We start from the raw sequence: 72,089 nt of genomic DNA, 5'->3' as shown, positions 1-72,089 counted from the left end.
CTCTTTCACAAGTAAAAAGTAATTACTTCATTTGCCTAAAAATCTTTAACTAAATATAGATGCCTTGAAAAAAAAAAGTATAGGCTTAAGTTCTTTTAATAACATAACTATTAAAAACATCTAATATCTTCCCTTTTATGTTTCATTGTTAATGCTACTGGTATTGTGAGAGATATTGTTAGTGTTGGCAAAATATGGCCATTAGCCTATTACCCCTGCTAGCTTTCGACAGTGTTGGCTAATGCCCTAACTTTTTGACATTTCGTCAGTGACCTGTGGTGAGTTTGGCCATACTAAGGATTATGAGATTTTTTTTCTTCGGCTTTTTTTCTTTCTGTCTACAAACTAGGTCAGTCTGAAAGTATTTTGATAGATCAATATTTGAAGTTTCAAACCCAAAAAAAAAATGATCTAGAGGCCGGACTTCTGGGAGAGAAAACAAACAAGTGCCCAAGTCCTAAATAGAATGGACACAACGGCTTAGATACTGTGGAATCTGGGGAAGAGGATCAAACAAATTTCAAGAAGAGTTTATAAGTATTAAACTAGGTTAGAAGTAATAGCAGAATAAAACACTAGTTTGATCCATTAATATGGGAAGCTTGATCGAGAGGCTTGAACTTGGCTTGGCTACCTAGAAGGGGGCTCGAGGTTCAAGTGTTTACTGAGCGCCTAAAGGCAGCACGGAAAACCAACTCCTAGATACCCCCTTCCCCCCCCCCCCCACTGGTCCACAAATGAGATTGGACCAAAAGCGCTCTGAGCATGTTATAAGCATGAAAGTAGCGTTATATAAAACGCTATAATAATAATCCTTTGTCTTCAGAAACCAGTAAAATATAGATTATTGTTGAAACCTATAACATTAATTGTAAATTTCATTTGGCAGTCCCAGACAGATTAGATGTGAATACTAGTGTTGCTGTTGATTTGTGTACATATCCAGATCCAGAGGATTCATTTAGTGACGTCTGTGTCCTTGCTGAATAGAACATGCTCTGTAATGAATAAAACAAATAAAATGAACCAGAAGTTGAATTATGTATTTTCAATTATATTAATCCATCAAGAAAAATTAATGTGTTTCAATGTTTGATATTAACCTGTTAATACGTAGTCAAAAACTTGTCTGGACCAGTCGGGAATAGGATGATGGGGAAGGGGAAGAAGGGGGGGGGATCTTTGTGCATGTTACCGTGATCACTTTCTAAATGCAGTACAAAGAAACGTGTTCACTCAGGGCTCAAGCCTTTTCAATGGGAGTAATTCAACCTATACGACTGCATCTGTCAAGTACGATTTCTATCCTTATACGATACCAAACAAAGGAATTTATTAACAATATTTAATTAATTAATTGTTTTTTTTATTTGATTATTTGTTGTTTTTTTTTCAGGTACAAGGGCTCAGTAAACAAAACAATGCATGAGTCAGGTGTTGAACTCGATGCCCTCGATAGGTAGCCAAGTGGTTTAAGCCTCTCAGCCGCACATCCCACTAACAATTAATGAAAAGTCTATTCAATTTAGGTACATTGTAACAAAAGATCTACTCAATTAGGTATTTTGCAATAAAAGATCTACTCAAAGGATACTTCTGAGACGAAAGTAATCCTCCTCTAAGGCACAACCATCTTTCGATGGCACTCTTGTGCTCAACACATGAACGGTAGATTGTTCTCTTACAAACCAGGGACTTTGAACAAAACAATGACAGGTCCAAGCGATTCTTTATTTCTTGTTTTATGACTCTGCACACTTGCGACAGTCCAGTCTCTAAGGTGGCTACATTACACAGTATCTGTGTTCCTGTGTGTAAATGTGTGTGTGTGAGTCTAAGACAGAGACGGAGACAGAGATGAAACATGGGGTAGGGGAGACTATAAGAGATCTGAGCTAGAAGTAAACACTTGGGGGAGACAAATCGCCATCATTGTCCTCAATACATTTATTACAATGGGATTCAATTTCACACTTCGTGTCATGGCTCCTCAAATTGTAATACCTTCGGGGGCCACACGGATAGATTGCAAAATGTAAGCTTGGCTGAGTTATTTCGCTGCTTTTATTGTTATTGATGTGATCGTGGGAGATACACCCCAAATAAAGTTGGCCTTGAGTGCACTCAATTTATTATGGTAGAATGGCTCGTACAGTCAATCTTATTTCAATGTTGCTTGTAAATGATTTCTAAGAATCTATTCATTGTGTCATACACCTAACCTAATACATATTTGCTACAAGCCAATGTTGAGGAAGCCTATGCGACATATATCTTATATCTATATACACTAGATAGCATGTTGTATAACTATAATCAGTTAACAAGAAAAAAACGTATATAAAGGAAAGAACCACACAGTTACTGTCATACTCTCAAAGCTACAATATTTATCTCCTTTTTTATACACAATACAAAATTAATAAATCAATTAATTGGTTTAATTTTTTTTCTTTCGTGTTTGTCATCAACAAGTAATTAGGCAAAATTTCAATTTGATCTGAGAATGAGAAATAGAGGAAATAGCGTGTACAAATTTGTAGCAGACACTCAGACAGACACTCAGACAGACACTCAGACAGACACTCAGACAGACACTCAGACAGACACTCAGACAGACAGATATAAGCTTTGTAAAAATAAAAATTGATCATAAAAGTTATATTGATTGCCACTAAAAGTGGTGCTTGGTAGCCACATGTAGCTTATCATTCGGTTATGTCTATTGGCTACTAAATATAGGCAACTTTGTCCTACATTGCTTAATCATACATATAGGTTTGAGTTAGTGTTACTTTATATCTATAGCTAGAATCTAGTCGCTAGATAGTTTAATTAAAGTATACACAATTAGCTAACGATGCTTAGCAAACTCAGATATTATACATTTCAATGGTAGACTCGCGTTTTAATATTAGACATGGTTAGAGAGCCTTGAATTAGAATCCCAGTTTGATTATGGCCCCTTGCTTGCTGAAAAATAAGTACTTCAATGGAATAATTCAATAGGCTAATCCAGTGATGCCCAACCTAATTCGACCCGCGGGCCATTATAATATCACACACTCGTGTCGCGGGCCACATGAACGAAAAACGAATTGAAATTGACTTAAATTTGAAACTATTTGATTACAAACCCTTGGATCTAGTACTTACATTAATGAATTGGACATTTGAAGCTTATCTTTTTTTTTTTCACGCGACAGAACATTGCTTAATTTCTTTACTTAAAATATGAACAACTTTGTAGTTAGCCTTAGAACGACTCATTTTCTCTTTTTAGTAAACATTCCCATCGATCGTCTAATCTGTAGGCGTAGTTAAACTATCTTTTATTCGCGGCTTAAATCAAGAATGCCTCCATATTTTTTTATAATGCCTTTACATGTTTTTCTTTTTTTAAACAGTCACACTTTCTTTACAAATCAAAAAGTAAAGACCCGTTCACTTTTTCTAGTACATTCTACATTCAGAGTCCCATTTGATAAGCCTACAAATATTAAAGGTCATAGTACCAATAAACTAAAGAAAAATTAAGGGCCCTAACCGTAACGTAGATAAAGATACATTTGTCAACCTTTTTTTTTTTTGGATGGGGGATTTTCTATACTTTGTGCCAACATTTCGGCGGGCCGGATGAAACCATATCGCGGGCCGTATCTGGCCCGCGGGCCGTATTTTGGGCATCACTGGGCTAATCGGATCAAGCATTTCTGATTAGTTTGAAATCAAAGACTATATTTGAGCATTAATCTAATTTTAATGGCGTCATAAGCAATGTTTAAAAGTTTAATTACTAAAGAAAGTGACAGCATTTCCTCTTCTAATTTCAAAAGTCTTCCTAGATCCAACAATCAAAATAAAAGTACAGAGAACTTATGCTGAGGAATTACCAAAGCCAGTGAAATCCTGTGTCAGACTATCTTCTGCTATTCAGAAATGTGTGGAATAGCGATGGGCAGGACATGTGTGCAGAATGAACGACTCCCGCATCCTAAGAGGGTCCTTTACGGTCAGCTAAGGGATGGAAAACGAGCTTAAGGTGGTCAAAGAAAACGCTTGACACCATCAAAGCCTCCCTGAGAACCTTCAACATAGAACCTGCTACCTGGGAGACGAAATCAATTGAGAGAGCATCACGGCGAGGCGCTGTGAAAAATGGCGCAAAAATAATAGAAGTCAAGAAAACAGCCCTGGCTGAAGAAAAGCGCCAGATCAGAAAATTAAGGCAGCTCGCACCAGCTCCAGTGTGCAGCCAAACTTTCCGAGCCTACATGTACCACGCAAGCCACATGAGAGGGCAATGCAATCCAAAGCCTTAACCCCTTGGATGACAAAAGTGACCATCATCGTATTACTTCTTCTTCTTTCTATTTCTCATTTTTATGTTGGAGCGTTCAGATGACTAAACCAATATATGAGATGAACTGTTGGAGCGTTCAGATGACTAGACCAATATATGAGATGAACTGCGCAGTGGTTTCCTAATCAGGGAGTTCTCCATATGGTTTCTTTCTATTGGGGTGTTTTGGAGCCAGTGTCTTGTTCGGGCCTCTTTTTAAAGAAATCGTATTACGATTGATGAACTATGAGACGTTCCATGTTGTGTTTGGGAGAGACGTCTGCAACAAGACGACTCAAAACGTTCATTTGAAAGAGACATTTCAATACGCCTTCAAACACGATTCTAGAATCTGCCGGGTCTTGCTTACGTCAAAAAGATCGACTGTCTACCGAGTGACATACCATCGTTCTGCTGGCGTCTTCTGCCTGCTTGAAAACAAGCCTGCTAAAAGGATGATCTTACGACAACCAAGCCCATTACAAGCGTGCTTGCTCTCATTATCTTATATAATACAGACGTTACTTCAAAAAGAAGATGATTACGTCCTACGCGTCATGTATTTAGTTATGCATATTAACCAATGACTTAAATTCTGCCAAGTCACTGGTTTTCCTGGCTAGCTCATGCTCTAATAGCACTAGGGAAGAATGAGCATTTATACAAATTTGTCCTAGCATATGGAACGTGGAATGTGCCTTTATTTTTGTGTCTCCTGCCTCGAATGCCTCTCAAACTTCAGCAACCGTCCATCCCACGCCTTTATAATTTAATTTTATTTGTACTGCGATCTTGACGTCAGGTGAATGAATGATCCATTCCGTGAAGCTCAGAATGGCGGACTCCGTTCGGAGAGCTTACATCGCTCCCTAATTAACCCCTAACTGGCTAAACGCTAATTAACCCTAACTGGCTAAACCCTAATTAACCCTAACTGGCTAAACCCTAATTAACCCCTAACTGGCTACGCCGGGAAAGAGGCGAACGTAAATAATTATGGTTGGTGATGAAAAAGTAAAAAGTTTGAGAATCACTTCTCAAAACACTTGAGAGCTACTCTCTTTACAAGAAGAACTAGATCTAGATCTTCTACGACATTTTCGCTCAAGGCCACTGCTGCCAACTCTGTCCACTTTAGTTACCGAATTACCAGTAGAGAGACTTCTTGTAATCAAAGTTTCTTTTTTGGTTTTGATCTCCTTTTCAAACGTTTCATTAAGGTTCCAAGTTGGCACATTTTATTACTTCTCATTTTCGATGAAAACTTTCTAGCCATTAACAAAATGGCTTAATGTCCAAACCATAGTCAAAACTTTAAAAAGTGTGGCTAAAAGGTTTCAAACTAAAAGAAAGATTAAAGCAATAAGTGAAATCTGGGTCTGTTTTTGTTTTGTTTGTTGTTTTTTTTCCCATATTCTCAGGTGAGATACTCCAGTGATTCTTGTCCCACTACGCTTCATGACATAAAATAATCAACTGATTGAAGCTTTTATTCCCAGTAGAAAACTGTTACCCGAGTGTGCGTTTTTTATTTTGATTCTTTGATATATAAACTAGACTGTTGGGTAATCTAGGATTGAAATAGTCCATTAAATGATCAAAAATTCGTCCGTTAGTGGAATCATGATTATTACTGTTTAAGGAAGTCCTACTTTCTCACAAGTCTGCTGTATTGGTTCCAATGTAGATTTAGTTTTAGTTTTAACATGAAATCTAAAGACCTTAAAAAAAATGTAGGTATTTGTAATTAGAAAAAAAAAAATCAATCTAAAATATTCTAAGACTGTAAGCTGAGACTTCTTAAAGACATTAGTTTCTTCGGACTATTTTTTTTCTAGAAGCGTCCTCCAGGCTATTTCTTTTTTTATTTTATCTTTACCCTCTCTCCACGCTCTCTCTCTCTATATATATTTCTTTCTATCCTCTCTTCTCTGTCACTCTCTCTATTTCTTTCTATCCTCTCTTCTCTGTCACTCTCTCTATTTCTTTCTATCCTCTCTTCTCTGTCTCTCTCTATTTCTTTCTATCCTCTCTTCTCTGTCTCTCTCTATTTCTTTCTATCCTCTCTTCTCTGTCTCTCTCTATTTCTTTCTATCCTCTCTTCTCTGTCTCTCTCTATTTCTTTCTATCCTCTCTTCTCTGTCTCTCTCTATTTCTTTCTATCCTCTCTTCTCTGTCTCTCTCTATTTCTTTCTATCCTCTCTTCTCTGTCTCTCTCTCTCTCTATTTCCTTCTATCCTCTCTTCTCTCTCTATTTCTTTCTATCCTCTCTTCTCTGTCTCTCTCTCTCTATTTCCTTCTATCCTCTCTTCTCTCTCTATTTCTTTCTATCCTCTCTTCTCTGTCTCTCTCTATTTCTTTCTATCCTCTCTTCTCTGTCTCTCTCTATTTCTTTCTATCCTCTCTTCTCTGTCTCTCTCTCTCTATTTCCTTCTATCCTCTCTTCTCTCTCTATTTCTTTCTATCCTCTCTTCTCTCTCTATTTCTTTCTATCCTCTCTTCTCTCTCTAATTCTTTCTATCCTCTCTTCTCTCTCTCTATTTCTCCCTCGTTTCTCTCTCACGTATACACAGACAATCAGTTGCTTTTGTCCTCATTTTCTCAAGCTTTCGCATTCAATATCACGCCTCCGTCTCTCTTTCTCTCTCTCTCTCTCTCTCTCTCTCTCTCTCTCTCTTTCCATGGAACAGACACAAAATAGAGCAGTGAGATTTATAACAAACGAATATTCACATTTTGACTAGAGTAACACCTTTAGTAAAATCACTAAATTTAGAAAGCCTTCAGGACAGAAGGCTCAAAAGTAAAGTAGCAATTATACACAAAACACTGAACCATAATCTTCAAATACAAAAACAAAAATCTAATAAAATACTCAGAAATACACAAAGATAAAGGCACATTCCTCGTTCCATATGCTAGGACAAATTTGTACAAATACTCCTTCTTCCCTGGTGCTATTAGAGCATGGAATGGGTTGCCTGAGCTAGATAGATAAACCAGTGACTTGTCAGAATGTAGGTCATTGGTTAACATGCATGACTAGATGCATGACGCGTAGGACGTAATCATCTTCTTTTTGAAGTAACGTCTGTATAAGATAAGATAAAAAAATCTCGTTTTCTTTCTTTCCCTCTATCTTTTTCTCTTTATGTCTCTTCATTTGCTTTAGTTTTTTCTCTCTATTTGTTTTTCTTTTTTTTTGTAGCCATCTTTATCTTTATAACTTCCTTTTCTCTCTCTCTTTCTCTCTCTCTTTACCTGTCTCTCTCTCTCTCTCTCTTTGTCTCTCTCTCTCTCTCTCTCTCTCTCTCTCTTTGGACACACAATAGAAAATAGAAAGAACAATTTAATTACCTAGTCACTATGAAATATCAAAAGCGATCCGCGTGGTTTTCAACCTTTGAAGAATTCCCAATGATTTAGATAACATTGAATGTACACAGATCTAAATGAATAGGATAGCCTTGAATAAAGAGAACAAAAGATCTGAATGAATTGAATATAATTGATTATAGACAAGATATAGATCAACATGAATTTGATAGCATTGACTATGTACCGCCTAAATAGATCTGGTCAAACCACTGTTAAGTTTACATGTAGGTCTAATATGTGTACAAAATCACAAATTCTAAATTGTATGAGCTCTCAGTCTCCGGTATGACGAAAGTGGTCACCATGGTAACACGATGGTCTTCATATTGGTCAAACTATATCCTGTAGGGCCTATACAGTGTATAGTTCTCCTTTCAGACCTTGCGTTCTATGAAGCAGACGATGCTAAGGTTATGTTTCTTGGCTCAAATGTTAACGAACAGGCTGCCAAGTGGCAAGCACAACGACCTATATACTATTACCTTTATACTTTTACCTTTTGTTGACTACTAACTCTCTATCGCTTATTAATTAGATTTGCTAGAATTTTACTAGCTGTTTATGTTTGTTAATAAAGAACTTTCAATTTAACTAATGAATCAGCATTGCAAATATTTACAAATAATAATGTTTGAAACATCTCCCACCAAACTATATTAGATTATACAAATAACTTAACTTAAAATAGAGACTTAATTAATCTCTAGCTCCAGTTTCTTTTTGCATTTCGTTAAGTGTAAAAATATTTGTTTGTAAAAGTTTTTACATGATTGGGTTGTTTTTTCAGAGTTTCGGAATGTACTTCAGACTTCAAGATAATTTATTCCCTAGTCCAAACCTCAAGCAGGACCACTGGAGGTGGCACTGGGCAGGGTATGAACCCGAGACGACCGAACGACAGTCCAGCGTGCATACGCAGGACCAGGCAGCTTTCCTATTGAACATGTTATAGTAGTCCTACCATTCACGAGGCTTTCTTCAGAAACAGAAAAAAAAAGCAATAAATCATATTTAAGAGCAGGGCATTTTCATTTAGGAGCAGGAGATTTTCATATTGATCTAATCTCAATAATCTTCTCTTAGATTTACATTTGGATGTTTGTAAAATGTTTTGTTTTACATGTTTCGGATATTCCTTCAGAGTTGAAGATAGTTTACTTCCTAGTCCAAACCTCCCGCAGGACGACGGGAGATGGGAGCGGGCAGGGTTTGAACCCTCGACCGTCGATAAATCCGAACGACAGTCCAGCGCGCAAACCGCACGACCAGGCAGCCATCCAATGATGATGCGGTTTACATATTCCAAGCACGGGAAGAGAGGATAAGAAAAGAAAGGAAAGAATTGTGAGAAATGTAGGGGTGCTGGGATGGTCCCTAAACACAAAGGTAAGAAAAAGGAATTTACAACATAAATAGACAGAATCATAAATGTCAAGGACGCTTTACTGGAAGATCACTGTTGCCATATGAGTGCTAACAACTAGCTGTAGGTCTACTTTGGGCTGCAAGGAGCTAAGGAATTCAAACCTACACTGCTGGATAAAATGTGAACACACACACAAATAGTTGGTTATTTAAGTGCATATCCTGCCAATACTTTCGTGTTTTTTTACACCGGATATTATCAAACAGATTTTTACAAAGCTTATATCAATAACTCTGTCTGTCTTTCTGTCTGGTAAAAAGTTTGTACACGTTATTTCTCCCACAACCATTCTCAGATCAATTTGAAACTTTTAGCAATTGTTTATTGTACCCAACAAAACATGAATCAATAAAAAAATATTTTCAATTAAATAATCTCAATTTTTAATTAATTTGTTTGAGATCGAATAAAGGAAATAAGTTCTACATTATAGAGCTATATATAGTTATAAGTGCGGAGTTTTTCCCATTTGATAAGCTTTGATTTCTAAAAAAGGGAATTTTTTTTTTATGTTTCGCTTGTTAGTGTGGAGTTCTTACCATTAGAGAAGCTTTGTTTTCTAAAAAAAAAAAAAGGATTCTTAATATTTCACTTTTTAGTTAGTTTTAATGGACTGTATTGTTTTAATTTTCAAAAACGAAAAATCGCATATATGTTGCTGTAGAAATGTCAAACCAAACATTTACTTTAATTTTTTTTATATCATAAAAAAAAATTTCGATTTCCCACTCTCGAAAGTTAAAGAAATAAAAGGAATGACGCTGTGGGGCTCGCCCCCGCCCCAGCCTGTCAATGAACGACGTTTCTAGCCTCCCCCCCTCCTTGAATTACTCACCTTCCTCACAACTCCCTCACAAACATTGACACGTGGTACAGTCAGATCATTAATCTTCCTCTCTGTGAACCTTCAAGCCTCCAACCCATCACATCTTAATAGATAAAAGCGTCAAAACGAGATAAACTGCGAATCTTGGAAGTGGGAGCGCCGAGGACTGGTGATGGGTGTGTTAAGGAAGCTGTCAATGACATGGGCTTAAAAGATAGCTCTGTTGATTACTCCATATGCATACGTCATTGTTTACTTTATCCCCCGGATGTAGGCCAATCAATATCCCCTTTGTCAACATTCTCAGAACACCGAAATACTGTTTGGAAACATATTACGTTCTAGAAATATCAAGACAGATTTAGATGTCTTGTATTTATAAAATTGTCTAGCTGTAACTTGCTTGTACTTGCGTATATTGGAGATATTTTCACGATAAATTATAGAATTTCAATGATGCTAAATTGAACTACAAAATTGCCAACTAATAAAAGTTACAAATAGAACAGCTTAAACAAATGTTGATTCTGCACTGGTAAAAGTAGGAATTACCCAATAATCAACTTTAAAAAAAAAAACACATAGCTTATCAGCACGTCCCTTATTTTGTACACAAAATACACCAAAAAGCTTGTAAAATTATAAGGGGGGGGGGTGCCATCAGGGCCGGCCTTATCTTATCTTATATAATACAGACGTTACTTCAAAAAAGAAGATGATTACGTCCTACGCGTCATGCATTTAGTCATGCATATTAACCAATGACTTAAATTCTGCCAAGTCACTGGTTTTCCTGGCTAGCTCAGGCAACCCATTCCATGCTCTATTAGCACTAGGGAAGAAGGAGTGTTTGTACAAATTTGTCCTAGCATATGGGACAAGGAATGTGCCTTTATCTTTGTGTCTTTCAGAGTATTTTATTAAATTTTGTTTTTGTATTTGAAGATTATGGTTCAGTGTTTTATGTATGATTGCTACTTTACTTTTGAGCCTTCTGTCCTGAAGGCTTTCTAAATTTAGTGATTTTACTAAAGGTGTTACTCTAGTCAAATGTGAATATTCGTTTGTTATGAATCTCACTGCTCTATTTTGTGTCTGTTCCAGTTTTTTAATGTTTTCTTGAGTTGAGGGGTCCCAAACGGAGGATGCATATTCTATTATTGGCCTAACCAAGGTTAAATAACATTTTAGTTTTATGTTCTTATTTGATTTATAGAAATTTCTTTTAATAAATCCTAATGCTTTGTTTGATTTTTTTGTAGTTTCATCAATATGTGGATTCCATGACAGTTTTTCATTTATTATAACACCTAGGTATTTTGCGTTTTTAGTCTGTGTTACTGGTTTGCCATGAATAAGATAAGTGGAATTAATTTGTTTTAGTTTTTTTGTTACTCTTAACAACTGACATTTTTCTGGGTGGAAAGACATGCTCCAATTTGATTCCCATTTCTGTAATTCATCTAATTCTCTTTGTAAAATATCTGTGTCTTGTGTTGTTTTTATTGTTCTATATATTATGCAATCGTCTGCAAATAATCTGACTTTTGTTCCTGAAGTAATGCAATTTGGTAAATCATTTATGTAAATTAAAAATAGTAGTGGACCCAAGACTGTTCCTTGAGGTACACCTGAGTTTACTGTTATCGGTGTTGATTTAGAGCCATTTATTATTACAGTTTGTTCTCTCCCTATCAGAAAATCTTTAATCCACTGATGCAGTGGACCATTAATGCCGAAATATTTTAATTTTTTAAGCAAACTATGGTGGTGAACTTTGTCAAAAGCCTTAGAAAAATCTAGTAAGATAGCATCTATTTGTTCACTATTATCTAAACCTTGTGAGAAATCATCAATTAGTTCTTAGATCACTAAAGGCCCTAGACGAAGTAAATTTGGTGGCCCCAAATGAAATAGAAAAAAAAAAACAATAAACAGAGAAAAAAACTGAAATTTCGCAATTTATTAACAACTTAGTGTACACTATTAATATCATTGAAGAAAACTTTCTCTACTTCTTCTCTACAAAAAAATGTCTGTGAGATGCCCCCTCCAATCGGAGGACTAGGCGGCAGCCTAGTTTGCATATGCCATGTCGCCATATATGACAATCTTCAATGACTTAGTTACTTAGCAGTTCGGCTCATTGGGCAGCAAGCTGTCTCCACAAAGATCTGTCGTTGGCAATGTCTGAAGCCTCTTCCCACCTGGTGTCCACTGTTCTGATGTCCTCCATGAAAGTGTGGCGCCAAGTACTACGTGGACGTCCCTGTTGGCGCTGTCCTCCAAATGGCCTCCACGTCATCGCAACTCTTGGTGTGTGTAGTTCATTTTGTCGGAGAACATGTCCCGCAAACCTCGTGCAACGCTCTGTCAGAACCTCACTAAGTGTTCGACTCCCAGTTCGGCATAGGATTTCATTGTTTGAGTCCCGATTTGTATAACTGACTCCCAAAATTCGTCTCAGACATTTTCTGTTGGCTCAACAAAAATGGCTGAAAATCTACACTCAATGTAAATATTTAAATTCGTTTAGAAATGTAATTGTATCAACATTTTTGATTAACATGAACGAATAATAACAAAACTCTAGGTATAAACTATAGACACCAAATCAGCTGTTTAAGCTTACGCCATCTTGGTTGACAACAACAGTTACAAGGGATGTTACTCCCAAACACCGAGTGGTGCAACCTATACAAAACACACATCAACAAACACAAATTAAGTTTTTTAATATAGATCTAGATTTGTTTACTTATATCACTACGCCCGTGTAAGCTTCCGTTAAAAAGTAACCAAACATAAACGTGGGAATTTATTAAGTAGTGGCCTAATTACTTTTACCTATACCAATGAACCAAGGGCTGAGAAAAGATGAGATACCAAGAAAATATATCCCAAACTACGGCCATTTCTAGCTCTTTCCGCATCTTACTGCGGTCCCTGGAAACATCTTCCCACTGAGTTGGAGCCACCAAGACTTGGTTCTATTGTTCTCGGCGTATTAAAAATTTAATGACCCCCTTATCAAAAAAAGGTTGGGAACCACTGGAGTAAGCAGTGGCAGTGTACCCATGACACAAAGGGTATCAATGCACCTGAGCCCATAACCGATAGGAGCTAACACAGTGACGTAGCGCCACTGAAAAAAACAAAACGAATGGAAAATGCAATTACAGGATGACTCTTTTTCTCGTCACATTCAACCTTTGATGTTCTAAGGGCGACCCACTATCATTCTCTTGAACCCAGGAGGCGCTCGCGTACTGTCGTGCACTGTCTTTGAATTCATAACATTGGCGCTAACGTGACGCTAACGTAACAGTAAAACTATAACTGTCCAACAATTGTCATCTGTTTTTATCTACCCTAAGAGTATAAGTTCCATATACTCTCTGTAGGAGGTGCGATGGGTGAGCGGTGCACGCGCTTGGCGTCCGAACCGGGGGTCCCGGGTTCGAATCCTGGTGAAGACTGGGATTTTTTTAATTTTGGGATCTCTGGGAGCCTGAGTTCATCCAGCTGTAATGGGTACCTGACATTAGATAGGGAAAAGTAAAGGCGGTTGGTCGTTGTGCTGGCCACATGACACCCTCGTTAACCGTAGGTCACAGAAACAGATGACCTTTACTTTTTTTATACTCTCTGTTCCTGCTTTATGCTTTTGACCATCTGTAATTATTGTGTAAGTGTCCTATACTTTCTATACAATGTCACTGGCATCTAATTGTCCTATACTTTCTATACACTGTCACTGGCTTCTAAGTGTCCTATACTTTCTATACACTGTCACTGGCATCTAAGTGTCCTATACTTTCTATACACTGTCACTGGCTTCTAAGTGTCCTATACTTTCTATACACTGTCACTGGCTTCTAAGTGTCCTATACTTTCTATACACTGTCACAGGCTTCTAAGTGTCCTATACTTTCTATACACTGTCACAGGCTTCTAAGTGTCCTATACTTTCTATACACTGTCACAGGCTTCTAAGTGTCCTATACTTTCTATACACTGTCACAGGCTTCTAAGTGTCCTATACTTTCTATACACTGTCACAGGCTTCTAAGTGTCCAATACTTTCTATACACTGTCACTGGCTTCTAAGTGTCCTATACTTTCTATACACTGTCACTGGCTTCTAAGTGTCCTATACTTTCTATACACTGTCACTGGCTTCTAAGTGTCCTATACTTTCAATAAACTGTCACTGACTTCTAAGTGTCCTATACTTTCAATAAACTGTCACTGACTTCTAAGTGACCTATACTTTCTATACACTGTCACTGGCTTCTAAGTGTCCTATACTTTCAATAAACTGTCACTGACTTCTAAGTGTCCTATACTTTCAATAAACTGTCACTGGCTTCTAAGTGTCCTATACTTTCTATACACTGTCACTGGCTTCTAAGTTTCCTATACTTTCAATAAACTGTCACTGGCTTCTAAGTGTCCTATACTTTCTATACACTGTCACTGGCTTCTAAGTGTCCTATACTTTCAATAAACTGTCACTGACTTCTAAGTGTCCTATACTTTCAATAAACTGTCACTGACTTCTAAGTGTCCTATACTTTCAATAAACTGTCACTGACTTCTAAGTGACCTATACTTTCTATACACTGTCAAGTGTCCTATACTTTCAATAAACTGTCACTGACTTCTAATTGTCCTATACTTTCAATAAACTGTCACTGGCTTCTAAGTGTCCTATACTTTCTATACACTGTCACTGGCTTCTAAGTGTCCTATACTTTCAATAAACTGTCACTGGCTTCTAAGTGTCCTATACTTTCTATACACTGTCACTGGCTTCTAAGTGTCCTATACTTTCAATAAACTGTCACTGACTTCTAAGTGTCCTATACTTTCAATAAACTGTCACTGACTTCTAAGTGTCCTATACTTTCAATAAACTGTCACTGACTTCTAAGTGTCCTATACTTTCAATAAACTGTCACTGACTTCTAAGTGACCTTTACTATCCATCAACTACCTTTAGCATCCGTGTCCCAATTAGCTTCTAGGAACCTGACACTTTTCATTAACTGTCTTTTAGTAAAAGAAAAAAAAATTACCTAGGTTAAGAGTCGACGTCAGTACACCACACACACACACACACACACACACATTTCGCTCCTGCTAACGAAAAGACCACTTTTCAAAATGACCCAAGTCCGAGAAGCTTTGATAGGGGACAGCGTGCGGGTAAATAGCAGAGTTATCTTCGTCATATAAAAGTCCCTGGGGAGCATGAGCCGTCAACATCCTCCATTCTATAATCTCCCTTTTGATTTCTCTATGTTCGTTTTTTTTTTATAGGTCGTCTTTTTTCTGAATCTTCTGGATTTGATTTCTCTATTTTCTTTGATAGGACCTTCGATTGGTTTATTACTAGGGATAGGATTATTGTTGTTTGGTTTTACTTTGGCTTTTGGTGTTCTTTTTTTTTTTTTACTTCGGAACAATTTAGGCCGCGACGCTCTTATAGATTATAAAAGTGAGAGAGAGAGACAGACAGACTGACTGACTGACTCACAGAAATTGTGTTTTTATAAGCATGTTCAATATTTTGTAATGTTTTGTTTTCAATGTCACTTCCACAATAATTATTAATATTTGATGAAAATAATATTTTTGTTTGTATTTATTATTAATACTCATTAGGTTTTATTTTAATATAATAATACAAAGCTTTTATGAACTAACTCTGTCTGGTAAAAAGTTTTTACATGTTATTTATCTCACACCAATCTCGGATCAACTTGAAATTTCGCACAATTATTTCTTGTACCAGACAAAACAAGAATCATTAAAAAGAATCAACCAATTAGTTAATTAACTACTGTTATTTAATTACTTTGTTTGGCATAGAACAAGGGAAAGAAACTGTACTTGACAGATGTACGTTGAATTCGTACCCTTGAGGAGGCCCTCGAGCTCAAAGTCAAGCCATACAACTTTTTTTAATGCATTTAAAGCGATCATGGTAACATTCACAGAGATACACCCTGATCCCCACCCCTTTTATCCCCCTAACTGGTTCAGGCAAGTGATAGGATCCTAGTGTATTCAGGAAGCTAAAGCATGATATTGCGCTAAACAAAAACAATGGGTAAAAATATTTCTAATTGCACATATTTATTATTGTTAGTCTAGATCTATTACAAATTTAATTACATGACTGATCCAAAATAATTGATACAATTACACTTAATATAAGCTTTGTTTTGTTTTGTTGTTGTTGTTTTAAAGTATTTGTATGTTTTTCTTGTTGTTCTATTACCGTTGTTATTATGTAGGGGAGAGAGCGGGTCTAGTGGCGGATTTAAAACATAAATCCGTTAAGTTAGCAGTTCTGACACTTCTGACAGTGGAGTTCATTGAGACACTTTTGACATCATAAATGACTGGTACTTCTGACACTATAAATGTCGTTTGCTGGCACTTCTGACACCATAAAATGTCACTGGGTTATGTTTTGATGCTGTGATATTATTGTTAGTTTATCTATGTAGGCGTGGTGGAGACATTGGGTTCATATTATAATGCACAGATAACAAAAGAGTTAAGTTGATGACAAAGCAAAGAACAGAGACAAATAAAACGAACCCCTAATGAAATGTCTTGTCTCCTGAAAGGTTACAGGGTGGAGTTTGAGCGACAAAGAATTAGTTGATTCGTTTAGTGGTCAGCAGCGAGCACTGGTCAGAGACTCAAGTTTCTATCGATTTGTTTTCCGGGAACATTCGTCTTAGTAGGAGCTTAGCTTTTTGATTTCTCCACCACTCTACTATTGACCTATGTGGTCGTCGATGGAAAGACAGATAAGATAAAGAAAACAGAGGTCAAGGCTATGATTTACGAGATTTCTAATGGTGGACAGTGCTGCCAGTGCATCATTTAAAAACAAATGTTATTAAAAACAATAAAGCGAATACATAATTTTCTTTCACTGAGGCCTTCTGTTGTAATCTTACAATCCTCGTGGGCAGTCGGAAGTGTTTGAACACCAACGTCTTAACAATAATAATAGATCTCATAATAATGTACCCTGTTGTTATACCAGCCGAGGGGACAGTGATAACGGACCTCGTAGATACACGCATGGCCCTTAGAAGATGTTACATGTCAAAGGGCAGTCGGTCTACTACTACAGACCTGCCACATCATCAGAAAATTCTTCAGCGAATACTATTAATGGGAGTACAATTAATTTTGTTTACCCTTAAAGAAACTTGACCCTGGCAGTGACAAAATGAAAATTAGTTCTTGTCTATAGGCCTAATAAAGTAATAATAATGGTTATTATTAGACAGAGAGGGCCTAAACTATAGCGTCTGTTGCCAATACCTAAGTCCTGCGCTGACATAAAGCAAAAAGTAAAAATGTAAACTGATCGAAAAACGTTTTGAAAAGATTGGTCTATAACTCCTTATGTTCTTGATCTTATATACTCTTCTATTTTAGTTTTAAAGGTCTTCTTGTTCTTAGTCGTATATGTCTTTCATCTTCTTCATCTTATCTTATCTTCTTATCTTATATAATACAGACGTTACTTCAAAAAAGAAGATGATTACGTCCTACGCGTCATGCATTTAGTCATGCATATTAACCAATGACTTAAATTCTGCCAAGTCACTGGTTTTCCTGGCTAGCTCAGGCAACCCATACCATGCTCTAATAGCACTAGGGAAGAAGGAGTATTTGTACAAATTTGTCCTAACGTATAGGACGAAGAATGTGCCTTTATCTTTGTGTCTTTCAGAGTATTTTATTAAATTTTGTTTTTGTATTTGAAGATTATGGTTCATTGTTTTATGTATAATTGATACTTTACTTTTGAACCTTCTATCCTGAAGGCTTTCTAAATTTAGTGACTTTACTAAAGGTGTTACTCTAGTTAAGTGTGAATATGTTTGTTATGAATCTCACTGCTCTATTTTGTGTCTGTTCCAGTTTCTTAATGTTATCTGAGTTGAGGGGTCCCGAACGGAGGACCGGAGGATGCATATTCTATTATTGGCCTAACCAAGGTTAAATAACATTTTAATTTTATGTTCTTATTTGATTTATAGAAATTTCTTTTAATAAATCCTAATGCTTTGTTTGATTTTTTTATAGTTTCATCAATATGTGGATTCCATGACAGTTTTTCATTTATTATAACACCTAGGTATTTTGCGTTTTTAGTCTGTGTTACTGGTTTGCCATGAATAAGATAAGTGGAATTTATTAGTATTATGTGTTTTGTTTTTGTTTTTTTTTTTGTTACTCTTAACAACTGACATTTTTCTGGGTCTTCTTATTGGTCTTCAAGTTTATATATTTTTTTTTATGTCTCTATGTTCTTGGTCTGAATAATGAAGAATGGAATTAGCAAGAGTGTATAAAAAAAATAACATTGTGGGCTTTATAACATAGTCACATACAGTGTATTCCTATTAGAGCGTTCATACCAATGATACCATAATGAGTATGACGTAACCAAAGCACAGTGTCAAGTGTCAATATTCGCAGGGCTATGATGTAAGGGGAAATACCAGTAATTTACAAAGGTAAAGCTGGTTGTCTCCCGTATCTTTTGATTCAGTTTGAGCATGGTTTGAGTGATATAAATCTAGATCTAGATCTAATTTCTTTCATTACATCTTTTAATTTTCAACAATAGACCTAAACATTTCTAAGGATTAAATCAATTTTAATTAGATTTAGACCTTTTTTTAAATACTTTCACAAGATTTTAAAGTCTAAAAAAAATGTAATCCATTTCGACCGTATTTTTGTGCTCGTGCTTTTTTTCCTCAACTTTTTAAGAATTCTGCCAATTACACTTCCGGGAATAACAAAGTGCGATCATGTGAAAACAAAACAGTAGTAGAGATTCAAGTTAGGCTGTAGATCTAGATTTAATTCATCTAGACTGTAGGCATATCAAGACATTTATTTTTTTAAAAATGCTTTTATAGCTTGTAAGAAATTAGGGATCTGAAAAATAACTATGCAACCTAGATCTAATAGGTATTATTTATTTCATTTCCACAACAATGGGTAATTGCTTTCGTAGATGTTTTGGAATAGTAGACAAGAGGTATGTAATTCAAGTAATTGTAATTGCTATATAGACATTAGGCCTATATAGATCTAGATTCTAGTATTATATACTATATTAATTAAATGTACACTATCAGTGTATAACTGTATACCATTGTGTATCACATTACTATGTAGATTCGTGCGAAGGTGTTTACTTAGACTTTAGACCAGTGTTTCTCAAACTTTTTTGTCTGGCGGCACAGTAAAAAAAACTACAAAAGTTTCGCGGCACACCACGAAGAGCAACAGTTGTTTTATAATAAAAAGAAAAAAAATATTAGGCCCTACCTGTTTTTAAGTAATATATTTAATGTTAAGGGTGTGCCTGTTTTTTTTTAGAGCAAATGTGATCTAATCGAGGCTCCAGAGTCGACAAACAAACTCACATTTCATCGTCTATTGAAGAAGTCTCTCTCTTTTCTTAGACTTGATTTCAGTCAGTGCTCAAAATCCAAACTCACAAAACCATGAAGATGCAAATGGAAGAATTATTTTGATTGCTTTTAAACTGATTGCAGGATATAACTTGTTGATTGAAATCTAAAACACATCCAGGCTTTTCTCGGCAAAACTTGACTTAAGAACGGCATCGTTTCTTTAAATCAATTAGCTTCTCTGCTTCTTCAGTTGTCAAATTTGTAGCTTCATTGTTTCCAAATGGATAACTGACCCATCCATATTCATTACTTCCAACTGTTGAAAATTAATGCCACAATGCTGACTGCAAGTGTGTCAAAGTGTCCAGAATTTCGGGGGTGATTTCTTTAGTTGAAGCACATTCATTGTAAGTAGGAAAGCAGTCGAAGACTCCTTTCGAGATCTTACTTTGTCACAAAGACAATTTTTCACCAAATGATTCAGTTTGAGGATGCAGTGATGATGGTTTCCGATGGTCCTTGAATTTAATTTGTCAAATAAATCAGAGAGAAACGTCACATTAACCACCAGATCTCGTCATGAATAGAAAATCCAACTTGAAATCAATCCCTTTTCTGGCAGCTTTAGGTAGTTCGTAAGTGTCTTAGCTTGTTTATTTTGTTGAGCCCTGATGTTTTCAAAAGTATTTCTTCGGTTGCGCTTTTACAGCTGGATATTTAGTTTCCAAGTGTCTCTTCAATTTGCTTGAAACAAGCGTCTCATTCGACAGAGTTGCATTGCAGATCAGACAGAATGGCAATGGTTCAGAAGATATGAAACCATATCTGGTGTAATCTTCTTTGTACCTTCGTTTGGTTCCTTGCTTTTCATTTAACGCTTTCGCAGTTTCATTCTTGCTAACATATTTCTCCATCGATAACAATGAATAAGGCTTATTATTAATTTGTTATTATTAGCATCAGTGATGGGAATTTTCCGACAATTGTCGGAATTCCGATAATTTCTTCTGGTCCGATTTTCTAGCAAAAAAATCCGAAGTTTTCCAGACATTTTTTTTTTTTAAATCCGATTTTTTTTTTTTTCAATTTTTTTTTATGAAAAAAAAAAATCCGATTTTATTATTTTTCCATTTTCGGAAGAATGCGAAATAAGATTTTTGATTTGTTTTGAACTCCGCACATCCGGTCTTTTGACACAGTTAAAGTTCTATTTTTTTTTTAAATCTTGTGTTACCGTATTGTCTTATAAGTCTAGATCTCGGTCCAGATTAGAGTGGTTTGAATCAGTCTAGATAGATATCTAGATTCTTTAATTTGAATACTTTTGATCTAGATCTAGACTTCAATGGCTGCTTGCCAGCTTTTGAAAAGTATTCGACTTAAACTTAACTTAGACTTAAGAGTATCAATCATGAATGATGCCCGGTCGCTATGTTACTACGTATGTAGCGCTAATCGCCGCTATTACTACAATTCAAGATCTATTATTTTTTCACTGTTGTTACGATGACCCCTAGATTTTTCTAATTTGAACCCTGCCTGCCGACTTCCTTGAGTTCAAATGGGATTAGATTTAGACATCTAGATCTATTATAATAATAATAAGATCTAGATCTACTCATCTAATAGAGTGATACTGTGATAGACCTACCGTGTACCGACCATCTGGATTTATATATAGAATATACTTTTTTTATATAGTAGTAAGTAGGCCTTCTTAAACTTCTTAACATGACTATAGTGAGTTACTGAGTATAAGCCTGACAGAATGTAGATATCTAATAATAATATATTGGATCTAGAATCTAGAAAAGTTATTAGATATAAGTAGTAGTAGCTATAGATTATAGATCTATCTATAGTGAGGGATATGTATATATTTTAATATAAAACTTATCATTACTAATTTTAAAAGCATGTTTTTCAAACACATTAAATCCTTATAGTTGTTTGAGAAAGAAGTTGTTACAATATCTGTATAAAGCAGTTATCTATTATAGAATGCTCAGACTGCAAAAAGCTTTCTCCTCCCATCAATATATATACAAACAATAGTGCCATGAATGCATTTTGAGTGCAGTAATGCTAAATGAAGTGCAGTTTGTGTGCAGTAATGCACAATGCAGTGTAAATGTTATGTAATACAACATTAATTAAAGAAAATATTAAATTAAATGATTCTACGTAGTTTAAAAAAATTCAGCAACATCTTTTTTTAAGTCGTCGCCACGACAGGCCAGTTCAAAAACGGGGGGGGGGGGGGGGGGGGGGGCTTACAAAATTTCCTAAAATTTTTGCAAAGTCAGTTCCCATCACTGTAGCATACACCTAACCAATTTACTTGAAACACATCGCTTATTATTATCGTTACCAATTCGAGAACTGCTGTGCGTCTGCTAAGGCGGCCAACATTTTATTCATTATAATAATATATGTGTAGTGGACCATTCCATAGCCTGAATAGCTAACACCCCTTTCCGTCATAATGGAAAGATCCACTACTACTACTGGTCATTGCAAGTGGAGATGTCATCGCAACGTAAAATCAAAATTTAATATTAGGCAGACCTGTGTAACGCTGCACGTGTGGCGTTCTAAAAACTCCTGCGGCACACCTGCAAATCTTCGGCGGCACACTAATGTGTCGCGGCACACAGTTTGAGAAACATTGCTTTAGACACTTTAGTACACAGAAACTGTTTGAATATATATATTATATTATATATGCAGAATATAATTATACTTATAGGCCTTCACAAAGCCTGACACTGACATGTTTAAAAATTGTTTTTATTTTTGTTCACAAAAGTTTTTGATATACTATCATATAGATAGTGATATAGATTCTCTACTAATCATATGGTCATGGTGATATACAAGACTAACCAAAACTGTCTATGTCCATGCTGGCCATTATTTTCTTTGTTAAATGGCATTTTCCACTTTGTAAGCGCCACATATCATAAGTCTTATAGCGATAAAATTTGGTAGAATTATGGCCAGGCATGATATCTAATATGAAAAAAAATTAACCTTTGTTCTCTATCCAAACTTCTGTATTGGTGAAAACAAAAAAGTGATATTTTCATTATAAGTAAAAAATAAAATATTAATTTTTTAAAAATCCTCATTAAGCGTTAATTAGGCCTTTGTCTAAGGTAATCAATAACACAACTTTGAAACATTCTCACATTTCATTCAAAAGTGTAATAAATTTCCAAGTGCTGCCTATGTTAAAAAAAAAACATCAAAAACTCGATCTCTAAATTATCAGTCGTTTTTCTTCCGCGTTTCCGTTTGTTTGTTTTTTTTTTGCATAGCTATAAAATCTATTGCTAATAATACAATCAAATAGTAGAATAGATCTAAACTAAATTTAGTGTTGCATTATTGATTAGATAGTATAATACTAATAATAGGGGAGGAAACTCATTCATGAGTAAGCACAGGAAAAGATGAATGGGTTTAATAACATTGAAAAAAGATGTGAGGTGTATACATTATTTACATTGAAGAACATAAAGATAAAGCCTTGGCTTGGGTCTTGTGTTCACACACACTGACTACAGACTGATTCGGGAACACTGCTAATCAAATCCAAGCATTCAGAGACAATCCTCACCAACAAATTGTTCATGACAGCTCATTCACCCAACAAATGGTTTACCAAACATATTTTTTTGACAACTGGTTCACCAACAATTTGATCATGAATGAAAAGTGGTTCACATGACAAAAGATAAATGGCTCTTTGACAATAGGCTCAGTCTTGTGTCAAGCTAGCAATCAAAATAGTTGGAAATAATAGAAACAAAAGTGAGTACTTTTAATTTAAACAAATTAAACCATGCAGTGAGAATATTAAATTGACAATATATGTTACTATTCAATCCAGATTCCAAAGAGTGATTTGATGGGAATCAATTATCTGTGAAAATTTTTCGTTGCACCGTCTGGTTCTTAGTTTTACATATTCCTCCTGCCTGTCCACTGTTCAGGCAATCTCTGTCATGCACTAGCAAAACACTTCTCAATGTTGATTCATGTCCGTAGTTAACTAATTTCCATGCATGGGAGGTAGGAGGCTGATATTTTTTCTACCGGAAATGACATGTTGACACACTTCATTGATCTTTATATAAAATTGCATTTATGTTCAAAGTAATAAATATATTTTATATAAAAATTCTTCTGTGCAGGAGACGTTATATGCAGTCTATGTACACTGCAGAACATGAGTTTTCAATAGAGGTTAGTATTTGTTTACTTAACTTTAAAGATATTTATATGGCTATAGGTGAGGTCTATATAAGGCTGTTTTTAATTTTTTTCCAAGAAATAGTCTTACAAGTTGTTTTTATGACAAAACTATCTCTTCTAATAAAACAATTTGTAAGTAATTTTCTTTGAGAATGTTTGGAAGAGACCATGGACAGCCACATCAATGTTAAATGTGTGTTACATTGAACAAATTGAAAGTTTATTAAATTTAGTCTGTTAGTTTCTTCATTTGGAATTTTTCAGAATTATTATATGGATGATGGTGTATGTAGAATTAAGTGACTTTTTAAAAAATTTCCTAGAGTTTTATTTATTCACTAATATTGTTCTCCCAGGCTAAACATTAGCATTTTGTTAATATGCATTCTTGCTCTTTCACAAAGAATAGTAATAATGCTTCTGGGCTAGGTCGTATCTGCAGTTTAATGAAATATATATACTATATATATATACAGCATCTAAATTTTTATATTCAAACATTTGTTGTTATTTTATTTGTCAATGTTTTTTTTTTTAATTCTAATAGCATGAATATTTAAATTTAAAATTCCAAAAATATTTACTTTTTTTTTATTTTAATATATAACTGACACAATGCATTAAATCTAATTTTTTTCATAAACTCATTAAGCTACTATATTATTTGTAGATTTATTAATGCTATATTTCATTAACTCAACAATGTTTCCTATTTCTTTATTTATAGAAGTTCTTATTTTTTTATTTTAGAAATTACTCTCATTTATTTTACTTCAAGGCAAATCATTATGATGAAAATAAACTCAATTTTTGTATTTAAAAAAGAGAGAAAATGTCAGAAACTAGATCAAAGAGAGACAATGTCAGAAACTAGATCAAAGAGAGACAATGTCAGAAACTAGATCAAAGAGAGACAATGTCAGAAACTAGATCAAAGAGAGACAATGTCAGAAACTAGATCAAAGAGAGACAATGTCAGAAACTAGATCAAAGAGAGACAATGTCAGAAACTAGATCAAAGAGAGACAATGTCAGAAACTAGATCAAAGAGAGACAATGTCAGAAACTAGATCAAAGAGAGACAATGTCAGAAACTAGATCAGTACACAAAAGAATGTTAGCCAAAACAAAAACTTTGAAATGAAATTATCTATATATCATTATAACTTGTACACAAATGTAATCTTTGTCAACTCAACAGTGAGTTGCACTTTTTCTACATAAAGCTTCAAGTGTCTCAAGGAAGTCCATATATCGAAGTTTATCTCATTTATTTTATCATTGTAATATTAATAAGTAACATAGGAGACCACATCAATTTTAACCAAATAAAGGACAGAAATCAGAAATTCCCAATTAGTTTATAAAGCCTCTTCATAACTCTGTTGGAAATTATTGATATTTCAGTCATTGTTCTTTTAGGAGGGGTGGGGCACACACTATTATGTCATCATATGTTAGCAAGTAGAAAAACAGTTAAATGATGTGATTGAAAATTAGATTCATCAAGACTTTTTAAAAAATTTTATTGAATCTCAATCATTTTCAATCTGTGCCTAGGAAATATGCAGCTATCTATAGTGGATAGTTTTTAAACTTATTTTATAAGGTCTCTTAAGATATATAACTTCTAGAAAATGTTTCCCCCCATTCTATCCCAGTTTTTCTTGTAGTATTTTGTTAATAAGTCTAGGTTAAAACTTTTTGCTGGCATATTATCTCACACCTTTAGGGCATTTGAAACTGCTTCCAATACCAAGTTGGATACTATCCCAAGATGCAACTGTCAGTGCATTTATTCTTCATAAACATTATGATTTGAAGGAAGTCTAGTGATCAAGCTTTCATTAACATGACAGTTTATATTTTTGTACAATAGTCACATAGCTACAACTTACAGACAGAAATTTTTATAATAGTTATTAAATTCAATTATGACTGGACATATAAAGCTGTTTTTTTTATTTTATATAAGTAATTACATAAGTTTACCTCCCCCTTTCTTTTCTCCAATCACTGTTTGCTCTATTCTTAGTTTCTTATCCCAAGAGTGAGTTCTGTTCCTTTAAATTATATTCACCCAAGTATTTATTTATTGAAAATCTTTGCAATCATTCTAATATTTGTTAATCTGGTGAAAATCTTACAATAATTTGGGAGACACTTCCTAATTTCTTGTAATTGTTAGATCTAAATTTGTATCGAAATCCTATAGGAAAATGATTAAATTTAACACTACAAAGATAAAGATGTAACATTTTTTAGGATAGTCATTTTAAACTTTTTACAGTCTATTGATAGATAGATATGTATATATATATATATGCTTGTTATTTACACGTAATATATATACAATAAAACATTTTTCTAAAACAACAATCAACCTAATCACACTTATAATAAATGATCATATTATTTATATATATTATTTTGAAGATAAAAAATAATTGTCCTTTTTTTTTATATTTATTATTATTAACAATTATTCATATAAAGTAATTATAATATAGTAATAAAAAAAAATGATTTGTGTGCTAAAACAAAAGCAAATTATATTTGTTTGCCATCACTTTACTTATTCGTTTATCTTTTTATTTTTCAGTTTGAAAATTTAATGACTGAGGTGAGTAACTTTTTTTTTTCTGTTTAAGTGTGTCATCTCTTACCACAGACAGACTATAATCATTGCATATATGAGTAAAGTTAAACTATTGACCGATTGTAATCATTGCACATACAGTGTCGGGGAACATGGATAGTAGATAAAGGAAATCTAATATAGTGTTGTTTTTTTATTGTGTTAGAACCAAAAGTTGCTCAGGTTAGAAGACAGGAAATTTTGAAAGTTTTGGGATAGAAATTTACTACAGAAACTGTTTAGGAAAGACAAAAACATGTCTAATTCCCTTCTACAGAAAGAAACATTGTCAATTTTAATATCAATTTTAATTCAAGAATGTTTCATTAAATGTCTTGTGTCTTGATCAATAGCTGCAATAGCAGCTTTGTGGACTTGCATGGGATTGAAGTGTTCTTTGGATTATATAGCTCAAGTTAAATGTCTTACAGACTGTAATTTTTGCATCTTTAACTTTTTTGATGTACAACAATTTTTAAGGTGGGGGGGTTGCTTGCTGTCAAAACAATTTGTAGTAGTTGGGATGTCTGTTATTTTTATTTTTACAGTCTTATTCTTGTTTTTGTTTTTTTATTATTCTCCAGGATCCCCCCAGGGATGAAATGACAGGGTAGGTTATACTATGTCTATTGAATCACTTTATTTGTATTTATTGTTACATTTAATTTTGTAGTGGGTATTGAGGAATTTGTGTCATTGCCAAAATGTAAACAAATTAATTCCAAGGACTTTTAACATTTTCTTTTCTCTATAGCCAAACTTTTTTTTTTTTTTTACCTGTTGTCCAAAGGAGCTAATCCTACATCTGCTTCTTTACCTTTTTGCTGCTTACTTTTAGAGGCCAGTTGGCCTTGGACTGTGGTCCATTTACTGTATCTGCCTATGTACATATGGTAGGTTTGAGTTGGTGTGTTTAACAATTTGATTGTTCCAAAAGTGTTCACTTTAAATTTCTTTTTATTCCTTTTTATTGTGGCCATGCAAAGTCATTCACTTGTTTAAAAATTGGATGCTTGTAAAGTTTATAGTTTTGTTGCAACCTTTGTATGTTGTAAAGTTTATAGCTGTGTTGCAGCCTTTGTATGTTGTAAAGTTTATAGCTGTGTTGCAGCCTTTGTATGTTGTAAAGTTTATAGCTGTGCTGTGGCCTTTGTAGGTTGTAAAGTTTATAGTTGTGTTGCAGCCTTTGTAGGTTGTAAAGTTTATAGCTGTGATGCAGCTTTTGTAGGTTTTAAAGTTTATAGCTGTGATGCAGCTTTTGTAGGTTGTATTTAATTAATAAGTTTGAGCATTCTGTGTAATGTCTCTTTTGTTAAAAAAATAAAAAGAAGGCTGTAGTATTAGCAAGCCATTGTGCATTGACTTTTCCATCATTATGATCATTAATAATATATATATATATAAATATATATATATATATAAATTTTTCTTTAAATTTATAATTTTTATTGTAATTTTTTATCATTTACAATGCATTGCAGTATTTTTTATTTTTTTTTTACTAAGTAGTTTGTTGTTGGTGTTTTGATTCTATTAGATGTTTGTGTACATGTTTTATTTCATTGCCTGGTCTTATTTGTTCTCATGAACTGCTTATATTAACACTGTAGATTGTTGACTGACCATGAGAGACATCTGTTGAGAAATAAGCAGTTTTCTGTTTTAGCTCATGAACAGCGTCGAGTAGATGCAGAGTTAGAAGAGAAGGTAAAAATTATGTTAAGGATCTTTACAAACCATTCTTAGTTGATAGTTTAAGCCAGAATTTTTGCAGGCTATATATTTATGATTTATAAATAAAAAGCTAAAGAAAGCCAAGGAAAAGAATTTTTTTAAACATTATTTTTTTCTACTTGAAATCATCACTGTATGGAAATGTACAATTGATGTTTAAGTATATGTATATAGTTCATCAAACATTATAGGATGATGGCCACGTGTCATGGGGCTGGCACTGCAGTTTTGTGCCTCCTCATGTGGACTTTAGATCTCTGTAACTCTAAGGTTTGTCTGCACACTCGGCAGGGTATTCCTGTGTTATTAAAGTGTTTTAAAATATTATCATTCTTTTTAAGAAGAAATGTGAAATCTGAGTATTTCTCTTCTAAATAAAGAGAAAAAAATAGGCTAATAAGCCTCCCAGAGAGATGCGTCAGGTATTCCTCTTCACTTGTCAGTAGAAACTGTTTCACTGGCCTTAATACCTTAGCCACACAAATAGGCCAAGTGCTGAACCTGGTTGTCAGAGATGCTTGGCTTGCCATCTAGGAGTATTTTATAAAAATTGAACTGATCCGCATTGACATCCTGACTATGTCTCTATGGTGAGCCATCAAATAGACTAAACACTCAAACTCACCTGAAAGTCACTGATTGGTCTAAAACCACCTAGCTATGCCAGAGTGGACTAAAATTACTATTTTCTGTTATTGTTTGACCCTAATGTTTTAAGATTTTTTATTGTATTCTAATTTTAACAATGTGTATTTCAATACCAACTATGTACTTTATCCAACATGCAAATATGTTCCCACTCTTTTAGTTTCTACCAAACAGAAAATAAAACTCAAAATAAAGAAGAACAATGAATTAAAGAAAGATAACTTTTTTGCACAAAAACAAAACAACTTTGTTTTACTTTTAAAATGTATTGAAAGTATATTTTAGTTATGCTTTTGAACCATTTTCATGCATTTTGGCATTAATAACAATACAATTAGAAATAAATGAACTTTCATTCTCTATGCATAGTCTAATCTATTTAGATGAGAGTAATTTCAAGACCGAGGTCATTAATGTGAATTGTTATACAATTATAAACACTAGGCATACATTTTCAATGAAAACATTCATTTGAAAGTTGTGTGGTTTTATCAAACTACTTTTTGTTATTAGTAAGAGCTACCATTAATTTGCATGCTGACCATTCCTGAATCAAGGACTTTGTGTGTCAGAAGACATGAGACATGTTCAGTGTTTGCTTGCTCTGTGATTTCTTTCTTATTCTTGTGCTCATGTCATTGTGAGTTACTTGAAGTATAGAATCAGACATGAGAGTGTGGGGGATGTGTGGTTGAGAGGCTTCAATCCAAGGGAGGTCCAGTTAGAAAACTTCTACCCCCCCCCCCCCCTCACACCCTACTGGTCCACAATAGAGATTGGGCCATAGTACACTGAGCTGTATACAATCAATTCAAAAAAAAACAACAACTGATTACTTTTAATGGAACTATTCACATTTTGCAGATGGCCCTTTTCATCTTATTTTAATTGTTACTTTGTATGTTGAAACAATATGCATACTTATGTTGTTTCTTTAAAGAGTATAACTTTTCATGACTGTATGTAGCCTTTGCATCTATTTTAAGCATTATGAAGGCAGTATCTCTTTTAGTTGTTGTTGTTTTTTTAGATTTTTATGGCAGAGCAAACATGGCAGTAGCTTTTTCCTACATGTGCCACTAAAAAGAAAATTTAAATTATTTTTAAACTTGAATAGAAATAATCTAGACAGAATAATACTAGCTTAAAATAACTGTTCTAGTTTTTAGTCTTATAGTGTTCATCTCCATTCAATGACTTACATTATTTTTTTTTTCTGTTTTCATAAATAAAAAGTCAGAATTTTTCTTCTATTTCTTTAGAAAGCTCTGTTCATTGACAGCCTCTGATAATATCGTCAGATATTGTTCTTCTGTTTTCCTCATAATTTAAATAATAGTTGAGATGTTTTACTTTGTCTCAACTTATTTTTTGTGTGTGCATGTTTGTGCATTGCTATGCTTTGAAATAATTTGTTTGTATTGATATCTAATTATTAAATAGACAGTAGCCTAAGGTTTTTGTCAGTATGTGTAGTTTGTTGCTTTCACTTGATAATTGTTTTGTTTCTGATTGGCAACGAATCCTTCAGTTAGCCCAAGATGAAAAAGAAATAGAAAGAGAAGAAGAAGCCTATTATGAAGCCAAGCGAGAAGCAGCACGCATTGCTCAGCTGAACAAAGACAAAGAGAATGCTGCTAAAAACAGCAGCAAGGCCTGGGTGAACAATGATGACTGGGAAATGTAAGTACTTGAATGAAACTATTTCTGAACCCTGAAATAAACTTAGTTTTCAACAAGGCCTGGGTGAACAATGAGGACTGGGAAATGTAAGTACTTGAATGAAACTATTTCTGAACCCTGAAATAAACTTAGTTTTCAACAAGGCCTGGGAAATGTAAGTACTGGAATGAAACTATTTCTTAACCCTGAAATAAACTTAGTTTTCAACAAGGCCTGGGTGAACAATGAGGACTGGAAACTATTTCTGAACCCTGAAATAAACTTAGTTTTCAACAAGGCCCAGGGTGAACAATGAGGACTGGGAAATGTAAGTACTTGAATGAAACTATTTCTGAACCCTGAAATAAACTTAGTTTTCAACAAGGCCTGGGTGAACAATGAGGACTGGGAAATGTAAGTACTGGAATGAAACTATTTCTGAACCCTGAAATAAACTTAGTTTTCAACAAGGCCTGGGTGAACAATGAGGACTGGGAAATGTAAGTACTTGAATGAAACTATTTCTGAACCCTGAAATAAACTTAGTTTTCAACAAGGCCCAGGGTGAACAATGAGGACTGGGAAATGTAAGTACTTGAATGAAACTATTTCTGAACCCTGAAATAAACTTAGTTTTCAACAAGGCCTGGGTGAACAATGAGGACTGGGAAATGTAAGTACTTGAATGAAACTATTTCTGAACCCTGAAATAAACTTAGTTTTCAACAAGGCCTGGGTGAACAATGAGGACTGGGAAATGTAAGTCCTGGAATGAAACTATTTCTTAACCCTGAAATAAACTTAGTTTTCAACAAGGCCTGGGTGAACAATGAGGACTGGGAAATGTAAGTCCTGGAATGAAACTATTTCTTAACCCTGAAATAAACTTAGTTTTCAACAAGGCCTGGGTGAGTAGTGAACAGAACAGGCTACTTGAAATGATTGCTCTGCTGTGTAAGAAACTTGGTGTTACAGCAAGACCTGGCAGAACAGTGATGTTTGGGAAAATGAAGTACTTGAATGAAACTAGTTTTTAGCTCTAAAAAAAATCCTTAGTTTTATTCATTGTTGTAGTTAGTTTAATGTTTAATTTCTGCTGTTAGCTTTTTCTACATTCAAAAAAGGTTTTGTATTTGTTTTTTTTTTATTACATATAGAGCTGGTGGTGAGGATGATTTTGAGGTGTTTCTGGCAAATGTAAAGGCCAGATCTTTAGCAACGAGATCATTAGTAAAAAATGGTAAGTTTTTATAACTTGTTAGTATTTAGTTTTATAAACATTAGATTTTATAATGTAATCATTCTTGATAACATATTCAAATGAAAAAAAAAACATTTTCTTGCTTGTTTTTTCAATCATTAGAGGTTGTTTGTTTGTTTTTTTGTTAAATTTATTGTTATTACTATTGGAGTTGGTCCAACCCTCTGTAATATAAACACTTATTTTAAACTTGACCACAAAATCTGGTAAAAGCTTTTGTTATTTACATGGTGTTGACCAGGCTCAGGTGATGCTCACAGTTCCAGTAGCAGTCTTGCTCAAACCAAAGAGAAAAGCCTGACTGAGGGGAGCTCATTGGATATGGAATGGGACCATGAAGCAGGTACAAACACTTGCTTGGCCTAGTACTAATAGTTTCAGGTTGATCAGGATCTTCTCTATAGCCCTAGGCATTTTATAAACTAAGCATGATTCATTTCTTTCTTACTCATTGCATTCATAGGATATCTATGTATATATAAGAGAAACTTCATTTCTCTCTTACTCATTGCATTCATAGGATATCTATGTATATATAAGAGAAACTTCATTTCTCTCTTAGTCATTGCATTCATAGGATATCTATGTATATATAAGAGAAACTTCATTTCTCTCTTAGTCATTGCATTCATAGGATATCTATGTATATATAAGAGAAACTTCATTTCTCTCTTACTCATTGCATTCATAGGATATCTATGTATATATAAGAGAAACTTCATTTCTCTCTTACTCATTGCATTCATAGGATATCTATGTATATATAAGAGAAACTTCATTTCTCTCTTACTCATTGCATTCATAGGATATCTATGTATATATAAGAGAAGCTTTACTTCTACTGAAATAAACAACTTTGAAATCCCTAATTGAAATTCGAGACCTTCGCATTGGGATATAATACATTTTACTACTGTGCCATCAGTTGCATCATGCAGAACATTAGTTGTTTCATCCTAATTTACAGATTTTTTTTTCATTTCTTTGTTATGTTATAATGAAGTTTTTTGTTGTTGTTTTTTTTTTTGTGTGTGTTTTCCTATTTAACTTATTTAAAAGCTGACTGTTTTTCTATTCTAGGCATGTCTCCTCAACGTAAAGTCAACACACGTACCTCTGATGACAGCTGGTCTAAACCTTCCACTGTAAGCCCTATGCACTCCAGTGACCTGGAATGGGATCCTGACTTTGTCAGTGCTGGAGATGATGAAAGTCAAGAACTTTTAAAAGTTTCTGCCAAGTCCTATACCTCAGCTAGATGATAACAAGAGATGTAGATAAAATATTCCTTAGCAAAAGTTAACAAGTTGTTTGACATACGAGACCAAGTCTTTTCATTTGACTTTATCAAGATTTTTTTTTCCCATAAGTTTTTCACTGTGATTTCAAGTAAAACCTAGATATTATGGCGGTTTTAACTGAATTGTATTTAATTAAGTCTTGAGTTTTTTTTTTTTGTTTTTTTTTTTGTTTTTTATATAGTTTGAAGCAAGAAATATTATAATAGTTTCTTATCTTAAATTTTACAATGAAGAGAAATTTGTGTTGAAATATTATATTACAATGTGTTATTGAAGTGTAAAGTATCTATTTAGGGCCTGCCTTAGTTAATTGAGGCCCTATGTGAAGTGAATTTGGTGGCCCCAAATGAAATAGAAAAATGAAAAATAAACAGCGAAAAAATAACATTACGCAATTTATATAAAACCTAATTTAGTTCATTAACACTGGCCAAAAGTGTCACTATTTCTTCTCTAAAAAAAACATTTTTTTGATTCCTGTGCAAGGCCCCACCAATCAGAGGCCCTAGGCCGCTGCCTAGTTTGCCTACTGCCGGTCCTGATCCATTGATATTGCTGTTTTCTTTTTTTTTTATCAAATAAAATAATTATAATTTTTTATAATTAAAAAAATAACATTTTCTCATAATTTTTTATTTATTTGACTATAGTTTTATAAGTTACTTATTTTCTGAATGCTTTAAAATGTTAATTATCACCATAACAAGAGATACATTGCTAAAATAAAGAGAGATTAAACATCTGTAATTTTCTTTTTTCATATGTCATTATCAAGCTCATATATTTTTTCTTTTTTAATAGAATGGAATTGTTACAAGATGACACTCCAACAGAATCTATTATCTATGCATAATATGTTAGCAACTGTTGGCTAAGATTGTTATTTCTTCCACATTGCATCAATTGCTGTTATAGCATTTTTTATTATGTAACTTTTAATAATAATAATCCATTTTGAAGTATTTTCAACATTATGTATTGTTTATCAATGGAAATAATAGTTTGAATTATTTAAAAAAAAAAAACTTTTTAAATATTTTTTTTACTTGATTTTTACTTGATTGGTACCCTTGTATCTGGCTTATTTATTTATTAAAATCACTAATTTGTTATATGCTGCCTTTTATTATTTTTATTTTTTTTTAATGAAAGAATTTCCGTTACAATTAGAAATACTTAGGAAATTATTTCAACTATTTATGTAATTTTAGTTATGTCAATCATTTGAATGGTTTGATTGTTAGTTGTGTACATTCCAATATACTTGCATTTACTACTCACAATTCAATACAAATATTGTTGCTTATTGGGTAAATTGTGTGAATTCTTTTCCATTGATCAGCATGACATTAGTTTTCAAAATAATGGGCGCGAGTTTTTTTGTATCATTGAAGTTAAAAGTAATCACTACGGTTGCATGTTTATTCTTGATTTAAATGTTACAAATTATTTATGCTTGTAATTTGTTTTATCATGATCAGTTTAGGATAAATGAATATTTTGTTTTGTTGCTTTATTTACTCTTCTGTATATTTTTTTTTTGATGATTGTTTAAGCATGCATGAACAAAAAAGTTCTGTTTGGTGATTGGTTGAATTGGGTGGGACAGCAATGCTATGTGACAGTCTATGGATGTAAAACTAATTCAATACTATTTAGTGTGCTGATTTACAATACCTCCTTTACATGAGCTGTGTTGAGGATGAAATAAAGAAATCTAAAACAACCCAGGCCTAAATGTTTCTTAATGTTGAATGAACAAATTTCACTTGGAACTGTAATTTAAAAAAAATGTATCTAAATATCTCCATTCACCTTTCATACCAGGTTGTGTTTTATAGAGCAGTTTTTAATATTTCCATTTACTATCTATAATTTTAAAATAATTTTTGCATTGTTTTGTAAGATTTTATACTAAATGTCATTTTCAAAGCTAAATTATTTTTTTTTTACAATTTCAAGTTACTATAACTGTAGCAATAGGTTTATAAAACAAAAGACTCTTTTTTTTAATGTATAATTATTCTATTGCTTGGATTACTTGTTATGATCTTACAATCTATTTATGTTGGGTATTAAAACTAGCGTGGTACATACCTGTACAGCGTGTAGTTCACTGGGGTTTAATCTTGGTATTTAAATTTCTTTCTTCACCTCTTTTATTTCCCCCTCTTCTGTTAAAAGAAATCTTCTTGTGATGAGTGGCTCTCAGAAGTTGTGCTCTTATGTAAGACATAATGTCATTCTCCAGTGGTATTTTAATAACTTTAGCAGAGGCAACTGAAGGAGGGTTAACGGTATAAGATCATGTGTGTTAGTGACTTCAAGCTTTCATGCACAGAGCCTAGTGCCTAGATTTGCATGTCCTTCCAGACCAACGACACACTTCCCAGTGTTGCCCCAGGTTCATTAGCCAGGTATCAGACATGATTTTTATTCTCTAGTTCTTTCAGGCGAAGTAAACTCTGTCATTCTCTACAGTCATATCCTTGTGAATAGTGGGCCTGTGCACACCTTAAGCGCAGAGCAGAGTTACAGCAGTTTTGAATTTAGTACTAAATGTGATGATAATGAGAGTGGTTTATTTTTAAACTCTGGAACATTAAATTTTGTTTTTTTATAATGCACTTTATTATTTTTAATTTATCCATTTGTTTTTATCTTGTTTAGGGCTTTTTATTTAAGATTAAATTAGTAATAACTGTAAAGGTAGATAGTAGCTTTGTGATATTTTAATGATATAAATAACAATATAATGTCTTCTCAAAGAATATTACAGTTGCCCAGTAGAGACTGTGAACATTCTAGAGCAATTTACTATAAACTTTTTTATTAAACTGGATAGTTGCAATCCTCGGTAAATATATAATAGTAATGGCTTTTTTTAAAAAAGCAAGATTTTTTTTAATCCATAAAATGGAATATAATTGTACACGTTACACATTGTAGACATTTTGTGAGATTCTGTTGATAAATGTTAATAGGAAAAAAGAAAGTGATCTTATCAGTAAATAAGTTTTAGATCTGGGAATTTAAGACTATATAAATTTCAAGCACAATCTAAAATTTCAGGTTAAACAAGGCAGGGCTACCAAAAAATGTAATCTTCATTTACACAACTAATATATCTGATGGTTTAATACTGGGAATTGCATTGAATAGTCACTTTAATAATTGTCATTTCCTATATCTCACAGTTCACTCTTGCTAGATAATCATACTGCCCTTCAAACATCCTACCATTAAATAAAACAAAAACTTGTTTAGATTGTATTCACTGCCTTCTATTTCTGCAAGTGGGCTGAGTGGTTAAGTGCTTGGCTTTTGAACCTGGGGTCCTGAGTTCAAATCTCAGTGAAGAATGGGATTTTGAATTTGGGAGGTCAAAAGGAAGAGGAAATAATAAACAATAAAAGTTTGTCAATAGAACCCAGTAAAAGAAATTATAAAAGAATTTTTAGGGCACACTTGAGTCCACCCAACTCTAATGGGTACCTGACTTAAGTTGGGGAAAGTAAAGGTGGTTGGTCGTTGTGCTGGCCACATGACAATGGCTCATTAACCATTGGCCATAGAAACAGATGACCTTAACATCATCTGCCCTTTAGATCGTAAGGTCTGAAAGGAGAAACCTTATTTTTACAATTTCTGCATAGAAAATAAATAGATCCATTTTACAATGTTAACTATTTATACCAGCACTAATTGATACCAACGTGATTCTAAATACTCCCTATGTTTGTTTGATTTTGACAAGGAGAGAGTTTATAATTATTTCACATAATTCCTGGCATAGCTCTGTGGTCTTATTTGTCATGCTTCAGAAAATGTATGCATAGTCAGTAGTAGGAGTCATTTGAATTTCTAACAAGCCAGTCATAGGCCACATCACTAGAGAAAATCTTCATGCCCAGTGGAACAGAGCCCTTACTTCATTATGCACTGTTGGCCAAAGCCTCGAGAATGCCAGATAGCACAGTATCATTGGCCACATATGGCCCATGCACATGACCGATGTGAATTGTTATATAACAACTTGAACTCATTAAGATGGATTCAACTTGAAAAATAATGTGCCATGAAATCCCATCTCTAACAATAAAATATATTATTTTATTATTATTTTGTTTTATGCTAATTTTTGTTTTCTTATAAAATTTTTATTTTAAAATTCAATATCTGAAAGACTGGAAATAATTCATGATCTACTTATACTAGATCTATGTTTCACCATAAGATTCATCTATTGCAAAGCCACATTATCATACAATTTTTGTGTCCCTATGCAAATGTACCACTCCAAATGAATGTTGAACTCACAACTCTGTGTTTAACAGTGTAGTCAAACTCTTCATTCAAATTCAGCTTCCTGAGACACCCTTGGGCTATGCATACTCATTTTAAATATTTTAATTAAGAAAGTGTATGATTAGGAAGCTACAAATGAAGTACATTTTGTGTAGGATGCTACTAATACTTCAGAAACCGAGACAGTGTTGTTGGTTCTAGAAAATATATTTTTGTTTTCTGCCTTTTATTAAGCATTTTCTTGCGCTGAAAGTTGATTGCCTTTCTGCAAAACTTCAATTTAAGTGTAGGTGCTGAGTACAATGATGAGTCATTGTGTAGTAGTCAGTTGATTTAAAAATAGTCTTCTTCTGGTCCTGCAGAAAACGTCATGAAACAATTCTGTTTGTTTTTTTCTTAGTAGTATCACATCTGGTTTTATGTTTAAAGTAGAGACAAGACAAAAGAGTACACAGTCATGATGAGGTTTAAGGTAGAGAGAATACACTAACTTGACCTAATTATTCACTACAGTCATAGTATTGAGAAGTAGTGCATAAAAGGAATTACAGTTATCTTCAATAGCATATAAAACTGTTGACTTACGTTTAACTCAAGACTAAAAATATAATTATTATTTTCTCTTTGAAACATTAAACACTGCACCAAATGTTGTAAAACAGTTTTTCCTCCCTAAACAGTTGGGCTAAGTTCTAGCAATCACATTCAAATAGAAACCTTTACCTTTATAAAGACTGGAACTCATGACATGCATTAGGCAAATAAGAACTCTACCATCCAGCCACCCACAATTTTAAATGAAATGAAAACAACAAACTTCCTCCCTCAAACTATTTCATTATTTGAATGTTTTCTAGTCAATCAATGAAATAGTGTGTGAAGTGGTTCAGTCCAGAACACTAGAGTTACAACACAGGACTCATAAGGAGATAGTGGATATAAATAAAGACTGCTTTGTATTATTTTCAATATACACATTATTTATAAATAGTTTTTAACATTTGTAAACAATAAAGCATAATACAAAAATACAAGTTAACTTATGGTTTAAATAAGCAAAAACTTAAGGTAAATTGGACAAAGTTAAGTTCAGGGACATGAGATCCAGGTGAGTTTACTGTTCCTGTTATGTTTTCAATATCTCTGCAATACTCCCTGGTCTGGTGATTTTGATGGGACACAATTTTGTATTTAAGAAATCATTTCTGTTATTATATCATAGAGAAACACTTGCTTATAATATAGTGAAACACTGATGTAGAACTTAGTGAGATATTGATACTTAACAAAGTGAAACACTGATGTATAACTTAGAGAAAGACTGATTTCCAGATCAAACAGTTCTCCATACAGCTTGACTTCTAAAGGGATAGAACCTTGTGCTAAAGAATGTTGTCCAGCATTCTCTTGTGACACTCCACATGGACATATTTTCACTTAGCCTAATTTCCATCTTACAGGAATGTGTGTAAGAAAGAAATGGAACAGGATACCTTCCAATGAATAATATGTTTCTATTCAAGAGAATGTTTTCTATTCTATGTTACCCAAGTGATTTATAAACCAACCAATGCTATAGCCAATATTTATGTTTCATTGATAAAGTAAATAATTCATATGTTGACTAAATGTATTTTACAAGCTTACATTGTGCTAAAGAAAATTAAGCTATGCTAGGCAGTAACTATAATAGATCAAATGTTGCAAATACATAAATAAATAATTTCAAACTTAAATTACAAAGATTAACATTAAGAGTAAACAGTTTGATGCCAGCTTATTAAGGTCAAAGTTTTGTGTCAACATTGTCTGCACCATTCACGTCTACACCAATTTTGTTACTTTTAATCTTTCCTTGTTGTGTGTCCACCTCAAGAGCTAGATTGATGTGATTCTCTACTGACTGAACTTTGTCTGGACTCTTACTTTCTTTGTCAACAATCTCTGGCTCGCCATATACCTTTGGAAACAAACAAAACACAAGAGGTGCTAATTACTGTGTAATAATCACGTCTGAAAACAACTGAAGGAAAACTTTAGGAGAGCAATGTTAGAAATTGTAATACATACATGAGATACTTCTAGAAACAAAGACATTTAGATACGGTAATACATACATGATATACTTCTAGAAACAAAGACATTTAGATAGTGTAATACATACAAGATATACTTCTAGAAACAAAGACATTTAGAAAGTGTAATACATACAAGATATACTTCTAGAAACAAAGACATTTAGAGATGGTAATACATACATGATATACTTCTAGAAACAAAGACATTTAGATACGGTAATACATACATGATATACTTCTAGAAACAAAGACATTTAGATACGGTAATACATACATGATATACTTCTAGACACAAAGACATTTAGATACGGTAACAATACATGATATACTTCTAGACACAAAGACATTTAGATACGGTAATACATACATGATATACTTCTAGATGTAAAGACATTTAGAAACGGTAATACATAGGCCTACATAATATACTTCTAGAAACAAAGACATTTAGAAACGGTAATACATAGGCCTACATAATATACTTCTAGAAACAAAGACATTTAGAAACGGTAATACATAGGCCTACATGATATACTTCTAGATACAAAGACATTTAGAAACGGTAATACATAGGCCTACATAATATACTTCGAGAAACAAAGACATTTAGAAACGGTAATACATAGCCTACATGATATACTTCTAGAAACAAAGACATTTAGAAAGTGTAATACATACATAATATACTTCTAGAAACAAAGACATTTAGAAACGGTAATACATAGGCCTACATAATATACTTCGAGAAACAAAGACATTTAGAAACGGTAATACATAGCCTACATGATATACTTCTAGAAACAAAGACATTTAGAAAGTGTAATACATACATAATATACTTCTAGAAACAAAGACATTTAGAAACGGTAATACATAGGCCTACATGATATACTTCTAGACATGGGCGTAGCCAGGGGGGGTTCTTGGGGTTCAAATCCCCCCCCTGCGGGGGCGGGAACGGAATTAAGTGACTGATTTTTGCTTTCATTTTGTTTATTTTAGGTGAGATTTTAATACTAAATCATCACTTACCACAGCACAGCCGAGGGGGTTTTGAGTTAAAAACCCTGTACCAGGGGGTTTTGAGCTTAAACCCCCCAACCAGGGGGTTTTGAGATTTAAAAAAAAACCTATCAGGGGGTTTTGAGATACAAATCCCTCTACAAGGGGTTTTTGAGTTTTAAACCCCCTACCAGAGGTTTTTGCAGTTAAATCCCCCTCTTCTATAAAACAAAACAAAACAAAATGCAAACAACAATCCCCAAATTACAACAGCACAGTTAAGGAAGATTTTGATTTTAAAAACCCCTCCAAAATTTACGATAAACCCCCTCTTCAATATAAAAAAAGCAAATTACACATTCAAAATTTTATGAGCGTAGCCAAAGGGGTTTTGAGTTTAACCCCCCCCCCCTCCAGTTGGGGCTTGAAGCTAAAAAGTACCTCTTCAATATAAAAAAAAAGCAAATTACACACTATAAAATCTATGAGCGTAGTCAAAGGGGTTTTGAGTTTAAATCCCCTCCTCCAGATGGCTTTTTCTTTAAAGTTTAAAACCCCTCCAGATGGTTTTGAGTTTAAAATTCCCCTACAGAGCGTTTAGAGTTGAAAACCTCTCTCTTCAATATTATTTTATAGCAAACTACAGTCACCAAATTCTATGATCGTAGCTAAATGGGGTTTTGAATTTAAAAAAAAACAAAAAAAAAAAAACTCCAGAGATTTTTTAGTTTAAAACCCCTCAACAGATGATTTGACGAAAAAACGTTCTTTTTCGATATAAAATCTAAAGCGAAATACAAGCATGTAATTCCAAGAGCGTAGTCAAGAAAGGTTACAAATTCCTACCAGTGGCTTGGGCTCCATTAAAAAAGTGTGAATAGTCTTTTGACGAAATTGAAAAACACTAATTAAATGTCTCAACAAAGATGGCTAAGACAGATTTTAGGAGTCAGTCATAGAGATCGGGTCTAAATCAAAGAAATCATATGCCGAACTGGAAGTCGAATCCTTAGTAAGGTTGTGACAGAGCGTCGCATGAGGTTTTGCGGGGCATGTTCTCCGACAAAATGAATTACGCAAAATAAGAGTTGCGGAAACAGCTTGCCGGAAAATGCGCCGAACGGCGCGAGAGGGTCTAAGTCAGTAAGAATAGCACATTATGTTTTTGAAATAAAACTTTTTAATAGCAAGATAATGCACTATAGATACCTCAGAATATGCATTTTGTTGGCTTTCAATACCAGAAATAGTGCTCGGCGGCGGGGCTTCGCCCCGCGCTGTGGGAGCGCTGCGAGCTTCTACAATAATCTACAATAAACAATAAACGTCTTCCGAAAGGGTCAGAATGTAATAAAGATTAATTGTGTACACACACATATTTTTTTTTTCCGCCGGGGGGGGGAGGGGGAATCCCCCCCAACCCCCCCCCCCCCCCCCCCCGAAAAAAAATCCTGGCTACGCCCATGCTTCTAGAAACAAAGACATTTAGAAACGGTAACACATAGGCGTACATGATATACTTCTAGAAACAAAGACATTTAGAAAGTGTAATACAAACTTGATATACTTCTAGAAACAAAGACATTTAGAAAGTGTAATACAAACTTGATATACTTCTAGAAACAAAGACATTTAGAAAGTGTAATACAAACTTGATATACTTCTAGAAACAAAGACATTTAGAAAGTGTAATACAAACTTGATATACTTCTAGAAACAAAGACATTTAGAAAGTGTAATACAAACTTGATATACTTCTAGGAACAAAGACATTTAGAAAGTGTAATACAAACTTGATATACTTCTAGAAACAAAGACATTTAGAAAGTGTAATACAAACTTGATATACTTCTAGGAACATAGACAAAACACATTTAGAAAGTGTAATACAAACTTGATATACTTCTAGGAACAAAGACAAAACACATTTAGAAAGTGTTTCTGAGTTTATACTATTGAAGATTTTCATCTATAACTGATAATTAAAAATAGCTTTTTGGCGTATTCGGTGTACCGGACGAGTTGATTAGCTATGTATTTTAATAGTGAGCATTTTTTAGCTCTGCTGAATGAAGTTTCTAGACTCTTCCATTGGTGGTTCAAGGTAAGATCAGTAAGTTTGAGTAAGAAGGAAGTATTGGAGGTTTGCTAAATGATCACTGACGATGGCGCAACTACAAACATATTTAATTCAAAACAAATCAATAACAAGCGGTATACAGTAAAGACGACAAACAGTAACTAGGCCTACTTATTGGATAGTTATAGATATTTACTGATATAAACTGATATTATTCAGATATTAAATTGGAAACTCGTATCTTTTAGCTTAACTTCTTTGAAATTGTTTATTTACTTTTTTAATAATAAACATCTTCCGATCTTCCTCTTTTCACGTATTGCTTTCCTATGTGGCTGTATTTTATTGCTCAAAGAGTGTAAGACATATCTTTAAAAAATCAATATGTTTACAAAGAGAAAATAAATGTGTTCCAAAATATATTGTGTACATCAATATGTAAGAATATCTAACTATAGAAATAAACAGGAAGTTCACATGTTCTCTAGATGTTTGAATGTCAACTTACTCCTGTGTGCACGATACCAAATCGTAAAGGTTTACGAATACATTCTGGAAGGAAGCAAAAGGGAAAGATGACGTCAAAAAATGGACAGATCAATCTGGGGTTGACGTCTTGAGGTTTGGTGTAACCTGTAAGATATTCAAGGTTTTGTGAAGTATAGGCGGTTAATAATAATAGGCCTACTAATTATTTTTATAATGGGCACGCTTTATAATAGGCTAATAACTATAGCCTACAAGTCAAATAAATTACTGTTTTAAAGACCATTCTGCCTTTATGAAGCTGGTGATTCTTTGTGAGAGCAATTACTTTGCATAAGCGTATGTATACATCTACTCCGAGTTTATACAATTCTAATGATGGGCCTATAGGTCAAGACCTAGAAGAAGATGCGCCAAATGTATTTATTTATTTAACTCTTTCACGAATACATGATGGAATGCCCTCTGACGTAAGTGTGTTCAAAATATAGGCCTAGATTGTCTAGACCTCAAACCAAATTTAAATTAGTTTTTAATTATACTTTCAAAAATTATAACGGTCAAACCAGAGTTTTCCCAGTGTGGTCAATTAGCTAGTTATTTTTTTCCCAAAGATGTACATTAACTGCATTGTCAAATTTATAGGCACTAACGATTTTCCTAGAATTTCGACACTTGATCTATAAGCTATCGTTAGAAAAATAATTACTATTACTATTAATTTGGTTTTATGATAATAATTTTAACATTTTTAACAGTCAAACCAGAGTTTCCATTGTCTAATCAATTAGCTAGTAATTGTTTTCCCAAATATATAGCCTACACAAACTTTCGAATTTCTAGGAAAATCGCAGTTTTCAAAATATCCGTCCATTGTCCAGGTTCTACCAGGTGTAAGGCCTACTTTTTGAACCCTTGAAGAATTAGCAAGCTAATAGGAAGAATTACAATAATAACAATTTAGAACTCATAAACATATATATCTTAATGTGAGGGTAAATTTTGTAAGACTGTCCTCTGACCTGTGATGAAACTAACCACTAAACCAATGGTTACAGTAGCTAAAACTGCTGTCATACTGTAGTACATATACGATAGTCGGTACAAACCATAGGCTGGGGCACTGCGTTGAGACAAAAGAAACGAATTAATTGGAAATGCTGAAAGCAATTAATAATTAAATATGTGTATCAGTAGAGCAGTCATAGAAAAAAATGTGCTGGATGGAGCAGACGAAGAAGATATTCAAAAGATTGCAAAGGATCCAAACGAATGGAACTTGCGTAAAATACAGGGTGCGTCAAAAAAATGTATACACACTTTGAACTATCATAGACAATTTATTTCCCGTTCTACAATGCTAAATTTCTGGACATGGAACCCTTAATGTCCAATTGGAAAAATAAATCCGACCAAATTATGCCACCCATAAATCCCGGTTCACGTCTCACCCTCTCCTGAACCCATTCACAAAATTCTAACTTTCGATCTGGATTGTCGTCACTTAGCTGTTGTACCAGCCTTGGAATGTACACACGAAACTTGCCTTTCCTCAGAATGTGTAGCACACTACTAGCACTTACATTACTCTCACGAGCCGCTTGCCTTGACGAGTTTTGAGGTGAACGCTGAAACAGTTCTAAGACCGCAGTTGTGGACACATCACTTGTAGCTGTACGAGGTCGCCCTGATCGACCTTTATGCACATCACACACTATTCCATGAATTTCAAATTTGTCTCGTAGACGTGTAATTGTTCACCTTGAAGGTGGTTCTGTACCATACTCATGTCTCCACTGTCTTCAAACCGCAGCTACATTCTCAAACTTCCAGTACCACTTAATTATCTGCTTCTGCTCTTCAAAACTCAAACGTACGTCCGCCATGTTGCAATTAGTGATGCTGAAGGCCACCAGTTTGAACATTACTCGCATTAATCACATTTATTTTTCCCATTGGACATTAAGCTTTCCATGTCCAGAAATTTAACCTTGTAGAACGGGAAATAAATTGTCTGTAATAGTTCAAAGTGTGTATACATTTTTTGACGCACCCTGTATATTTGTAAACCCCAGAAAAAAAAACTTTTTATACATCGATCTGTTTTCCTTCTGGTCGCTGGGCCTAATTAAAGTAAGTCAATTTGCGAGAATTCAAGCAACAGACTGAGGAAAATTAAAGCAAACTACAAGCTCTAATTCTATTTTTAATTTCATCGTTTTAACGTTTAAGATATTTACACTTATGTTTGATCATACACACACACACACACAAACATCGAAACTCTTAAAGATGGCGACATGGTCGTGCAGTATGTGCGATTGACTGTCGTCTCGATCGTTCCGAAGTAGATTATCCTCAACTCTAAAGCAACATCCGAAATATGTAAAACATTTTACAAACTAACACTCACTGAAAGGGGACACCTTTATTAAAAAAAAAGGCTAGCACAGATTTTCCAGATTCTAATGCTACAACTTTATGGCCAAAAGTTTTCACATAGGATGGCAATTTCCCCCCCCCCACACACACACACACTTTGTTTTCCATCCTGGGGGAATCCCCCCTCCAATGCTATTTTCAAAATAGCTTTTCAGAATTCAACACTGTCCTTGCTCAGCTCAAGATTTCGATTCTCAAATCACTTCCAATCAGCCAGGCACAAGTTTTGTTTTAGTGTAGTGTAATATCTAAAGCTAAGTTACAAATGGCATTAGCGACATTTAGGTAGTATGTCGTCTTCTTTGGTTCACAAAACAAACATATGAATGCACTGGTACATAACTTTTTAAATAGGCTCTCCAAAATAAAAATTCTGGTTAGGCTCATTCCGTGGGCATACCTACCTTATGACCACATATATATATATATAGGCCTATATATAATTCACCCCAACAAAGGGGGTCGGTGAGACTTATTATTTCATAGAAATAGTGGCACCCTGTAATTTGCCTACTTAGGGAATACATCAAAATCACAAAATCTACATAAAACATAAAATTTGACCACAAAAAAAAAAGCCTGCAGCACTTCCTGGCAGTTATAAGTCTAGATGAACTAGATAAATGGATACCTACTAGTCTACTTGCTATATAGTCAACATTTGATAGAAACTACCTCGTATCAATCACTTTGGTTACGTTAGCGAACATCGAGGCTATAGTATCGTTGGACAGAACAGATAGATTACAGTTGTTGATATAATGAAACGCCTTTAAATTCGGCGGTGAGTACACTGCGGCTCCTACTCCAATCCAGAACAGTAAAATTAAGCTGCCAAAGAGTCCACAAAAGGCGCCCTGGAGACGAACAAAAAAAAACCGGAATATTCCAACTTTATGGTTGTACATGAAAAGTTAATATATTACATTTTATAAAACTGTAAAAGTTTTTTGCTTATTAACTGAATTCGAGATGGCCCGTAAGAGGGTATACATCAACTCACTCTGTCTGGTAAAAGTTTGTTGGCCTACATGTTATTACTCCCACACTCAATCTCGGATCAAGTAGACATTTTGCACAACTATTTCTTGTACCAGACAAAACAAGAAAATAAAAAAAAATATTAATTAATCAGTTAATTAGCTATTGGTAATTAATTATTTTGTTTGGTATCGAACAAGGGAAAGAAATCGTACTTGACAGATGTGGTGTATACGCTGAATTAGTCCCCTTTAGGATGCTTGAGTTCAAAATTCAAGTCGTATACCTTTTTTTTTTAATGCATTTAATGCATTTCTCCCCCTTCACCATTCCCAACTGGTCCGGACACGTGATATGATCATTGCGTAGTGAGAAAGCTAAAAGCATAAAATTGCGCTTAACAAAATCAATTGGTAAAGATATTTGTAATCGCAGATTTTTTATTGTTTATATAGATCTATTACAAATTTACATGACTGCTACAAACTAGTTGATACAGTTACACTTAATAGAAGTTTGTTTTCTTTTTCAAGTATTTTTTTTAGTTTTCTCTTGTTTAATGTTGTGTATATATATAATATTTGACTTACAATATAATTAGCCCATGGGAAGAACATTCCTAAAGTGAACACACCGAGCAAAGGGCCACCAATGATACCAAACAGAGACAAGGCTGCCTGTAGAAGTTCATGTGTCAGATATAACGCTTTGTTTTCTACTCAGTTTAAAATTAAAATGTATGGCTCTTCTTTAAAAAAATAAACACTAGTATAAACGATTTATTAACTCAAATTTACATTCTAAACTTTTAACAAATCCTGGCTTACCTGAAGAACATTGCCAAGAAGTGACGCCACATATGCGAGTCCAAGTAAGATGGCTCCAAAAATTATGACTATAGACAAGAGTTACACTTAGAGTTAGACAAACACTTATGCAAGATATTTAAATGTGGCCTGCAGTGTAGACAACCGGCATCATTTTTTGGGCGAATTATGAACTTACTTGGCAGTGTCGTATTCTACGGCTACGCTATTATCATCTATTCCAACCATTCAAGCTGCCACCACCGGTCTTCTACTTACTTACTTACTTAATCCTGTGCACACCCAGGGGAGCATAGGGCCGCAACCACACCTCTCCACCGAACTCGGTTCTGAGCAGCTTTCTTCATCTGCTCCCATGTCATTCCAGTACCCTCAGCTTCACTGATGACTGACCTCTTCCAGGTTTGCTTGGGTCAAGTCAAGTGCCTGCCTTGCAACATTGGTAGCTGGTTTTCGCAGGGTGTGTCCTATCCAGCTCCATTTTCGTTTTGTGATGTCTTGGGCTATGGGCTTTTGTCTAGTTCTCTCCCACAAATCGATAGTAGTTATCTTTTCTGGCCACCTAATTCCTAATATCCGGCGTAGGCATCTGTTAACAAAAGTCTGGAGCTTTTCCATATTTGTTTTAGTGACTCTCCAAATTTCTGAACCATGTAGAAGGACAGACTTTACGTTTGTATTATAGATTCGTATTTTGTTATGTAGAGATAGTGCCTTAGAGCGCCACATTGTTTGAAGAGTTGAAAAGGCTTCTAGGTCTGGCCTTATTGAATTTCTCCCAGGATTTGAACCTTTCCTAATGTAGCCACTCGCGGATTAGAGTCTTAGTCTGTTGGAACGTACTAGGCGTTTCGAAAGCGAGAACGTCTAGATAAAATGGATTAGGTACACATTCGTAGAAAGGACAGTTCGCGACAGAAGACTGGCGACAGAAGAATGGCGATTGTGTGTTGGAGAAAATTAATAGTATCGAATACGAGATTTCGAAATAATTACATATTATTGTAATACACCCTCGAAAGAAGCATTGACCTTTTATTTCAAAGGGAACCAAAATTAGTTTTTTCTGAGGGCATAATATAAGGTAAATCTCAGTTTCTCTCCCCTTCTTTTTGTATTAAAACTTAAACATAACATCGTTTGAAAATATGTTGTCCTATTTTAAGTCTATACAAAATAGATATGTTTTCTTACAGTAACATTAACATATGGGAACCAGCTACACTACAAAGTTAAATATTGCATACCTATGAGAATAGAAAGAATTCTGGCACTTCTGTCGTTGAATTTATCCTTCCAGTACAGTCCTATCACATCTTTAAACACAGCAGCAGAGAGCGAGTTCAGGCCAGAAGCAAGAGTACTTGTGGACAGAAGAAGATTCTATTTATATCTTCACTTACTCATAAATAAAAAGAATATGTACTGCGACCATGCCATACAAATAATGCACACCTTGCGTTTAATATCATACGTGAAATCATAATTTATAAATTACGGACCTTCGTTCAAAAAAATATTAATTACGTCCAACGCATTTCTATGTTTTAACCTAATTAGTGATGTTAATTTGAAACTAAAACTCTTTTAGGTCATTTCATGGCTGGTTCAGGCAACCAATACCATGCTTTAAAGACACTAGGGAAAAAAGAGCACTTGTAGGAATTGGTCCTAGTATGTGGAATAAGAAATGTGTTTTATTATTGTGTCTTACTGAGTATTTTATTAGATTGTGTTTTTTGTATTAATAAATTATTGTTTAGTGTTTTATGTAAGCAATTACTGCTATTTTAGAGTTATGTCCTAGAATGCATTTTATAATAGTGTTACTCTAGTCAAATGTTAATATTCACTAGTAAGAGTGTCTCAGACAATTCTCTAATTAAGGTTTAATAACATGCCATTTTAGTATTTTTACACGGTTTATACACATTTCTTAATTATTTTGTTAATTTCACTTCAAATTAATATTTTTATTATTATAATTTAAATTTTCCGGATAGAAAAATATATTTTACTAACACCACAGAATATCGTACAAATAGAATTGCGCAATTATGAAGATGTACTATTAGAGATGAGTGTATAATTAGGTATTCAATTGTAGGTTATGTATGGTTATGTTTCTGGTGTAGGCCTACGTAACGTAGACATACCTGAGAGCACCGCTAAAGAGACCAGCTATAAAAAGACCTGGAAGACCCTGTTGGTCACTCAATACATCCATCACAAACATTGGTAACACCTGGCATAGGGAACACATGAGAATTTTAACTTGCATTTAGTAACATTTCAATTCTATCATAGAACTTGCCAGCTAGCGCACATATTCTAGTCACGGTATTTACCCAGGCTATAAATTAAAATATTAATGATCTGACATAGACTTTTATATTCCAGTGTCTCTATAGCAGCAGTTCTCAATCTTTTAAGCTCAGCGACCCCTTTTTACAATCCCCCCCCCAACTCTGCCGCAACCCCCACCCCGCTCACACATCAACAGAAGAATAGACAAAACAATCCATTTTTTCGATGGTCCCTGCCAAATCGTCAATCGACCCCCAAGGGGACACGACCCACAGATTGAGAACCCTGCTCTGTTGCTGTTAATTTCTGTTGTTTTTTTTAATATTTCAATTGTTAATCATTTTCTGTAAACTTAATCAAAATCTATTAAGAAAATAAAGCTTTTGTTTTAGATTCTGTCTAAAGATCTACAAAAGTGTTATATTGTATTAGGAGACTCTCCGTTGAAGACTAAAAATAAAGGACTATTGCAAAATAAAATTGAAGGAGCTCATAGTATGAGATATTCCATTCGAGAATATGAACAAAATAACACATATATTATTAGACTACAATTTTACTAACATAGTGAAGTACAAGTATTGAATAGTTTTCAAAATAAAAAAATACTCATTAATGTTCAAAGCACATCCGTTGTGATGACAAAAAAAAGGTCAAGAAACACACCTGATTAGAGTCACTAATAAACTTGGCTTTGATGGGGTCACAGTTCTCATAGAACGCTGACATGTAGATGCCAATGAAGCAGCAGAGGAACAGGATAAAACATTTCCCTGGGAAGTTCATCCACATGGCGCTGAGAGACAAAAATAAAGGTCACAACGTTTAGTGAGAAGCAGTGGTGTTAATAAGTATGGTGAGAGAGCTTTCAAGGGGTGTGAGGGAGCTTATTGGGACCGTCCCATGACTAATAGTTGACCACAGAGGCCATTCAAAGATTGTCGTTTGTACTTATCAAGAAGACATTCAAGCATTTAGTCATGAGTGTCACTTGTTAGAAGTTACTGAACTGAGTGTCATGACACTATGACATTTAAGTAGTTACTGAACTAAGTTTCATGACACTATGACATGTAAAAAGTTACTGAACTAAGTGTCATGACACTATGACGTATAAGAAGTTACTGAACTCAGTGTCATGACACTATGACATGTAAGAAGTTACTGAACTAAGTGTCATGACACTATGACATGCAAGTAGTTACTGAACTAAGTTTCATGACACTATGACATGTAAGTAGTTACTGAACTAAGTGTCATGACACTATGACGTTTAAGAAGTTACTGAACTGAGTTTCATGACACTATGACATGTAAGAAGTTACTGAACTAAGTTTCATGACACTATGAAATTTAAGTAGTTACTGAACTGAGTGTCATGACACTATGACATTTAAGTAGTTACTGAACTAAGTTTCATGACACTGTGACATGTAAGAAATTAATGAACTAAGTTTCATGACACTATGACATTTAAGTAGTTACTGAACTAAGTTTCATGACACTATGACATGTAAAAAGTTACTGAACTAAGTGTCATGACACAATGACGTATAAGAAGTTACTGAACTCAGTGTCATGACACTATGACATGTAAGAAGTTACTGAACTAAGTGTCATGACACTATAATATTTAAGTAGTTACTGAACAAAGTTTCATGACACTATGATATTTAAGTAGTTACTGAACTAAGTTTCATGACACTGTGACATGTAAGAAATTAATGAACTAAGTTTCATGACACTATGACATTTAAGTAGTTACTGAACAAAGTTTCATGGAACTATGACGTGTAAAAAGTTACTGAGCTAAGTATCATGACACTATGACATTTAAGTAGTTACTGAACTTAGTTTCATGACACTATGACATGTAAGAAGATACTGAACTAAGTTTCATGACACTATGACATTTAAGTAGTTACTGAACTAAGTTTCATGACACTATGACATGTAAGAAGTTAATGAACTAAGTGTCATGACACTATGACATTTAAGTAGTTACTTAACTAAGTTTCATGACACAATGACATTTAAGTAGTTACTGAACTAAGTTTCATGACACTATGACATTTAAGTAGTTACTGAACTGAGTTTCGTGACACTATAACATTTAAGAAGTTACTGAACTAAGTGTCATGACACTATGACATGTAAGAAGTTACTGAACTCAGTATCATGACACTATGAAGTATAAGAAGTTACAGAACTAAGTGTCATGACACTATGACGTGTAAGAAGTTACTGAACTAAGTTTCATGACAGTATGACATTAAAGTAGTTACTGAACTAAGTTTCATGACACTGTGCCATTTAAATAGTTACTTAACTAAGTTTCATGACACAATGACATTTAAGTAGTTACTGAACTAAGTTTCATGACACTATGACATTTAAGTAGTTACTGAACTGAGTTTCATGACACTATGACATTTAAGAAGTTACTGAACTGAGTGTCATGACACTATGACATGTAAGAAGTTACTGAACTAAGTGTCATGACACTATGACATGTAAGAAGTTACTGAACTAAGTGTCATGACACTTTGACGTGTAAGAAGTTAATGAACTCAGTATCATGACACTATGAAGTATAAGAAGTTACTGAACTGAGTGTCATGACACTATGACGTATAAGAAGTTACTGAACTAAGTTTCATGGCACTATGACATGTAAGAAGTTACTGAACTAAGTGTCATGACACTATGACATTTAAGTAGTTACTGAACTGAGTGTCATGACACTATGACGTGTAAGAAGTTACTGAACTGAGTGTCATGACACTATGACGTATAAGAAGTTACTGAACCAAGTGTCATGACACTATGACGTGTAGGAAGTTACTGAACTAAGTGTCATGACACTATGACGTGTAAGAAGTTACTGAACTGAGTGTCATGAAACTATGACGTGTAGGAAGTTACTGAACTAAGTGTCATGATACTATGACATGCAAGTAGTTAATGAACTAAGTGTCATGACACTATGTCTTGTACGAAGTTACTGAACTAAGTGTCATGACACTATGGCGTATAAGAATTTACTGAACTAAGTGTCATGACACTATGACGTGTAAGAAGTTACTGAACTGAGTGTCATGACACTATGACGTATAAAAGTTACTGAACTAAGTGTCATGACACTATGACGTGTAAGAAGTTACTGAACTAAGTGTCATGACACTATGACGTGTAAGAAGTTACTGAACTGAGTGTCATGAAACTATGACGTGTAGGAAGTTACTGAACTGAGTGTCATGACACTATGATGTGTAAGAAGTTACTGAACTGAGTGTCATGACACTATTACGTGTAAGAAGTTACTGAACTGGGTGTCATGACACTATGACGTGTAAGAAGTTACTGAACTGAGTGTCATGACACTATGACGTGTAAAAAGTTACTGAACTAAGTGTCATGACACTATGACGTGTAAGAAGTTACTGAACTAAGTGTCATGACACTTTGACATGTAAGAAGTTACTGAACTAAGTGTCATGACACTATGACGTGTAAGAAGTTACTGAACTCAGTGTCATGACACCATGACTTGTAAGAAGTTACTGAATTGAATGTTATGACATGACGTGATGCTGCATGGGGCCTGGGAGAGCTTACCAAATGACATTTGTTCACTTCCTTGACATTACTATGTCAAGCTAATATGTTAGTTCTTTGAGTGGCTTGGCTTCAAACTTCACATTACATATGGTACAAAGACTCTATGGCAATATTACCTCCCTATTGCGACTTAATGCATATGGCACAATATTTAAAGTTCAAATATCTTTGTTTCATTTCGACACTCACATTTTTGCCTTGGTCAGTGATGGAGTGGTGACAGCTCTCTGTACTTGGGTCTGGTTCACGCCGAAAATAGCCACCCACGTAAAATAGCCGCCTATGGCCAGTGACCAGACAGTATGCCGGACTGAAGGATCCACTGTGGTGCTGTGGCAAAGTTCAATATATAGGCCTACTTTATAACAAGAAAAACATTTTAAATACTTTTTTAAAAAAGATAGTAGCCTACCTCTTTTATGCAACTAATTGAGCGATTGTTTTTCTCTTAAAAAGTAATGAATGTTAGATTAAAAAACAATGGAACAACGTCCCCCATCTCCCTTCTCGCAAAGAAAGAATTCTGTTTAAACGAATGTATAGACCTAGCACACTTTAAATATTCCAATGTTAAGTATTTAGATCTAGACTTAAACGATAAGTATGAAATTTCCTTAACATTAATTTATTAAACTCTTGAATCGATAAAGCCTTACATTCAGAAATTCCCAATAGTGATAGACCTTTCAAGAACGCGATAGTTTTTTTCAAAACCGATGTTGGACGTAGAACTAGATTCAAATCTCTCGCCAAATTTACATTTAGGCCTATTTCATTTTTTACTTGAAAAATAATAGCGTTAAGACTAGAGTTTTCCCCGTGTGGCCAACGAACTAGTATTTATTTCCACAGCGATATACATCAGCTGTTAAATTTCTAGGAAAATCGTTAGAGTCATTTTTGAGATCAGCTGTCCATGCAGGTTCCTGGCTGGTTCGAGGTTCCATGAAGCTCTGACTTGAATAGAGGCATTTTAACAAGCAAGCAATAGTTAAGTGAAAATAAAACCATATCACAATTTATTGTTTTTTCTTTTTAACATTACTAACATTTGTTGACGACTTGAGAAGCCGAGAAAAAAAATCAATTATCATTCAATTACTTTCTTTTATTTTGTTTAGTGGTCAAAGATCAGCGGTCGCCATGAACATAATACGTAACAAAATACAAATCATAATCTGTAGCATACATAACAAAATACTAATCAATATCAGTATCATACATAACAAAATACACATCAATTTCTGTAGCATACATAACAAAATACACACAATATCAGTATCATACATAACAAAATACAGATCAATTTCTGTAGCATACATAACAAAATACACACAATATCAGTATCATACATAACAAAATACACATCAATTTCTGTAGCATGCATAACAAAATGCACATCAATATCTGTAGCATACATAACAAAATACACATCTTGTGCACAGTTAAAACATACTAGAAGTATACACACTTCTTAGAAAAAGATTATTTTTTTTCAATACTCAGCCTCAAAGCAAAGAATGTCCACTCACTCGTCCCAGATGTATCTGTTTGTCCTCTTCAATGACTCCCAGGCTGGACCCAGTCCACCTATCACCATGCCACCTTTGATCAGCACTGCCAGTAGTGCGGTCATCATGGTCAGAACCTGGAAACTGTCGGCGAAGAGCACCGCCTTCATCCCTCCCTGGCCATAAGAAAATTTTGTCATTCAATTACTTTCTTTTATTTGGTCAAAGATCAGTGGCCGCCATGAACATAATTCTTAGTACTTAAGTAGAAATGCAGTTAAAATAAAGTGACTGCTATAGCACTAACTTTGTTCTAATCATGTATTGTTTTATGTAATGCACAATTGTAAAAACAAATTTCCTCACGGATAATAAAGATTATTATTATTATGTTAGAAACGAACGAGTATTCATTCTCTGGCATTGCCAGGGTCAAGTTTCGTTAAAGAGAAACAAAATTCATCGTAGTCCCATTATCAGTGTCCACTGAGGAGTTTTCTGGTGATGTGGCAGGTCTGCAGTAGTGCCGCCCTCTGACAGGCAACGAGAATCTTCTTAGGAATGTTAAGGGCCTCGAAGGTATCTGTGAGGTCAGTTGTTATTACTTATTACCCCCTCGGTTTTTATAACAATGGGATTATTATTATTATTATTATTATTATAACATCTTTCAAAGCTTAGTAAAATACATGTACTTATTTTTCGTAATATAGTAAAATAGGTACATGTACTTATTTTTCGTAATATCACTTCAAGACTTCAAGGCCTTCAATATTGTTCCATGAATTTTTGTTTTATAGCGCATGTTTCAAGTTTAGGCCTATAGCATGGTCAGTGCACTATCGTCAATCTAGTAAACATGTGCCCTGGCAAACTACGGTGCCTCATAGTGGCACCAGGGGGTGGGGGACGGTCGCTAATTGGGTAGCAAACAGGACTCCAGTGAAAGTTTTTCAGTAAACACAACTCGGCTAGAGTTGGGATTCGAACTCTCGGCTCCCCCGCCCCCCGATGGGTGGCAAAGTGGTTTATACCACTCAGTCACACAGCCCTTGCGATTACATTTTGTCTTGCGATAATTGTGCATCTAACAAGATTAGCTTTGTTATAATTTAAACAAATAATTATTTTTTTTCAAAAAATAACTTACAAATGCGGTATACAGTGTAGCAATGGAACCAATAGCCACAACAGAACCCCACAATGTAAAACCAGTCACTTGGATTAGAACACAAGCAATAATTTATTATTGAGATTACTGAAAAATTACATACATATACAGATATATTTATTGCTATGCATGGAATAGCTGTATATTATATTTCCTTCTTGACTGATCCTAAAAAAACTAAAATAAACTTGGTCTACATGTACCTGCATTTAGGGCTAGACTTGGTGCATATAAGACTATGGCCATGTATAGGATCTAGGAAATAGAACAGTTGAAGTAGTAGTACTTAGGCCTAAGTCTATTATTAGAAAATGGACATAAACAAAATTGTATTGAAGAGATGTGGAGACCCGGGCGGAAGACTGGGATAAACTTTGTCACACAATATAAAAATATGCATATTATCTAACCTTGGGTTGAATAACATAACAGTCATGTTAAATTAAAGCACCCCATTCAGAATTCAGACCTCATGGTCCCTAGAGCAGATAATGTAAAGGTCATCTGTTTCTATGCCCGACAGTTGACGAGGATGTCATGTGGCCAGCACAACGCACAACCGCCTTTATTATCCCTAAATAATGTTAGGCCCTCTAAGAGTTGGACGGACTCAGGAGCGTCCTTAAAAATCCCAAAGTTTAAAATCCCAGTCTTCACTGAGATTCGAACCCAAGACATCCCGGTTCTTAACACCCCCCCCCCCAGTTAGGTAGGCCTATAACCTTAATATTATAATAGTATTCTTATATTTTACTGTAAAATGTTACTTCATCTGGTAAAGTAGCTTACACAATTATTGTTATCAACTTGACTAATTTTGTATTTCCTTTTGGTTTTGTCTTAATTTTCTGAATGAAAAGAAAATTGTGGACTCAAGAACTAACCTACTTACAGACTGTAGTACAAAGACCAGCGAGGCTGCAGTCCTGACACCACGGGAAAAACGTTGCTCTAGGTACTGTTCAAAAATACATAAATAAAAAGGTCTACATTTGTAAATATTACCGGTACCAATCCATTTACCCTAACGTAGTGAAATATTTTTTCTAACTTATTAAATTTAAAAAAAAAATATTTTTTTTTTGGGGGGGGGGGGATTTTGTACACTTTGTGGCGACGTTTCTGCGAACCGATGGAATCTTGTCGCAGCCTGGGTGTGACCGTGACGTCCGTGTCGAAGGTGCCGGTGTGACACGCTGGCCATATTTTGGGCATCATTGATCTAGAGTTCTAGACTCTAGACTAACAATAATAAATCTGTGCGATTAGAGAAATGATCATATCACTTGTCGAAACCATTTGGAAAAAGGGTCAGGGAAGGGGCATCTGTGTGAATGTTACCGTCATCGCTTTTAACCTGTATTAAAACTAAAGTTGTACGATTTGAATTTGAACTCAGGGCTCAACCCTCCTCAACCTCAATGGGACTAATTCAACTTATAACACCACATCTGTCAAGTACTACTTCTTTTGCTTGTTTGATACCAAACAAAATAATTAAATATTAATGAATTGGTTAATTTTGTTATATTGATTCTTGTTTTGTCAGGTGCAAGAAATTATTGTGCAAAATTTCCAATTGATCCGAGATCGGATGAGGGAGAAATAACGTTTACAAACATTTTATCAGACAGACAGACAGACAGACAGAGTGAGTTGATATAAGCTTTGTAATTAAAATCACAGTTCATACGCCAGTTTTTGATTCCTCGACCTACAATTTTGCCTTTAGCCATTCGACTCTGATATGGATAGCTAGTCAAATATAGACTCTCTAGATATAAAACAGTCAGAAATAGACTATCTAGATGTAGATCAACTAATCAAGTATAGACACTCTAAATATGAACCAGATAGCCAAATTTAGGCTATCTAGATATAAAATAGCTAGTCAGATATAAAATTTGTTTGCGGGCTCTGAGCTAAAAAAAAAGGTCATCGGTTGCAATCATTATTTACATTCAACTTGAACCGTCTAGATAGATTGAAACTGATCCTTTAATTGATGACAATCTTCAATAGAAGAGCTGAGGTAACCTATCTTATTCAGGCCTTAGGCCACAAAACACCTAGAAACGGCCTTGCTGGTGTACTAATACGAAGAGGTTCAGATTCAGTTTTTAATTTTTCTTACTGCAACATTACAGACATATTATACAGTTTCAATCTTTCCATCTGAGCTAGGATTGATTTTTTTTTTAATTGCTATATGCAGGCATGTCAAACACGGCGTTCGGGGGCCGCATGCGGCCTGCGAGCACTTTGCATGCGGCCCGCTTGGCCACATAAAAATTTTTCAAAATAATTTTAAACTATTACGATGGAAAATAAGAGATGACAAGCTACTTCAAATGCAAAATAGTATTTGTTTAACTGAACAACGAGAGTGAGTCTGCAGTGAAAGTAAACTACATTTTGTTAAACTTAATTGCAAGCCATAGCAAATCCTTTAGTAAAAGTGATTTTATGAAGGGGTGTGTCGTTAAAGCCGAAGTAATTTGTCCAGAAAAGGTGAAAGCATTCAAAGAAATAGCGTTAACTAGGAACACTGAACACTGTGGTAGATAGAATAAATGACATGTCAGTCAGCATGCATGAACAATTAAAGAACAAAACAGTTGATTTTGAATTCTTTTCATTGGCTCTCGATGAGTCAACTGATGTGACGGGTGTATCACAGTTGGTTATATTCATAAGGGCTTGTGACAGGAATTTTATGATACACAATGAGCAACTTGAGCTGTGTTCTATGCATAATACCACAACAAGCAAGGATGCTTTTGAGATATTACCGGATGTGATATTTCAGTACAATTTATCTTTGGTTAAGCTAGCTAGTCTAACAACGGATGGCGCACCAACCATGAAATGAAATAGTTTTGATGCAAAGCTACTTGCATAAATAAGAGAGACTGATGCTAATTTTAAATTTGCTCATTTTTAGTTCATCATTCACTAAGAAACATTCTGCGCAAAGCAATTACATTTCCAAAATGTCATAAGACCGGTTTCAGTCGCTCCATTTAAAGCATCGCCAATATTCAATGTTTCTGATAATTAATTATTTTGTTTGATTGTGTTCCCTACTACACACAAGTCCGCTGGCTCTCGTGTAATAAAGTATTGAAGAGATTTTTGCACAGCGTGAGGAAATTGTATTGTTTCTGAACATGAAAGGTGAACCTGTTGAACATTTCCAAACTGAAGAATGGGTTCAGAATTTGGCATTTGCAGTTGATCTCACTGGTCACCTGCAAGACTTGAATTTGAAACTTCAAAGTAAAGACAAATTGTCACAACTGCGTGTGATGATGTTAAGTGCTTTAAAGCAAAATTACAACAGTGGATAAACCAAATATGAAGTAAAGATCTTGTTCACTTCTCAACGTGTCAGGAACTAAAAAGATTAAATACGGTTGCGACATTTTGTAAAGATGCTTTAAATGACCGTTTTCGTGACTTGGTTTCATACAATCAAGAATTTTCGTTGTTTGTATCTCCATTTTCATTTGCTTCTGGAAATGCTGCTGATAATGTGCAACTAGAGCTGATAGAATTGCAGTCAAATTCTTTTTGAAAGCGAAGTATATAGAAGTGGCTTGTCAAAATTTTACAGTTTGTAGAATGTATGTAGAATTGCGGAAATGTGCAGCCAGAATTCTAGATATGTTTGCAAGCACTGATCTCTGTGAGCAGTTCTTTTCCATAATGAAATCTACAAAAACATCTCACCGTTCGAGATAATCTGATCAAAATTTGTCATCAGTAATGAAAGTGTCAGTGGCAAACAAACTTCCACCTGACATTAATAAACTTGTATCCCAGAAAATATGTCAAGCATCAGGACAAACAAAATAATGCGTAATCATAGTAATTTATAATTACCAAATTGTACTACAAATTTAGCTAAATAAGGGACAGGTATGCTATTAATTAACGTATTCTATTGTATTGTTTCTAATTTACATAAAACTAGTAGGCTGCGGCCCCTCAGGTCATAAAAAGTTTTTATGTGGCCCATACACCTTAATGAGTTTGACATGCCTGGCTATATGTAAAACCAGCCACCATTCCCAAGTAACTTCACTCACCTCATAGGCACTGGTAACTTGCAGCTGATAGAACATAGGTAGGTAGATGTGTGATGCGCCTGCAATACACAGGAAGTAGCCCACTCCAATCCAGAAGTACATTATAGAATACAGATATATTTCCGCGGGATTCCCGAGTAAAGTGATTGCAGACATGAAGCTAGCCAGTAGAGAGAGCCCCACTGGAATCGGGCTCATTTGCCTTCCGGCCATAAGGTAGTTGTCCAGATTCTTCTTGCGGTCCTTGATGGCGTGAAACACGCCGATGCTGGCTGAGATAGCCAACATAGCTGCAAAGATCAGGTAGTCTACCCATGTGAACTGATGTACCCTACCTGTGTTGAAGCTGTATTCGCCTTTATAAAATGGCTCCTTGTATCCACTGGGTAGCTGTTCTGACATTCTCAATGGTGGCTCTCAGCAATCTTTATGATATCCAAAGCCCATCGATTGCCTTGCAAATAAAATAACAAATAACTAAAAAAAAAATGTTAAGACAATTCCTCCTTTATAAAGATGATAACTTTTTGTAAGAGCGATTACTTTACTTAAACGTATTTTTGGGTTATGGGTCACCCGTGATTACTAAATAATACTAGATTTTATTTTAATTATTATTTTTTACCACCACCACCACCCCATTCTCTCCCTCCCCTTTTTTTTCTGAACAAATAAATCCTGGTTAAGCGCATGTATAAATACATCTACTAGGAGTATATAAAACTATAATGATATGCCTATTATAGATCCAGGCTTAGAAGACGGTGCGCAAAAGGTATTTATTTATTTAACTCTAATGATTACCTGCGGGAATACCCGCTGACGTATGTATGCTTGGAATATAGATTGTCTAGACCTCCAAACCAAGTTTAAATTTAATTTTTATTATACTTTGAAAAATTATAACGGTCAAACCAAGGTTGTTGTTTTTTTCCAAAAGATATACATAAACTGTCAAATTTCTAGGAAACTCGTTACGTCCTACGCACGTTCCTAGGTCAATCTATTCATTCATTTTAATCAACTGCATAAAAGAGTAATTGTCTTTCAAAAAAGAAAAACTTTTTAGGTAACTTGTTCAATATTGAGAAATCGTCAACGAAAACTTTTTTGTAAATATTTGTTCATTGTATTCTTCTATTTTATGACTTGTATGTCGACCTACATTAAAACATAAAGGCCTACACTTAGTGCTAATAATAATAATAAGGCTAGTCTTCGAGTCCGAAGATTAGTGAGGAATGCAGTATTCCCCGTGGCTACGCAGTCGCAGCTGTGACCTACATATTTTGCCACATCCAGGGCAAGCATAACCATTGTCCGCAGGTGGTCGATTTAGATTTTCTTTTCGCCGTCTACGTTTGTCTTCGGCAGCAGATTTTCTTTTGGTCTCAAATGTGCTAAAGCAATAGTATACTAACAGTCTTTTAAAGAGCAGTGAAGAAAAAATATACAAAGCAAAATTTAATTATGAAAGAACACTTATGACACTTATGTACTTCAATTATATTGTAGGCGTCTATATTATAATTAAAAATAATAACCTACTTGTTTTAGGAAAATAAAGAAACAAATCTCTCCCCCACTTTACACATAATGAGACACGAGGTTGTTGGTGAGATTTTTTAAAATTAACTAAATAATGTAAAATGTTATGACTAGAAATTACTTGGCATACAAGTCCCGAGAATCATTCACTTCTGTTGGCCAGATTTCACCTTACGTGGGATGTGAAACAGTGTTTATATAGACACGCAACCGAAATATATGAACAGAATAAAACACGGCAGTGCATACAAAGATTGAAGGTCTATTTTTTTATCTTATCTTATATAATACAGACGTTACTTCAAAAAAAGAAGATGATTACGTCCTACGCGTCATGCATTTAGTCATGCATATTAACCAATGACTTAAATTCTGCCAAGTCACTGGTTTTCCTGGCTAGCTCAGGCAACCCATTCCATGCTCTAATAGCACTAGGGAAGAAGGAGTATTTGTACAAATTTGTCCTAGCATATGGGACGAGGAATGTGCCTTTATCTTTGTGTCTTTCAGAGTATTTTATTAAATTTTGTTTTTGTATTTGAAGATTATGGTTCAGTGTTTTATGTATGATTGCTACTTTACTTTTGAGCCTTCTGTCCTGAAGGCTTTCTAAATTTAGTGATTTTACTAAAGGTGTTACTCTAGTCAAATGTGAATATTCGTTTGTTATGAATCGCACTGCTCTATTTTGTGTCTGTTCTAGTTTCTTAATGTTTTCTTGAGTTGAGGGGTCCCAAACAGAGGATGCATATTCTATTATTGGCCTAACCAAGGTTAAATAACATTTTAGTTTTATGTTCTTATTTGATTTATAGAAATTTCTTTTAATAAATCCTAATGCTTTGTTTGATTTTTTTGTAGTTTCATCAATATGTGGATTCCATTTAGTATGAATCGGTCCTAAAACAGTACACATATATCTAAAATTCTAATCTGCTGTATGGGGGTGGATAAACAACTTTTCCTGTCGATAGTTTCATGGCCAACAATATATTGTTTCATAATCTATTTATAATTGTGAACCCCTCTCCACTACAAACACAATTTGAATAATTGAAACATTTTTTTTAATAATTAATTAAAATGATTATAAAATGCCTCAATTACTGATTGTTTGTGTGTCACTAAAAGAAAAGAAGGGGAGATAATACTTATGGTCTTTGTTATTGTTGTAAATTGGTCATACCTATTTACCTATGTACGTCAGCATTGACATCAGCTATTGAGAAGATTTTTTGCGGACCGAAAGCTCGAGATCTAATTAGCTCAGCGTTAGTCTTTCAAAAAATATTACGAAGAAATTATCTAATATGCACAAATTAGTCAACCGATTAATCCATTAAGTAGGCTAATATCGACATCTATCAATGTGATTTCAGTTGTCTTACACTGTGAAGCCTATAAGCCAACATTTTAGTTCTTATTCTTCCTTTGCTTAAAAAAAAATGGTACCGCAGTTTGGTTAAAAATATTATTTTATTTGAACTGTTCTATGTGCCAGTGTTTATTTAACGCCGACTCAATCTTGACTCAGAGGTCACGTTTCATTGCACCAAGCAGACGTTAACCTCAAGGACAACTCAAGAAGTTGTGAATAAAAAAAAAAAGAATTCAAACAGCAACTAGTGATTATTTTTTGTTTAATAATAATTGTATTCAAAGCATTCTGAGCTGCCAAACTATCGTATTTCTATACATAAATTGAATTGGACCAGCGAATGACTTCACTCATACACCTAGCATTTAGTTTTAGAACACTGGTAGGGATGATTGCTTGGTCACACCAGCTATAGAAGTGTGGGTACAAGACTAATGCTACGATTAAAATAAACGTATTTAACTCTTAAAATGCGTGTGGTATATTAGCCTCTAAACTTCAGAATTGTAATTCCATTTTGTATGCACTCATTGTAAAACAGCTTAACTTTAAGGGTTAACAATTGCAACTTTTAAACCACAATCTAGCCTAATAGAAGTAAATTACATCCATCTCGTCCAAATTTTGTTTTTAAAGGACAATTAGTAACTGTTTTATTCAGTGGCGTAGCTACCAATGTGCGGGTGATGCGGGCCGCACAGGGCACCAAGGGGAAAGGGGCACCAAAATTCTCCCAGAGTGTATTAATTTCCTATTTCCCTGAGCATTTCAATAAAAACGACTAATTGTATGGACACGAACAAACATAAACTACTGTATTTTAAACATGAACTAACGATTTATAAACTAGTCATGTCGCTATTTTGTTTAATCTCCTTAACTATTTCTTCAATACAATGTAAGCTATAGAACAGTTTGAATCTAATTTACTACATTTATTTCGGACACACGGTACATGTTGTTACTACACTGATCAATGCTCTGTAATATAAAGAAGATGAAGAAGATAGGCCAACCTTTTTTTACTCCATTGTTTAGTCCATTGGTTTAATCTAGATATTGAGTTTACAAATATATTTCTAAACTCTAGCTCTAAACAATTGTCTTAGTTTATTCATTTCTTTATGATTCTTAATAGTTTAATTTTTGAAATAATTCTATTGTAATGTTTCAATAAGCTAACGTTTGTTTTCTACGAGTTTTTTTTTAACTAACTAATTAATTGTAATACTGTAACGTAAACAAAATGATGGACAGTGCTCAAGACTGATTAGTCTGGCTGGCGCCTCAAAACCCTTTTAAGCTCAGATGGAGAAATCGGCATCTCTGGTTCTGTCCAGTCAGTGTAGTCTATAAGGGCCCCATACCCAGATCTATCGGGGTCCCTCATTACCGACCCATCGGTGTAGCATAAAATGGCATCTGATGGGTAGGACTTTAGTGTAGCTAATGCCAAGTTTTGGAGTATGGCAGGTGTTAATCGCCTCTTGGTGGCTCCCTCTTGCCCTATAAGGGACATGTTTATTTGTGGGGCCGATTATCTCCTCCGCGGAGGGCAAGTACTAATTCTTCTAATAGGAATTCAATCAGTGGAGAGCCCAGCTGATTTTGATAAATAGGCCGCAATGTAGAGGAACGATCGCACTTTTATGCGGTTCCTCTCTCTCCACTGTTGCACTAAGATTGTGGTGGGTAGCCTAGAGTCGCCCCTTTTGTAGCGCTCGTAGGCCGTAAGTACCGCCCTCTCCCTCCTTAAATGTAAAGGGGCCACGTTTGTTAAGATTTCATCATCTTCATTTAAATCCAAAGATGGATTCAATGAGTGGTGGAGGTTATCCCCGAAAATAGTCAAGTCAGTCTAGTCTAGTTTTAGTGTTAGACTTAGACTGAGACTTTAATTAAGGCTTTAGATCTACTAATCATCTACTAATACTACTAATAATAACTAATAGTAATATTCTATATAGTTAATTATACACGTAAATATATTGATCTAGAATTAGATCTAGGTCGTCTAGGTCCATATTCTGAACTTAATAAATAAACCATTTCATTTGATTTAATTGTCATTGTAAATTAGCTTTCTATTTAGATTTAGACATAAATTAGGCATTGTAAACCTTAAACTAGATTTAGACTAGACCCCTTTAAAAACTAAAATCAACAACAGTCATCATGAAATTGCTCTGGCTATTTATCCTAATAATTACTAAATACATACTAGCTGAACACAGAACCAGATCTACCTTAGTCAACACTAAACTTAAAAAAGAAACAACAGTCATAATCAATCATCACACTTTAGATCAAAGCAACTTAAAAAATAACCTAACATACACATCCATAACACTAAAGAAGATTACCCATCACAAATGGAAGTTCTCAATCAGACACAGCAGAAATAAATACCTATCACTGTTAATATTAATAGCAGGAGATGTAGAGTCAAATCCAGGGCCTAGATCTACAGATAGATGCAACATCTGCAAAAAAGTATGCACCATGAAACAGAAAGCCATTCAATGTGACACCTGCGATGAATGGTACCATGCATCATGTCTCCATATGAATACACCTGTGTATTATGCCTTAGGCAACAAAGATGCATCATGGCACTGTGTACCGTGTGGGTTACCTCAGTTTACATCAGGACTGTTTGATTCCTTTGATGCAGACACTTCTAACCCATACAACATCCTAAACACCATCCCAAACCAAACTCACCAACCACTAGCCAGATCCACTCCTGTTAAACCTAAATCTACTAAAATTAATACAACAGCCTCACTAAACAAACCTACTAAAGAAGTAACACCAAAATACCTTAAAACCTTAGTAATAAATTTTCAAAGCATTAGGAACAAAACAGCAGACATAGAAATTTTATTAGAATGTGAGAAACCAGACATAATTGCAGGCACAGAAACTTGGCTACATCCTGAAATTTATAATGCAGAAATTTTCAATAGTAATTATGAAATTTTTAGAAAAGATAGGGCTGATAATCATGGAGGAGTTCTTTTAGCAATAAAAAACACTCTTATAGCAGAAGAAATTACCTTACCTAACTCAAAAAATATAGAATCAACATTTTGTAAAATTAATACCACCTCAACATCCCTAATAATAGGCAGCATTTACAGACCACCAAATTCTAGTTTAGAATACATGCAGGAACTATGTAATCAGATTACGACACTTAAAGAGACAAATAAAAATGCAGTTTTTTGGATTATGGGTGATTTCAACCTACCTGATATAAATTGGAAAACACTAACCATAGATAAACACCAAAACCTTAAGGACATAAATGAGCTTTTCATAGAAACTTTACACAACCTAAGTTTAGATCAAATCATTAAAAAGCCAACTAGATTAAACAACACATTAGATCTCTTCTTAACCAACAGACCTGGATTAGTAGTTGATTATGATATTATCCCTGGTCTATCAGACCATGAGATCATAAAAATACACAGTCAGATAAAAGCAGTAGCCAATACAAAACCCAAAAGAAAAATCTTACTCTGGAATAAATGTAACCTAACACAACTACACCAAGCTGCATTAAACTTTCAACAAACATTCTTATTAGAAAAAGACATTAACCAACCAGTCGATGACCTCTGGAATTTCATTAAAAACCATCTTAAAAGCATTATAGAAAATCAAATACCAACTAAATACACATCAAACAAAATAAATAAATGCTGGTTTAATAATAGACTAAAGAAGCTTTGTAAACAGAAGGAAAACCTATATAGAAAATTTAAAGAAACTAATGCAGAAAGAGTTTACAAAAAGTATATAAAAATTAAACACTTAACCCAAAAAGTAAGCAGACAGCTGCAGAGTGAATACATAAACAATGTAATATCTAAAGACAACAACAAAAACCTATGGTCATACATTAAGTCTAAGAAAATGGAAACAACAGGCGTAGCATCATTAAAAGATGAACATAACATAATACATAATGATAATGAAACTAAAGCAAACATTCTAAACAAATACTTTGCATCAGCATTCTCAGCCCCAGGAGACAAAGACATATTACTGAATTTGAACCAAGTAGACAACATAGAAGATATAGTAGTACAAGAAAATGGAATTCAAAAACTATTAGCCAACACCAAACCAAATAAAGCTTCTGGACCTGATGGTATTCCAGCTAGATTACTCAAAGAACTAAGTAATGAGCTAGCCCCAGTGTTCAAAATACTCTTTCAGGCTTCACTTAACCAGGGCAGAGTACCAAAGGACTGGAAAGAAGCTAATGTCACCCCCCTATTTAAAAAAGGAGAAAAATTTGACCCAGGAAACTACAGACCAGTATCACTTACCAGCATCACATGTAAAATCCTAGAACACATAATATGTAGCAACATCATAAACCACTTAGACAAACATAATGTCCTCACACCATACCAACATGGCTTTAGGAAATATAGATCATGTGAAACACAACTAATAGGACTAATTGATGATTTTTCAAAAGGTTTAGATAATAGTGAACAAATAGATGCTATCTTACTAGATTTTTCTAAGGCTTTTGACAAAGTTCACCACCATAGTTTGCTTAAAAAATTAAAATATTTCGGCATTAATGGTCCACTGCATCAGTGGATTAAAGACTTTCTGATAGGGAGAGAACAAACTGTAATAATAAATGGCTCTAAATCAACACCGATAACAGTAAACTCAGGTGTACCTCAAGGAACAGTCTTGGGTCCACTACTATTTTTAATTTACATAAATGATTTACCAAATTGCATTACTTCAGGAACAAAAGTCAAATTATTTGCAGACGATTGCATAATATATAGAACAATAAAAACAACACAAGACACAGATATTTTACAAAGAGAATTAGATGAATTACAGAAATGGGAATCAAATTGGAGCATGTCTTTCCACCCAGAAAAATGTCAGTTGTTAAGAGTAACAAAAAAACTAAAACAAATTAATTCCACTTATCTTATTCATGGCAAACCAGTAACACAGACTAAAAACGCAAAATACCTAGGTGTTATAATAAATGAAAAACTGTCATGGAATCCACATATTGATGAAACTACAAAAAAATCAAACAAAGCATTAGGATTTATTAAAAGAAATTTCTATAAATCAAATAAGAACATAAAACTAAAATGTTATTTAACCTTGGTTAGACCAATAATAGAATATGCATCCTCTGTTTGGGACCCCTCAACTCAAGAAAACATTAAGAAACTAGAACAGACACAAAATAGAGCAGTGCGATTCATAACAAACGAATATTCACATTTGACTAGAGTAACACCTTTAGTAAAATCACTAAATTTAGAAAGCCTTCAGGACAGAAGGCTCAAAAGTAAAGTAGCAATAATACATAAAACACTGAACCATAATCTTCAAATACAAAAACAAAATTTAATAAAATACTCTGAAAGACACAAAGATAAAGGCACATTCCTCGCCCCATATGCTAGGACAAATTTGTACAAATACTCCTTCTTCCCTAGTGCTATTAGAGCATGGAATGGGTTGCCTGAGCTAGCCAGGAAAACCAGTGACTTGGCAGAATTTAAGTCATTGGTTAATATGCATGACTAAATGCATGACGCGTAGGACGTAATCATCTTCTTTTTTGAAGTAACGTCTGTATTATATAAGATAAGATAAGAAATAGAAAAACATGGGACCAGCAGAGCTCACATTCAGTCATCGCTTGCTTGGAGGGAACTTGAAGTTCGCCTGAGAATAGGAAACAATATTGACAACAAGGCCCAAGATTTGATTATACAAGAGACGAAAACCTGGAGAGTTAGTAAATTTACTATCAAAGTACGATCCACTCTTGAGGAAGCATGTGCTTCGAACTAACCTTTGTTCCAGACCGAATACATACAGGTCTCCACAAATACAAAATGAATTTATTTTTGACAGTACACCTGACATCTTAAAGCTGGATTTAACTTCCCAAATTTTACGGTACGTTGTCATGGATAATGACGGGGTGCAGGTTCGTGAGTCTTTTATTGACTTCATCGACACAAGGACAAGCATGCTGCTGGATTCGCTGAGATGATTCTAGAGAAACTGCGTTCGGATAGCTTAGACATAATGGACTGCAGGGGTCAAGGCTATGATAATGCTGCGGTCATGAAAGGTCAAAACTACGGTGTCCAAAAACGTATTCTAGAAGTCACTATTCATTGCCTGCTCAAACTCTGGAGACATTAACTAGCAGAGAGGAAAATTCATCGACTAGAGCTGAAGCAGGTGGATTATTGGTTGCTGTTCAGTCTTTTAATTTTCTCACCTATCTTGGATTTTGGGCTCCTGTATTAACTGAAATTAATGATGCGCAATTCCACCTTCAAAAACAAGGATTGTCTATTCAAGACTGCTCAATCAAACTAAAAACATTAGAGACATTTTAAAGTAGTAATCGAGAGGACATCGCTGAAGCCAGCATTGCCTTTGCCGAAAGCGTGTGTTCAGATCTGAGAATCAGTACAGAACCTCAAAAACGTATTGGCCAAAAGAAAAAGATGCCTGGTGAGAAAAGTGACTACTCTGTACTTACACACAAAGAAGAGCTACGAAGGGAAATTTATTCTACCTTGGACAGGATTGTTCAAAAAATAATCACCCGATTCGAGCAACTTCATGATGTAGCAGATAGATATAAATTTTTGTCGCCTTCCCAGCTATTAAATCCTCAGGTCGAAATCAATCTCGATAGTACTCCTAGCGACATTGATAAAAACGAATTTCTGCTGGAGCGAAAGAGGCTTCAAGGGTTTGTCACAGTTTCATCAGAAGCCTCCGAATTTCCAAAACAAAGACCTGTTGAGCTCTTGAATTTTATAAATAAATATCAGCTAGATGATTCAGTCCCGAATATCGTCCTAGCTATTACTTGCGATCAACGATGACTCACTAATTTGGCCATTTTGTCCATTGAACAAGAGCTGGTGGAAAAAAAATGGATTTCGATAAAATTATTGATACTTTTGCCAGCAAGAAAGCGCGTAAAATTCATTTGTAGTATGTTTATGCAAAAGTGATTTTTTTGAATTAACAATATTTGATTTATGAATAAATATTATTCTGAACAGGTTTTGCAATGTTATTAATTAGTTAGTTGTTGTTGTTGTTTTTTTTTTTGGGGGGGGGCATCAAGATGAGGTACCGCACCAGGCATCATATACTCTAGCTACGCCACTGGTTTTATTGTATAGGTAAATTCCCTAAGGACCCAGGTGTAATAAACAAAAAAAACCGAGGTGTAATATTCTTGCAAAGAGTTTTGCATAAGAACGGGCGTATTTAAGTGGGGCATTTTCTTTTGTTGTGTAGACCCACTTCCTACAATATTAAACAACAAAAGAATCTAACTCTGTAGACATAGCCTACAGTTCCGACTGTAAAGTTTCCCCTGAAGGATTGAAGGAGATTCAAATTACTTCTATATCTAGTCGGAATCTAGAAAATTGTAGTTGTAAAGAAATGTTTGCTTAGCCCTTTTTGAGTTTGTTGTCAACATGTCCGTTTCTCGGCCTCCCGTCATTACGGGGTCCGAAAATCTTTAGACGCCATTAGATTGTCTCCACATCTCTGTATCTCTTTCTCTTCTTTTTCTATGCTACTGTATTTTTTAGGTTAAAGAATGAAAACAGGTTTTTTTTAAAATCAATATATATGTAAAATGTTTGTAAAATGTTATACATAATTCGGATGTTCCTTCAGAGTTGAAGATTGTTTACTTCCTAGTCCAAAACTCCCGCAGGACGACGGGGGATGGGAGCGGGCAGGGTTTGAACCCTCGACCGTCGATAAATCCGAACGACAGTCCAGCGCTCAAACCGCACGACCAGGCAGCCAATGGTCAGAGTAGGCCTACTTTGTTAGCATTAAGCTCGAAAATCCATCATTGATAGAACCAGATATGTTTGGTATGTGTCTATTATTAGAACACCCAATGGGCTGAATATGCTTCTTTGGCGCAATGTGACCAAAACGTTTGCCGACCTTGAGCTCAATCATGCCTGTTAAAACTACAGAAGCTACAATTCTATGTTTACTTTGTTTTTTTAACACTATAACTTAGCCAGAAGATATGTAAACAGTAAACAAGAAAAAGTGTATCAGAGGATATGTAAACAAGAAAAAGTGTATCAGTAGATATGTAAACAAGAAAAAGTGTATCAGTAGATATGTAAACAAGAAAAAGTGTATCAGAGGATATGTAAACAAGAAATAGTCTATCAGTAGATATGTAAACAAGAAAAAGTGTATCAGAGGATATGTAAACAAGAAAAAGTCTATCAGTAGATATGTAAACAAGAAAAAGTGTATCAGAGGATATGTAAACAAGAAAAAGTCTACCAGTAGATATGTAAACAAGAAAAAGTGTATCAGTAGATATGTAAACAAGAAAAAGTCTATCAGTAGATATGTAAACAAGAAAAAGTGTATCAGAGGATACGTAAACAGTAAACAAGAAAAAAGTGTATCAGAGGATATGTAAACAAGAAAAAGTGTATCATCTTACAAGGTCAGCGGCTCGATAAAATCTGTTGAACATACATTTTGTATATTTTAGCTGCACCAGGAATGTCCACACTAACTTTATGATTTGTTTTTCATTATTAGTCAACAAATAAATCCTAGTAATGTCCCTTTGAGATTAAACCCAATAAACCCGGAATGATCAACGATGGGAAAAAAATTCGATGAAAATAGATGAAAAACCCATATTTCCGTTGGTCTTAGACGACCCCCTGGCAAAGGGGTCGCGACCCACAGGTGAAGAACCCCTGATCTAAAGGATAAGATGATACTCGGGACATGTGCCTTTCTACCAAGTCTACAATTATGTGTTTGATTAGACAGCAAGGGCCCTTTCATTTCCTTTTGAATAGAGTAGACTCAGTAGTTCTTGCACAACAAGCCACGGTCGTTGAATAAAATCTCCTCACATAATACTTCCTTTTACATAGCACATAATACTTACTTTTACATAACACATAATACTTCCTTTTACATAGCACATAATACTTCCTTTTGATAATTCATCGTTTCTGACTCCACCATACGCCCCACGTACTGTCTTTCCTGTTTCATCCATGGTTTAAAAATTTCCTGCGGTCCAAGTTCCGGTGTTGAGGATCCCGTTTGACAAAAGATTTGTGTGTACTTTCCTGTCGACCTTTACCACCCGGTATTATTTGAGATGAATGGCCGTCTTTTAGGACAAAGTTTTTGTGTGTGTGTGACGATATATTTGAGGTTTTTGAAATAGTTACATTTTGGGAA

At 34.5% G+C, this 72,089-nt stretch overlaps 2 protein-coding genes across 9 annotated transcripts; one reads left to right on the top strand and one right to left on the bottom strand.

The window, feature by feature from the left end:
• Positions 1 to 18,800: 18,800 nt before the first annotated feature.
• LOC106061813 (AP-1 complex-associated regulatory protein-like) lies at positions 18,801 to 37,074 on the top strand. 2 transcript variants are annotated; one of them, XM_056021541.1, is made up of 10 exons: positions 18,801 to 19,066; positions 23,648 to 23,699; positions 23,973 to 23,993; positions 26,311 to 26,331; positions 26,931 to 26,956; positions 27,957 to 28,053; positions 30,260 to 30,411; positions 31,548 to 31,630; positions 31,893 to 31,994; positions 32,732 to 37,074. In XM_056021541.1, the coding sequence occupies exons 1-10, from the start codon at positions 19,023 to 19,025 to the stop codon at positions 32,911 to 32,913; spliced, it is 780 nt and encodes a 259-aa protein (XP_055877516.1). In that variant the 5' UTR covers positions 18,801 to 19,022; the 3' UTR covers positions 32,914 to 37,074. The 2 variants fall into 2 exon arrangements, with proteins under 2 accessions (XP_055877516.1, XP_055877518.1); XM_056021543.1 differs by lacking the exon at positions 23,973 to 23,993.
• Positions 37,075 to 38,186: 1,112 nt separating this feature from the next.
• Positions 38,187 to 71,857, bottom strand: LOC106061814 (sodium-coupled monocarboxylate transporter 2-like). 7 transcript variants are annotated; one of them, XM_056021538.1, is made up of 16 exons: positions 71,788 to 71,857; positions 59,858 to 60,311; positions 56,659 to 56,724; positions 55,970 to 56,021; positions 55,746 to 55,813; positions 54,617 to 54,771; positions 53,274 to 53,414; positions 50,130 to 50,259; positions 49,313 to 49,401; positions 48,404 to 48,519; positions 47,157 to 47,224; positions 46,920 to 47,006; positions 46,024 to 46,205; positions 43,929 to 44,029; positions 42,929 to 43,053; positions 38,187 to 39,220 (listed from the first exon to the last, which is right to left on the bottom strand). In XM_056021538.1, exons 2-16 carry the CDS (start codon positions 60,257 to 60,259, stop codon positions 39,047 to 39,049), a joined length of 1,956 nt encoding a protein of 651 aa, XP_055877513.1. In that variant the 5' UTR covers positions 60,260 to 60,311; positions 71,788 to 71,857; the 3' UTR covers positions 38,187 to 39,046. The 7 variants fall into 7 exon arrangements, 6 of the variants coding, with proteins under 6 accessions (XP_055877513.1, XP_055877514.1, XP_055877512.1 ...); XM_056021539.1 differs by lacking the exon at positions 71,788 to 71,857 and adding an exon at positions 62,794 to 62,812; XM_056021537.1 differs by lacking the exon at positions 71,788 to 71,857 and adding an exon at positions 62,600 to 62,787.
• Positions 71,858 to 72,089: the final 232 nt, after the last annotated feature.

Source organism: Biomphalaria glabrata, chromosome 2 (assembly GCF_947242115.1).
Source record: "Biomphalaria glabrata chromosome 2, xgBioGlab47.1, whole genome shotgun sequence".
NCBI lineage: Eukaryota > Metazoa > Mollusca > Gastropoda > Planorbidae > Biomphalaria > Biomphalaria glabrata.
This window is presented reverse-complemented; position numbering and strand designations above follow the sequence as displayed.

Bases quoted from the DNA above. Each gene is read 5' to 3' on its own strand.
- LOC106061813 (XM_056021541.1), top strand. From the start codon at position 19,023: ATGGGTAATTGCTTTCGTAGATGTTTTGGAATAGTAGACAAGAG. The intron at 23,700-23,972 runs GTTAGTATTTGT...GGAATTTTTCAG, and splicing joins AACATGAGTTTTCAATAGAG to AATTATTATATGGATGATGG. The intron at 23,994-26,310 runs GTATGTAGAATT...TTTATTTTTCAG, and splicing joins ATTATTATATGGATGATGGT to TTTGAAAATTTAATGACTGA.
- LOC106061814 (XM_056021538.1), bottom strand. From the start codon at position 60,259: ATGTCAGAACAGCTACCCAGTGGATACAAGGAGCCATTTTATAAAGGC. The intron at 54,772-55,745 runs GTAAGTTATTTT...TCTTATGGCCAG, and splicing joins CTACACTGTATACCGCATTT to GGAGGGATGAAGGCGGTGCT. The intron at 48,520-49,312 runs GTATGTCTACGT...TCTGTCCACAAG, and splicing joins CTCTTTAGCGGTGCTCTCAG to TACTCTTGCTTCTGGCCTGA.